Here is a 71,446-nt window from a genome sequence, read left to right on the forward strand (position 1 = left end):
GGAGCCCCTGCAGGGGTGCAAGTGGTTAGTGCAAAGGGCAATATTGCTGGGGTTGTGAGTTCAAACCTTCCCTGCAGCCCTGGTTTCTATTACTCCATGGAGCTTCCCCAGCTTGCTTGTCCTAATTCACATGGAAAGTGCCATGAGAGGAAGGTCTGAAATGTGGACGTTGGTGCAAAGCTTGGGACCCCCCACCAATGCTGCCATTAGCTGTGGGTGGGTTGCTCAGGGGCAGGGAGAATTGATTTCTTTGCTGCTGAGAAAGCTGCCAGGACAGGTCCGTGGGCACCAGAGCTCCCCGCTTCTTCCAGCACATGCCAGGCTCTGTCACTCCTGGAGGAGGGTCATCGAATCATAGAAGATCAGGGTTGGAAGGGTCCTCAGGAGGAATCTAGTCCTACCCCCTGCCCAAAGCAGGACCAACCCCAACTAAATCATCCCAGCCAGGGCTTTGTCAAGCCTGTCCTTAGAAACTTCTAAGAAAGGGGATTCCACCACTTCCCTAGGTAATGCATTCCAGTGTTTCACCACCCTCCTAGTGAAAAGGTTTTTCCTAATATCCAACCTAAATCTCCCCCACTGCAACTTGAGACCATTCCTCCTTGTCCTGTCATCTGCTATCACTGAGAATAGTCTAGATTCATCCTCTTTGGATCCACCTTTCAGGTAGTTAAAAGCAGCTATCAAATCCCCCTTCATTCTTCTCTTCCATAGACTAAACAATCCCAGTTCCCTCAGCCTCTCCTCATAACTCATGTGTTCCAGTCCCCTAATCATTTTTGTTGCCCTTTGCTGGACTCTCTCCAATTTATCCACATCCTTCTTGAAGTGTGGGGCCCAAAACTGGACAGTGCTCAAATAAATCGGTTAGCCTCTAAGGTGCCACAAGTCCTCCTGTTCTTTTTTTTTAGTTATTAAAGAAGTGTCAGTAAAAGGTCAGAATGCGATCGTCTCAGTCCTTCTCTTGAAAAGTGTAAGCTCATTAATTAGTTCGCCACTTCATCAAAAATAAAGGGGACATGCACCAGCCTTTGTCATGTGAGCAACTTTCCCAAGCACTTTGGACAAACTCAGGAGTAAGTATAAAATAGTAAAATAAGTTTATTAACTCCAGAAAGTTAGATTTTAACTGAGTATAAGTATTGGTCACAGAGGTCAAAAGTGGTTACATAACAAATGAAAACAGACTCCCAGTCTAAACTCTAATTTGAATATACTAAGCAAGAATTGGATCAAACAGCTTTTCTCACTCACTGCTTGCTCCAGGCCATGTTGAGTTCTTAATACACAGACTGAATTCCCTCTCAGCCTGAGACCAATCTCTGCAGTTCAAATTCTGAGTCTTCCAGACAATCTTCCAGGTGTTGAGATTGGGGAAGAGACAGGCCACGTGGAGGTGTCTTTGACTCTCATTCATATTTTTTCTCCAGCTGCTAGGTAGATTCTTGCCGTGATGCTGGGGTTAGTTAGCCCCCAATATGGAGCAGCAGTTTGCCTCCTGCACCTTGTGGTAGGCATGTCACAGCTCCTTCATTTTGACCCCGCACGGCAGTGTGTCCCTGTCATGGCCCCTTCCTATCATGCATCACGAAATCTGAGTGCGCACCTCGGGAGTTACACCGCAGAAAGCTGCTTTCCTGTGCAGAAACTTGCCCGTGTAGACAAGCCCGCAGAGGACTTCCATAAGAACGCACGACAGGTCATAGACTGGGTCAGACCAATGGTCCGTCAAGCCCAGTGTGCTACCTGAGAGCGACCAGTGCCAGATGCATTGGAGGGAAAGAACTGAACAGGCTTGTTGACCTGCAAGGTGAGGGTCTTTCACCTTTATATTTAACTTAATTGTTGTCGATTCCTACTTATCCTATATCTAACTACCCCTCCTCTGAGGTCTCTGGGCAAATCAGGTGTGAACCACTCCTTTGACACAGACGTGTCCCAATCCAGCTGAATTGAGGCAGAATTTGGGCCAATGTCAGTTTGGAAAAGGCCTGCTTCACCCAGCAGGTTTCTCAAAGTATCCGTTGCTGTGAACCGCATGTCGTGTGGATGTGCGAACTCCAAAGATAGCAAACATGAAAAAAAAAAACGCAAAGCCGGTTCTGAGGTTTCCAGAGCCAGGCCTGAGGGTTAAAGAGCTGTGTTCAAAAGGACAAGGGGGCTCAGCAGCTATAAAAAGAACTAGTTGCAAAAACAAAACAAAAATTACATGGAAAAAAACAACCAAACAACAACCACCCAGAAAAGCTCCCATCACTCGCCCATCACCATTGTAGATCTTGACATCTCCTGCCTAATGTGACATCTTTGCTTTGCGAACAAGAGCCCTGGGGAACTCTCTGGCTCTTTCCCTCTCACTGGGGAAAAGGTTCCACATCTTCTCTCAAGTAGTTTTCCTCCCAACAGAAGATTTATTTTAAAATTTACCAAATAAATTCCATTTGAAACAGAAATCATTCCAGTCTATACTGGGTCTCTATTCTCGTACATGCTATTTCTCTCACATTTTCCCCCAAACCTGATTCCTTTGGAGTCAGGTTTTTATTGCAGGATTAGCCACCATTTGCTATTTTGTAGGAGGGGGCTAGAAGAAAACCTGAATTATACTGTAACACTGAAAGTGATCACAGAATCAGCCTCTTACCTTACACTAATAAACTTCATGTGCAATTTCCTTGTTGCTGGTAACAATTTCTTCAAAGATTACAAACTATAAACCTTTAGGGCAGTTTTCTCTTAATTCCCATTTTCACCCAGTGAGCTCTGTGTGAAATCACATTCTCCCATAACCTAGGAGCCTTCCATTTCTGAGGGTTCATTTCTCCCTGGGTCTTCTCCCAGAAGTGTGGGTGGAAGGGGTCTCACACTACGGGGGAAGGCTGCATCATGAGAAAAACCACCTGTGCTCTACTTTCACACTTTCTAATCTTTCAGAGTAGCAGGAGGCGGAACAGTGAGACACATGCATTAGACTCAAGAGCAAAACTAAGAGACCAAACCACAGACTCTGGACTCAGCATTCATGTATCCTGCAGTCTGAACTTGGAATCTGTTACATTCCCTCATTGGCTACCATCATTTAACCAACACGGAAGTGCTTCTTGTCCAGCAAGGCAGCCAGTTTGGGACCCATAGGCATGGCATGGCTCTGAAGGAATCAGCTGTTTCTCTCTGTGCTTCAGGAAACTTGGGATCCAAATGGTGAAAGACAGTTGTTCCCAGTTTCATCATGGCATCCTTTAGAAGTGTGAGCAATTCTAAAAACAGTTTACCTTGGCCACAGGTCACCATAGCGTCCATCTCTGGGGTGAAAATCAACCACTCGTACCTCTCATTTCTACCTGAGTTCTTGTCAAATCTTTGACCTTAGTTGTAGCAATTTTACACGGCTCTGGCGTAGAATTCTTCACCAACCACACGACATACCAGTAGCGATACTGAGGTAGAACTCCCCCAAATATGCCCTTTTGTTTCTTTAATCTGGTGGCACAGATTTAAATAAGGGACTAAATTCAGGTGCGGCTTAGAATCCCTCTAAGACACCAAATGTCAGGTATCTACTCAAAATAGGTGTCTTTCTGCAGCTCTATCACATTCCTCATGGATGCCATTTCCTACACATTTACAGCATCTGCCAGGAGTGAGCTGAACAGAAATGTCACTTCCATTTTTCCCATCTCTACCTAGGAAGGGATTGCATTTCCCAAATAAGAGGCAACATGCACCTGATTAGGAAGGGAAGATCTTCAGGAGCAACCTCCTGCAGGGCATGGGCCACAACTGCTTTGGGAGGCAAATGAATGGGTCTTTTGCTTAGTTCCAAATCATTTACTAGAGAATCCTCTTCCCAGCCCCTTTGGGAAATATTGATCTTACCAATTGAAGAACAGGGGGATAGAGATGGTGATGGAGAATCCCTCTGATTTACCCTATGTTCTTCTGTTGTTACAGAGGGGAAAAGACATTTTTCCCTATCCCTTCCCCATTCCTGCTCTTTGTTATACTTCAATATATTTTAAGGGAGGAAAACGGGAGTAAAAATATCTGCCTTCAGGAAAACCTGAAGCAACAGCGCTCTGATGAACTGTGACAACTGGGAATGAAACAATATGATCCTGGTGGGGGAACTTGATGACTAACAATTGTTTTTAAATGGGGGAACAGTATAACTGTTATGCGCAGGGTTTGTTTAGACTAGGAAAAGTGATGGAGTTTAGGTCAGGTCAAGGGGAAAGCTAATGCCAACCACTGCACCTCGGCTGCATCTGCACGACAACTGTAATTGTCTTTTAACACCAAGATCACTAACTTGAGCAGCCAACGCCATGTACAGTCCTAGTGGATGTATGGCACGGGTAGTTTTTGCCTCAGTGTAGCTTGTTGGGAACAAACCTCTCTCCCCCACCTGGAGCTGATGAACATTCCTGGCTGGAGGGACACACGCTCCTTTGACCCAAAAGGAAAGGAGTTGATAGAAAACATCACAGGACTGACCCCAAAGAAGGGTGAGCTGCAAAAGGCAGGAGCAGGCAACTCATCTGGGGGAGCTGAGTAACCACGGTGAAGATGGGGCACAGATCACTAAGTGGGAATTAGCAAATGTGATTTAAAAGAAAAAAATACCTTTGGCCAGCCCTAGTCAAGGCATTTGTTACAGATCACTCCCTTGTGGATTTTCTGATGTCTAATAAGGGTTGAGCTCCGATTGAAGCGTTTCCCACACTCAGAGCACGTGTAGGGCCTCTCTCCTGTGTGGATTCTCTGATGTGTGATTAGGGTAGAGCTCTGATTGAAGCTTTTCCCGCACTCAGAGCATATGTAGGGCCTCTCTCCTGTGTGGATTCGCTGATGTGTGATAAGGGCTGAGCTTTGATTGAAGTGTTTGCCACACTCACGGCATCCATAAGGTTTCTCACCCATATTGATTCACCGATGTATGATAAAGTATGAGCTCCGATTGAAGCGTTTCCCACACTGAGAGCATCCACAAGGCTTCTCACCTGTGTGGATTCTTCTATGTGTGGTCAGTACAGAGCTCCGATTAAAGCTTTTCCCGCACTCAGAGCACATGTAGGGGGTCTCTCCTGTGTGCGTTCTCTGATGTGTGATTAGCGTAGAGCTGTGATTGAATCTTTTCCCGCACTCAGAGCGTATGTAGGGCCTCTCCCCTGTGTGGATTCGCTGATGTGAGAGGAGGGATGAACTGTCAATGAAGTGCTTCCCACACTCAGGGCATCCATAAGGTTTCTCACCCGTGTGGATTTTCCGATGTGTAATAAGGTGTGAGCTCTGCTTGAAGTGTTTCCCACACTCAGGGCATCCGTAAGGTTTCTCACCCGTGTGGATTTTCCGATGTGTAATAAGGTGTGAGCTCTGTTTTAAGTGTTTCCCACACTCAGGGCAGCCATAAGGTTTGTCATCAATGTGGATTCTCTTATGTGCAATGAGATGCGAGCTCTGCTTGAAGCATTTCCCACACACACAGCATGCGTAAGGTTTCTCACCCCTGTGGATTCTCTGATGTGTGAGAAGGTCCGAGCTCCCTTTGAAGCTTTTCCCACACTCGAGGCATGTGTAGCGTGTTCCTTCCAAGTTCATTCTCTCACGTGTAATAAGGTCTGACTGGCTACCGAAGTTTTCCTCTGGCCTCTGCTGACTCTCACAGGCTTTTGTTTTTTCTGGGCGTGCACAGCTCCCAGAATCATTCCCTTTGGACCTTCCTGACAACATCCCATGGGCTTCTACTCGCTCCGCATCTTCCTGCTGGGGTTCCTCCTCGTTTTCACTCACCATCCCAACACCTGACGGGAGACCGAGCGAATCCAGACGTAAGTCTCTGCCTGCGCCAGAGAGAAAGGAAATCTCAGAGAGAAGAATGGAAAAAGGGATGAAGGAACCAAAATGTGTACAGGACAGATCAAACCTATCAGGAGCTGATTTTCCCTTCAACCTTCCCCAGAGGAGAGAAAGGAAGGGATCAGTTCTGGGTCCGTATCTCAGAAGAAATCTCAGGGGACAGCGAGATTGGGGAGGGACCTGCTGCTAGTTGTCAGTCAGGATAGGTGGGAAGCCATGAGTGACCTCTGCCTAACGATTCTACATCTGCAGGGAACAATCCTGAACTTGGAGAGCTCACAAGGTCTTTGTAGGGCATCCCAAATGTTTCCTGTATTCACCGACAGTTTTGGGGTTGGTTTAACCAATGCCTCACCTATGCAGGGAGCTCTCGGGAGCACTTTTTTCTTAGAGTCATGAAGGTCTGGGACGCACGACTCCTCCCCTCGTTCCAGCTGCGAGATCACATCAGTTCTGGAAACTGGAAACCCTGCTCAAGGCAAAGAAAACAAGGGAGGTCAGTGGAATTTGTGGGATACTTGTCACAAAGAATATTCCATGCTTTTAAGCCCAGCTCACTTTTAAGTAGTAACGTCCCAAGGCCGGCTTCCTTGGCTCAAAGTGCCAGGAGATGATTATTATAAATCATATTCATTACCTTAGTGCCTAAGGGCCAACTGACAGTGGGTCCTCATTTTGCTAGGCACAGTACAAACCGAGAATCGTTGATGGCCCGTGCCCTGAAGAAGTTACAATCTAAATAGACAAGGCAGACACAGAATGGGGGAAGGGGTAGAACCCACCAGCAGAGTGAACTCCGTGAAGGCAGAGTGGCAGATCTGATCAACACAGGCCTAGATCTTGAGACTATCGGATTTAATGTTACAACCAGGGCCAGTGTTTTCTGGAAATTGTCGCTAGGACTGCATTTTTTCCCAAAATTACTCTTTGTTTGTGGAATCACCGTTAATATCCGGAATTGCTGATCAGAGGGTGGGTGGGGCATGCAGGGTCACAATCCCCCAGATTTCTCCCTGGAGACACCCGTCTCCTCCCCAGGGCACAGGCTGGCTGCGGTTGAGACTTGATGCCAATTTCTTCCCTACTCATACAAGTCTGGGATCGGCAGTGGGACGCCAGGCTCTCTCATCATGCTGCAGAGAGGACGGCAGTCACAGCTGCTCGCGGCCGTGTCCACAGCACCTCTCCCCTGCTCATCTGCCCTGTACACAGCTGGTTCATGCCCCGTCTCTCCAGCGCACAGCTGGCTCTAGGCTCTCAATGCCCAGTATCTGAGCCCCACCGCCCCCACACAGCCGGCTCCTGTCCCCTCCCCCCAAGGCACTTTCAGGCTTTAAAGGATTAGATATTGCTCACGTTTGTCAATTACTCTCTTTTCATTGCCTGCAAACTCTTGCCCTAATTATGACTGTTATCTGTAGATCTAAGCCAGCCCTTGAAAGCATGAATTCTTCACAGACTATGATGCCGAGATGCGCCACATGATACCAGGAAGGGCTGCGGGATGGGTTTCCTGTGCAAGCTGGTATCACTACAGGGTGATGAATGCCAGATCTCAAGGCTGGTTATGCAGAGCTCCACCTTTTGAAGGTTTACCCAACGCAGAAAGGGGTAGTGACGGATTTCCCCTCATTCAGGAGACTGAAGACAACAGACTTTTGGGGGATAAACAGCTGAGTTTGAGCTGACTGAGAGGGGTCTTTCTGGGCTAGAAACTCACAGGACCTGATAACCACCAAGAGGTAACCCTTTAAGAAAGGTTTTAATACACTTTGGAACCGATCAGGGATTCCCATGAGGACCGCTGAGGGAATGAAGGTAAACACACATTTGGATGCTCTTCTTCTTTTATGAGAACGGGAACACGAAGGGCAGGGATATCACTGAATGCAGGATCTCAGCAGGACTAAGTGTCAGGATAGCACCATATTGCAGCCCATTGGAAAACATAATCCCAACTACACATATAAAATGATGGGCTCTAAATGAGCTGTTTCCACTCAACAGAGCGATCTTGGAGTCACTGGGCACAGTTCTCTGAAAACATCAACTCAGTGTGCCACGGCAGGCAAAAAGCAAAGAGAATGTTGGGAATCATTCTGAAATGGATAGATAAGACGACAGAAAATATCCTATCGCCTCTATATAAACCCATGGTACACCCACATCTCGAATACTGCCTGCAGATGTGGTTGCCCCATCTCAAAAAAAGATATATTGGAATTGGAAAAGGTTCAGAAAGGGTAACCCAAATGATTACAGGTATGAAACTCTTCTGTACGGGGAAAGATTAAAAAGACCAGGACTATTCAGCTTGGAAAAGAGACAAAGGGGGGATATGAGAGAGGTCTATAAAATCAAAACTGCCGTGGAGAAAGTAAATAAGGACGTGTCATTTACTCCTTCTCATAACACAAGGACTCGGAATCACCCAATCAAATTAATAGGCAGCAGGTTTATAAGAAACAAAAGGAAGTATTTCTTCACACAACGCACAGTCAACCTGGGGAACTCCTTGCCAGAGGACGTTGTGAAGGCCAAGATTATAATAGGGTTACAAAAAAAACCCAAAAAACACCATGAGAAATCTATTGAGGACAGGTCGTGAATGGTTATTAGCCAGGATGGGCAGGGATGGTGTCCCTAACTTCTGTTTGTCATAAGCAGTGAATGGGTGACAGGAGATGAATCACTTCATGATTCCCTGTTCTCTTCATTCCCTCTGGGACACCCGGCGCTGGTCACTGTCGGAAGACAGGACACTGGGCTAGATGGACCTTTGGTCTGTCCCAGTGTGGCCGTTCTTAAATACCAGGGAACCTAGTGAGTCCAGTGCAATGGGAGGGAGTAGGAAAATCCCTGGCTGTGGAGAACACTGGGAAATTAGAAACTATCATTCACAAGCAACAGACTCTAAATAGTCTGGAAAAGCAGAATGTGAAAAATAAGAATCGGGGTCATGTGACTTCAGGAATGAGGGACTCAAAAAACCAAGTCTGCAGAGAAGAGAGATTGTGGCTATTGCACATGCGGATGGGGGAGCAACTCTCCAGGTCTCAAGGATTTTCACCAGCAACCGAGGCCATTGTCCCATGCACGGGGCAATCCGGAGCAGTGAGGAGTTGTGTCATCTGTAATCCTGGCTGGGTTTCAAAGTTCTGCTGCTGGAGCTCCCTTGTCTGGATTCCCCCAGATTCCCGGAGATGCTGCCCCGAGCAGGGTCTAGGGAGAGATCTCTTGTAGGAAGCCCAACACCCTCCTCCTTGTGAAAAGGAAAGGAGGACTTGTGGCACCTTAGAGACGATCCAATTTATTTGAGCAAAAGCTTTCGTGAGCTACAGCTCACTTCATCGGATGCAAACTGTGGAAAGTGTAGAAGAGCTTTTTATAGACACACAAATCATGAAAAAAATACCACCTCCCACCCCACTCTCCTGCTGGTAATAGCTTATCAAAAGTGATCACTCTCCTTACAATGTGTATGATAATCAAGGTGGCCCATTTCCAGAACAAATCCAGGGTTTAACAAGAACGTGGGGGGGGGGGGGGCAGGAAAAAACAAGGGGAAAGAGGTTACCTTGCATAATGACTTACCCACTCCCAGAGCTGGATATGAAGCAGGGGAATCTCCCCTAAGCCTGACTGGTGGCTTCCCCCTTCGTATTTCAAGGCACCCGCTGGTTAGTTGGGTCAGGCTCCAGCACGAGGAGTCTGGTCCTTTTTCCCAGCCCCATCTAGGTAGGTTATTTTCTGTTCACCAGATTGGAGCATTTCCACCTCCGAACCTCATGGGTCTCTTCCTAGAATGTAGGCCACTTATTAAACAACTCCCAGCAGGTCTGCCACCCCCTGGCCTCCTCCCTTTCTCCACCCTGTGCATTTCCTGCCCCGCTCCAACCTCCAAACCAGATGGTGCAAACCTTCCACTCTCCCGTGTATTTCCTGTCCCTCTCCCTCCTGCAGGAACAGATCAGAACCCCCCACAATAATCCCTACCTGAGCTGGCTCCTCTGCAGCCATGTCGCTCCCTTGTCCCATGGGAGGACGGGATGAACCGGAAAGAAACATGAGCGTCGTTCTGCAACCTGGCCGGGCAAGAAGGGCTGTTGTGGAAGTTTAGGAACGGGCATTAGTTCATTTCACACCACGCTTCCCACAAGCTCTTTCCCTGCAGAGCGAGATCTGAGATTCCTCCGTGCTGAGAAAATGCTCAATCTCTGGCTTACAGCAGAGACCTGGCCCCTCCTGCCAGGCTAGGCCCACAGACACACTTTTAACCTCCTTTCTCCCTCCCGCATCCCAAAACAAAGTCTCTGAACGCAATCCTAGAAAAAAGCAGAACCAAAGGAGTCCCTTTCGAGGATTCCCTCTGACACTGACCCCACGACAGCCACACCCCAGCAGGAGGGACATGGAGTCAGGAACTGGGTTTTCCTCTCTCTCATCCTCGTCTTGTCCACAGGAAAGTGATTCTCCCCACAGTGCAGTAATACATCTGTCTGGGCAGATGAGAGAGCTGGAAATCTCTTTCAAAACTCTTTTATCCCACGGACCCTGTCAGTCTCTCTATCTCCTTTTCCCTGTGCCCTCTCCATGCCTGTCTGCTAGGAAACTCTCATTCCTGGGTTGTTTGCTCCCCCATGGCTGGATTTGCTCCTGCAAATGGCAGGAGAAATGGGGTGGGGGCTGTTTGTGTCGAGTCATTTTATAGTCCTTCACTGCCTGCCTGGGATTTCCCCATTGCCTGCCTAGGACCCCCACCTGCCCTCCACCAGGATCTGCCAGGCCATTTGCCTGGGACCCCCTCCTCCTCCCAGCAGGACCCCCTGACGCTTTACAGGAGGACCCCTCACTCTGCGCCTGGGACCGCCCCACCACAGCGCTGTGCACTGGGCATAGCAATGGTCCCAGGAGCCAGCTGGGCAATCCCAGGCAGAGCCCCTGGCACAGCACCAGGCAGCGTCTAATCCCCTGCCCCACCTGCCCAAGAGACCCCCACCCCCACTGGTCTGCAGCCAACAGGCCCCCAACCATACCCACCTCCAGGACCCATAGCCTTAGGGCTGGGCACATCAGAACTACCCCCCGAAACCCCAAACCCTCCAGAACCCACCAACCTGACTAGGGTCCCCCCTGCCCAGCCACCCAGAGGCCTCCCCCTACCACAATGCCCCTTCAGCTCCCGCTGCAATCTCCCCACACAGACATGCACCCCCCAGCAACAGTGTTCCCTCACAGTGTCTGGTAAGTGGACAGAAAGTTATCACAACCCCCTGCTGGCCAGTCACACAGGCAGGGGGAGCCCGGGGGGACGCCTCTTTAACAGGAGAAGGGAAGCCATGGAGGGCCAAAATAAGTAAGACATTTCCATACTCTGTCACTAGCAAATAATGGCCACCGTGGATCCACCCCAGAGTTGGCTACAGCTTTGCACTGCCGGAAGCCCCCCCTCACGGAGACCCTTTTTCATGGGGTTTGGGATACTTCTGGACCACGCTGCACTCAGAGGGACCTCCTCATCCTGTGCCAGCTGGAGAAAAGAAAAGGGTCCAGCCAACTTGACCTATTCGACATTGGTGAGGCCTGTATTCGACATTGGTGAGGCCTCATCTGGAGTAGTGTGTCCAGTTTTGGGCCCCACACTACAAGAAGGATGTGGATAAATTGGAGAGAGTCCAGCGAAGGGCAACAAAAATGATGAGGGGTCTGGAACACATGAGTTATGAGGAGAGGCTGAGGGAGCTGGGATTGTTTAGCCTGCAGAAGAGAAGAATGAGGTGGGATTTGATAGCTGCTTTCAACTCCCTGAAAGGGGGTTCCAAAGAGGATGGCTCTAGACTGTTCTCAATGGTAGCAGATGACAGAACGAGGAGTAATGGTCTCAAGTTGTAGTGGGGGAGGTTTAGATTGGATATTCGGAAAAACTTTTTCACTAAGAGGGTGGTGAAACACTGGAATGCGTTACCTAGAGAGGTGGTAGAATCTCCTTCCTTAGAGGTTTTTAAGGTCAGGCTTGACAAAGCCCTGGCTGGGATGATTTCACTGGGAATTGGTCCTGCTTTGAGCAGGGGGTTGGACGAGATGACCTTCTGGGGTCCCTTCCAACCCTGATATTCTATGATTCTATGAACTCTCCTGTTACCAACTGGGAACACCCATCCCCCAAACAGGGGGAGGCCCCTGGCTTTGATGGGTATTGAATATATGGCTAGTCTCTTTTATCAGCAAACATTTTTAACAGAGAGAAAGGAGGGAACAAATGATTCTCAAAGGAGAAGGAAAGATGATCATTGTTGCAGGGGGGTTAATTTCCCAACCAGGATGGAGAAGCTCTCAGGGCGACAGGTTCCCCCCAAAGAAGGACAAGTTGCTAGGATTTAGAGACATGGGGAACAGACCCAAACTCGAGAGGATTTTTAATTGACATTTGATAATGACATCGTAAGAGGGAAACCTGAGATTTGAGATCAGTGTTCAGAAATGAAAGAGAAAGGTTGGAAATCTGAGGGATTTTGGATCCATTTATGCAAATTATAGAGAGGAAAGTGGAAAATGAGAGGGATTTTAGAGCAGTTGTTGATAGGAGGTTGTCACGGAGTCCCTGGGCGATGCTCTGGAACTGCTCCCTACGAAGCCAGGCAGGACTCTGGGGCAGTCGCCTTTCTGTGAGCAGCCTGTCTTCAGGACACACGGCTCACCCAGCTTCCACCTTCCTGGGTCTGACCTCGGACCATTCAGCCTCCTCTGCCCCTCCGTCCGCTTCTCACAGCGAGTCCGCTCAGGCAGGGCTCCTGGGGAAGCCAGAGGGTCCTGCACCCCAACTCCGCAGTCAGACGGGACTCTCAGCCAGCCAGTAAAACAGAGGTTTATTAGATGACAGGAACATGGTCTAAAACAGAGCTTGCAGGTGCAGAGAACAGGACCCCTCAGCTGGGTCCATTTTGGGGGGGGGGCAGTGAGCCAGACAACCACGTCTGCCCTTCACTCCATGTCCCATCCAGCCCCCAACTGAAACTCCCTCCAGCCCCTCCTCCTCTGGGCTTGGTTCCTTTCCCGGGCCAGGAGGTCACCGGATTCCTTTGTTCTCCAACCCTTTAGCTCTCACCTTGCAGGGGGGAAGGGCCCAGGCCATCAGTGGCCAGGAAACAGGGTGTTGGCCATTCTCTGTGTCCAGACTCCTGCACACACCTGCCCTCTAGGGCTCTGCAATGATCATACACCCTTATCCCACCACCTAGATACTTAAGAACTGCCTAGGGGAAACTGAGGCACCCCCACACTATTCAGAGGAAACATTAAGAACATTAAGAACAGTCCCACTTTGTCACAGAGGTAAAAGCTGAGTGTATTTCCCACCACTATTTGGTCAATGAATAGAAATGGGCAACATTGGCAAACGTTTTAGATCCATATTCAGGAATCTGAGAAAAGGTGTAAATCTGAGATTTTCATCGTAATTTATAATTACGGAGACAGGGAAAGCTCTCAGGGGCATATTCAATTAGAAGTAGACAACTAGAGTAAAAGTGGGGCAAACTTTTTTATCAATCTTTAAGACGTACAGAGAAAACGTGTCACAAACTACGCAACTGAGAACATGGGATAAACGCCAAGACCGGGGGGGGGGATTTTATGTGGCTATTAAAGAACTAGCTGGAAAAGGGGGGACCGTTTGTCATATAAAATCCAGCCTGTCCAAAACATAAACAGAGAGTGATCGTCGTCGTCCCCCCGGCCCCGGTCACCTGGGCAGCAGGGAGCCCTCTGAGGGGCTGACTGAAGGGGGCGGGGGGGGGGAGCTGGAGGGCTCCCTGGGGGAGGGGAGGGGGCGGTAGTGGGGGATGGGCAGGTGGGGGGCAGGTGGGGGCTGGGGGCAACGGTGCGGCAGTTGGGGGCATCAAGTGGGACTGGGAAGCCGGGATCGGGGGCAGCCCCATGGGGGACACGTCCCCTCCCTTCCCCGCCCCGGCAGAGACCCGGCGTCTCCTCCCACCCCCACGCCGGGGCAGCCAGGTTGGGGGATGGCTCCGGGCTCCAACTTCCCACCGACATCGGGTCAAATCACTGCAGATAAAACGGGGGGGGGGAGGGAAATCCCGGCCCCCCCACGGGAGGGGAGTTTCAATGGACATGTGAGGAGGAGGGAGAGACGGGGGGGGGATCGGGGAGACCAGAGAGCGGATCAATGGGAGGGTGGGGGGGAGTTTACAACAAGGTGGGAGCTACCGAGAGGGAAAAGTGGAAAACTGGGGGGCATTTGTGCCCGTGGGGGGGAGGGGATCCAATTAACTCCCCCGCCGCCCCCCACTTCCTCCCGGGAATTTCCTGGCTGCACAGAGACAATTCAACCCCCACCCCCCGCAACTCCGGCTTCTCCCCCCAACACCCCCCAAGGGACCCCGCCCGCCGGGCCCCAGTCTCTGCCCCCCCCAATCCCAGCCGTGCCGGGGGCAGAGAGTCACTTTCCTGCCCCCCCACCAGCGCTCCCCCCCGCCGCGGGGTCTCCCACTCACCGGGTCGGGGGCGGGCAGAGCCAGGGGCTGGTCCCAGCTGGAGAAAGCCCCCCCCGGCCGGGCACGGGGGGGTTAATGACGGGCCCCCCCAGCACAGACCCCGGAGGGGAGCCGCAGCTGCTCCTCCGAGAGACCCGACACGAGGCAGCGCCTGGGGGCGGGGCCTGGAGCAGACCGGGGGCGGGGCAGAGCCAGGGGGCGGGGCCTGGGGCAGACCGGGGGCGGGGCAGCGTCTGGGGGCGGGGCCTGGAGCAGACCGGGGGCGGGGCAGCGTCTGGGGGCGGAGCCCGGAGCAGGCCAGGCGCTGCCTCGTGTCGGATCTGTAGGAGGAGCAGCTGCGGCTCCCCTCCGGGGTCTGTGCGGGGTGGGGCCCGTCATTAACCCCCCCGTGCTCCGGTGAGTGGGAGACCCCGGTCGGGGAGCGCTGGGCGGGGGGGGCAGGAAAGTGACTCTCTGCCCCCTACCTGCCCATCCCCCACTGCCGCCCCCTCCCCGCCCCCAGGGAGCCCTCCAGCTCCCCCCCGCCCCCTTCAGTCAGCCCCTCAGAGGGCTCCCTGCTGCCCAGGTGAACGGGGGCCGTGGAGGGGGGGGGACCATCACTTTCTGTTTATGGATTGGACAGGCTGGATTTTATATCACAAACGGTCCCCCCTTTTCCAGCTAGTTCTTTAATAGCCACATAAAAGCCCCCCCGGTCTTGGCGTTTATCCCATGTTCTCAGTTGCGTAGTTTGTGACACGTTTTCTCTGTACGTCTCAAAGATTCCTCAAAAATACCCTCAACGTTTGCCCCACTTTTACTCTAGTTGTCTACTTCCAATTGAATATGCCCCTGAGAGCTTTCCCTGTCTCTCTAATTATAAATTACGACGAAAATCTCAGATTTACACCTTTCCTCAGATTCCTGAATATGGATCTCAAACGTCTGCCAATGTTGCCCATTTCCGCTCTATTCATTGACCAAATAGTGGTGGGAAATACACTCAGCTTTTACCTCCTATCAACAACTGCTATAAAATCCCTCTCATTTTCCACTTTCCTCTCTATAATTTGCATAAATGGATCCAAAATCCCTCAGATTTCCACCCTTTCTCTTTCATTTCTGAACACTGATCTCAAATCTCAGGTTTCCCTCTTAAGATGTCATTATCAAATGTCAATTAAAAATCCTCTTGGGTTTGGGGCTGTTCCCCATGTCTCTAAATCCTAGCAACTTGTCCTTCTTTGGGGGGAACCTGTCACCCTGAGTCCTTCTCCATCCTGGTTGGGAAATTTACCCCCCTGCAACAATGATCAACTTTCCCTCTCCTTTGAGAATCACTTGTTCCCTCCTTTCTCTCTGTTAAAAATGTTTACTGATAAAAGAGACTAGCCATATATTCAATACCCATCAAAGCCAAGGGCCTCCCCCTGTTTGGGGGATGGGTGTTCCCAGTTGGTAACAGGAGAGTTGGCTGGACCCTTTTCTTTTCTCCAGCTGGCATGGGATGAGGAGGTCCCTCTGAGTGCAGCGTGGTTCAGAAGTATCCCAAACCCCATGACAAAGGGTGTCCGTTCGGGGGGGGCTTCCCGCAGTGCAAAGCTGTAGCCAACTCTGGGGTGGATCCACGGTGGCCATTATTTGCTAGTGACAGAGTTTGGAAATGTCTTACTTATTTTAGCCCTCCATGGCTTCCCTTCTCCTGTTAAAGAGGCATCCCCCCGGGCTCCCTCTGCCTGTGTGACTGGCCAGCAGGGGGCGGTGATAACTTTCTATCCACTTACCAGACACTGTGAGAGAACATTGTTGCTGGGGGGGGCAGGTGTCTGTGTGGGGAGATTGCAGCGGGAGCTGAAGGGGCATTGTGGTAGGGGGAGGCCTCTGGGTGGCTGGGCAGGGGGGGGCCCTAGTCAGGTTGGTGGATTCTGGAGGGTTTGGGGTTTCGGGGGGTAGTTCTGATGTGCCCAGCCCTAAGGCTATGGGTCCTGGAGGTGGGTATGGCTGGGGGCCTGTTGGCTGCAGACCAGTGGGGGTGGGGGTCTCTTGGGCAGGTGGGGCAGGGGATTAGATGTTGCCTGGTGCTGTGCCAGGGGCTCTGTCTGGGATTGCCCAGCTGGCTCCTGGGACCATTGCCATGCCCAGTGCACAGAGCTGTGGTGGGGCGGTCCCTGGCGCAGAGTGAGGGGTCCTCCTGTAAAGAGTCAGGGGGTCCTGCTGGGAGGAGGAGGGGGTCCCAGGCAAATGGGCTGGCAGATCCTGGTGGAGGGCAGGTGGGGGTCCTAGGCAGGCAATGGGGAAATCCCAGGCAGGCAGTGAAGGCCTATAAAATGACTCTACACAAACAGCCCCCCACCCCATTTCTCCTGCCATTTGCAGGAGCAAATCCAGCCATGGGGGAGCAAACAACCCAGGAATGAGAGTTTCCTAGCAGACAGGCATGGAGAGGGCACAGGGAAAAGGAGATAGAGAGACTGACAGGGTCCGTGGGATAAAAGAGTTTTGAAAGAGATTTCCAGCTCTCTCATCTGCCCAGACAGATGTATTACTGCACTGTGGGGAGAATCACTTTCCTGTGGACAAGACAAGGATGAGAGAGAGGAAAACCCAGTTCCTGACTCCATGTCCCTCCTGCTGGGGTGTGGCTGCCGTGGGGTCAGTGTCAGAGGGAATCCTCGAAAGGGACTCCTTTGGTTCTGCTTTTTTCTGGGATTGCGTTCAGAGACTTTGTTTTGGGATGCGGGAGGGAGAAAGGAGGTTAAAAGTGTGTCTGTGGGCCTAGCCTGGCAGGAGGGGCCAGGTCTCTGCTGTAATCCAGAGATTGAGCATTTTCTGAGCACGGCAGAATCTCGGATCTCGCTCTGCAAGGAAAGAGCCTGGGGGAAGCGTGATGTGAATTGAACTAATGTCCGTTCCTAAACTTCTACAACAGCCCTTCTTGCCCGGCCAGGTTGCAGAACGACGCTCATGTTTCTTTCCAGTTCATCCCGTCCTCCCATGGGACCAGGGAGTGACATGGCTGCAGAGGAGCCAGCTCAGGTAGGGATTATTGTGGGGGGTTCTGATCTGTTCCTGCAGGAGGGAGAGGGACAGGAAATACACGGGAGAGGGGAAGGTTTGCACCGTCTGGTTTGGAGGTTGGAGTGGGGCAGGAAATGCACAGGGTGGAGAAAGGGAGGAGGCCAGGGGGTGGCAGACCTGCTGGGAGTTGTTTAATAAGTGGCCTAGATTCTAGGAAGAGACCCATGAGGTTCGGAGGTGGAAATGCTCCAATCTGGTGAACAGAAAATAACCTACCTAGATGGGGCTGGGAAAAAGGACCAGACTCCTAGTGCTGGAGCCTGACCCAACTAACCAGCGGGTGCCTTGAAATACGAAGGGGGAAGCCACCAGTCAGGCTTAGGGGAGATTCCCCTGCTTCATATCCAGCTCTAGGAGTGGCTAAGTCATTATGCAAGGTAACCTATTTCCCCTTGTTTTTTCCTGCCCCCCTCCACGCCCCCGACGTTCTTGTTAAACCCTGGATTTGTGCTGGAAATGGGCCACCTTGATTATCATACACATTGTAAGGAGAGTGATCACTTTAGATAAGCTATTACCAGCAGGAGAGTGGGGTGGGAGGAGGTATTTTTTTCATGATTTGTGTGTATATAAAAAGTTCTTCTACACTTTCCACAGTTTGCATCCGATGAAGTGAGCTGTAGCTCAGGAAAGCTTATGCTCAAATAAATTGGATAGTCTCGAAGGTGCCACAAGTCCTCCTTTTCTTTTCACAAGGAGGAGGGTGTTGGGCTTCCTTCAAGAGATCTCTCCCTAGACCCTGCTCGGGGCAGCATCTCCGGTATCAGTCTGTGGCTAGTTGGTGTGTGATGGATCTGCTGGGAGAGAGGAGGGGTGTCTCTTCACTCCCTCACCCTGGTGTTTCCTGGGTGCTCTGAGTGGGGTGGGGGTGGGACTCTGTTGGCTGCGGTCCACCCAGAGTTTCCGTTTGATTGTCTCCTCTCCCCCACGAATAGTGGGGCTGTGAGTGGGGCAGCAGGTCCTGAGTGTGGGGCTCTGGGTCTTTCAGGGGCCGGTGACCTTCGAGGAGGTAGCTGTGCATTTCACCAGGGAAGAGTGGGCTCTGCTGGACCCCGCTCAGAGAGCCCTCTACAGAGACGTCATGCAGGAGACCTATGAGAATGTGACCTCCCTGGGTAAGGATTCCTGTCCCCTCGGTTCTTGGAAGGGGAACGGAAGTGATGAGGTTCACGCCACCCCCACATTGCCACCTCTGCTCTGTCCTGTTCCAGCATCACCCCAGCATGCCAGTGACACACACACGACCAGCGACCCTCCCCTGCTGCTGAACGCTGTGGGAAGAGAGCACAGGAGCAGAATCGCACAGTGTCAAATATCTCCTGTTTGCACAAGTAAAACGGGGGGTTAGGTCCAGCATAACGAACAGAAGCTTCCTACCCCTGGCCTTCTCTCAAACCCTGAGCTTTCTCCACCCAGACCAGAATGTGCTTGGGGTGGAAGAAGCAGGCTGCTGGGGTCAGAGCGGCTGGTCCAGGGTTACTGATCACACAGACCTTGAATGCTGGCTGGGGGAATCCAGACAAGGGAGCTCCAGCAGCAGAGCATTGAAACTCAGCCAGGATTACAGATGACACAACTCCTCACTGCTCCGGATTGCCCCGTGCATGGGACAATGGCCTCGGTTGCTGGTGAAAATCCTTGAGACCTGGAGAGTTGCTCCGCCCATCCCCATGTGCAATAGCCACTATCTACCTTCTCTGCAGACTTGGTTTTTTGAGTCCCTCATTCCTGAAGTCACATGACCCCGATTCTTATTTTTCACATTCTGCTTTTCTAGACTATTTAGAGTCTGTTGCTTCTGAATGATAGTTTCTAATTTACCAGTGTTCTCCACAGCCAGGGATTTTCCTACTCCCTCCCATTGCACTGGACTCACTAGGTTCCCTAGTATTTAAGAATGGCCACACTGGGACAGACCAAAGGTCCATCTAACCCAGTGTCCTGTCTTCCGACAGTGACCAGCGCCGGGTGTCCCAGAGGGAATGAACAGAACAGGGAATCATGAAGTGATTCATCTCCTGTCACCCTTTCACAGCTTATGACAAACAGAAGTTAGGGACACCATCCCTGCCCATCCTGGCTAATAACCATTCACGGACCTGTCCTCAATTGATTTCTCATGGTGTTTTTTGTTTTTTTTTTTGTAACCCTATTATAATCTTGTCCTTCACAACGTCCTCTGGCAAGGAGTTCCCCAGGTTGACTGTGCATTGTGTGAAGAAATACTTCCTTTTGTTTCTTATAAACCTGCTGTCTATTAATTTGATTGGGTGATTCCTACTCCTTGTGTTATGAGAAGGAGTAAATGACACGTCCTTATTTACTTTCTCCACGGCAGTTTTGATTTTATAGACCTCTCTCATATCCCCCCTTTGTCTCTTTTCCAAGCTGAATAGTCCTGGTCTTTTTAATCTTTCCCCGTACAGAAGAGTTTCATACCTGTAATCATTTGGGTTGCCCTTTTCTGAACCTTTTCCAATATATCTTTTTTTGAGATGGGGCAAGCACATCTGCAGGCAGTATTCGAGATGTGGGTGTACCATGGGTTTATATAGAGGCGATACGATATTTTCTGTCTTCTTATCTATCCATTTCAGAATGATTCCCAACATTCTCTTTGGTTTTTGACTGCCGTGGCACACTGAGTTGATGTTTTCAGAGAACTGTGCCCAGTGACTCCAAGATCCCTCTGTTGAGTGGAAACAGCTCATTTAGAGCCCATCATTTTATATGTGTAGTTGGGATTATGTTTTCCAATGGGCTGCAATATGGTGCTATCCTGACACCTCGTCCTGCTGAGATCCTGCATTCAGTGATATCCCTGCCCTGCCTGTTCCCGTTCTCATAAAAGAAGAAGAGCATCCAAATGCGTGTTTACCTTCATTCCCTCAGCGGTCCTCATGGGAATCCCTGATCGGTTCCAAAGTGTATTAAAACCTTTCTTAAAGGGTTACCTCTTGGTGGTTATCAGGTCCTGTGAGTTTGTAGCCCAGAAAGACCCCCCTCAGTCAGCTCAAACTCAGCTGTTTATCCCCCAAAAGTCTGTCGTCTTCAGTCTCCTGAATGAGGGGAAATCCGTCACTTCCCCTTTCTGCGTTGGGTAAAGCTTCAAGAGGTGGAGCTCTGCATAACCAGCCTTGAGATCTGGCATTCATCACCCTGTAGTGATACCAGCTTGCACAGGAAACCCATCCCGCAGCCCTTCCTGGTATCATGTGGCGCATCTCGGCATCATAGTCTGTGAAGAATTCATGCTTTCAAGGGCTGGCTTAGATATACAGATAACAGTCATAATTAGGGCAAAAGTTTGCAGGCAATGAAAACAGAGTAATTGACAAACGTGAGCAATATCTAATCCTTTAAAGCCTGAAAGTGCCTTGGGGGGAGGGGACAGGAGCCGGCTGTGTGGGGGCGGTGGGGCTCAGATACTGGGCATTGAGAGCCTAGAGCCAGCTGTGCGCTGGAGAGACGGGGCATGAACCAGCTGTGTACAGGGGAAATGAGCAGGGGAGAGGTGCTGTGGACACGGCCGTGAGCAGCTGTGAGTGCCGTCCTCTCTGCAGCATGATGAGAGAGCCTGGCGTCCCACTGCCGATCCCAGACTTGTATGAGGAGGGAAGAAATTGGCATCAAGTCTCAACCGCAGCCAGCCTGTGCCCTGGGGAGGAGACGGGTGTCTCCAGGGAGAAATCTGGGGGATTGTGACCCTGCATGCCCCACCCACCCTCTGATCAGCAATTCCGGATATTAACGGTGATTCCAGAAACAAAGAGTAATTTTGGGAAAAAATGCAGTCCTAGCGACAATTTCTGGAAAACACTGGCCTTGGTTGAAACATTAAATCCGATAGTCTCAAGATCTAGGCCTGTGTTGATCAGATCTGCCACTCTGCCTTCACGGAGTTCACTCTGCTGGTGGGTTGTACCCCTTCCCCCATTCTGTGTCTGCCTTGTCTATTTAGATTGTAACTTCTTCAGGGCACGGGCCATCAACGCTTCTCGGTTTGTACTGTGCCTAGCAAAATGAGGACCCACTGTTAGTTGGCCCTAAGGCACTAAGGTAATGAATATGATTTATAATAATCATCTTCTGGCACTTTGAGCCAAGGAAGCCGGCCTTGGGACGTTACTACTTAAAAGTGAGCTGGGCTTAAAAGCATGGAATATTCTTTGTGACAAGTATCCCACAAATTCCACTGACCTCCCTTGTTTTCTTTGCCTTGAGCAGGGTTTCCAGTTTCCAGAACTGATGTGATCTCGCAGCTGGAACGAGGGGAGGAGTCGTGCGTCCCAGACCTTCATGACTCTAAGAAAAAAGTGCTCCCGAGAGCTGCCTGCATAGGTGAGGCATTGGTTAAACCAACCCCAAAACTGTCGGTGAATAAAGGAAACATTTGGGATGCCCTACAAAGACCTTGTGAGCTCTCCAAGTTCTGGATTGTTCCCTGCAGATGTAGAATCGTTAGGCAGAGGTCACTCATGGCTTCCCACCTATCCTGACTGACAACTGGCAGCAAGTCCCTCCCCAATCTCGCTGTCCCCTGAGATTTCTTCTGAGATACGGACCCAGAACTGATCCCTTCCTTTCTCTCCTCTGGGGAAGGTTGAAGGGAAAATCAGCTCCTGATAGGTTTGATCTGTCCTGTACACATTTTGGTTCCTTCATCCCTTTTCCCATTCTTCTCTCTGAGATTTGCTTTCTCTCTGGCGCAGGCAGAGACTTACGTCTGGATTCTCTCGGTCTCCCGTCAGGTGTTGGGATGGTGAGTGAAAACGAGGAGGAGCCCCAGCAGGAAGATGCTGAGCGAGTAGAAGCCCATGGGATGTTGTCAGGAGGGTCCAAAGGGAATGATTCTGGGAGCTGTGCACGCCCAGAAAAAACAAAAGCCTGTGAGAGTCAGCAGAGGCCAGAGGAAAACTTCGGTAGCCAGTCAGACCTTATTACACGTGAGAGAATGAACTTGGAAGGAACACGCTACACATGCCTCGAGTGTGGGAAAAGCTTCAAAGGGAGCTCGGACCTTCTCAGACATCAGAGAATCCACACGGGTGAGAAACCTTACGCATGCTGTGTGTGTGGGAAATGCTTCAAGCAGAGCTCGCATCTCATTGCACATAAGAGAATCCACACGGGTGAGAAACCTTATGGATGCCCTGAGTGTGGGAAACACTTCAAGCGGAGCTCACACCTTATTACACATTGGAAAATCCACACGGGTGAGAAACCTTACGGATGCCCTGAGTGTGGGAAACACTTCAAGCAGAGCTCACACCTTATTAGACATCGGAAAATCCACACGGGTGAGAAACCTTAGGAATGCCCTGAGTGTGGGAAGCACTTCATTGACAGTTCATCCCTCCTCTCACATCAGCGAATCCACACAGGGGAGAGGCCCTACACATGCTCTGAGTGCGGGAAAAGCTTCAATCAGAGCTCTACCCTAATCACACATCAGAGAACGCACACAGGAGAGACCCCCTACATGTGCTCTGAGTGCGGGAAAAGCTTTAATCGGAGCTCTGTACTGACCACACATAGAAGAATCCACACAGGTGAGAAGCCTTATGGATGCTCTGAGTGTGGGAAACGCTTCAATCGGAGCTCATACCTTATCATACATCGGCGAATCCATACGGGTGAGAAACCTTATGGATGCCGTGAGTGTGGCAAACACTTCAATCAAAGCTCAGCCCTTATCACACATCAGCGAATCCACACAGGAGAGAGGCCCTACACGTGCTCTGAGTGTGGGAGAAGCTTCAATCAGCGCTCAACCCTTATTAGACATGAGAAAATCCACATAGGAGTGATCTCTAACAAATGCCTTGACTAGGGCTGGCCAAAGGTGTTTTTTTTTTTAAGAAAAAAATCACATTTGCTAATTCCCACTTAGTGATCTGTGCCCCATCTTCACCGTGGTTACTCAGCTCCCCCAGATGAGTTGCCTGCTTCTGCTTTTTGCAGCTCACCCTTCTTTGGGGTCAGTCCTGTGATGTTTTCTATCAACTCCTTTCCTTTTGAGTCGAAGGAGCGTCTGTCCCTCCAGCCAGGAATGTTCATCATCCAGGTGGGGGAGAGAGGTTTGTTCCCAACAAGCTACACTGAGGCAAAAACTACCCGTGCCATACATCCATTAGGACTGTACATGGCGTTGGCTGCTCAAGTTAGTTATCTTGGTGTTAAAAGACAATTACAGTTGTCGTGCAGATGCAGCCGAGGTGCAGTGGTTGGCATTAGCTTTCCCCTTGACCTGACCTAAACTCCATCACTTTTCCTAGTCTAAACAAACCCTGAGCATCACAGTTATACTGTTCCCCCATTTAAAAACAATTGTTAGTCATCAAGTTCCCCCACCAGGAACATATTGTTTCATTCCCAGTTGTCACAGTTCATCAGAGCGCTGTTGCTTCAGGTTTTCCTGAAGGCAGATATTTTTACTCCCGTTTTCCTCCCTTAAAATATATTGAAGTATAACAAAGAGCAGGAATAGAGAAGGGATAGGGAAAAATGTCTTTTCCCCTCTGTAACAACAGAAGAACATAGGGTAAATCAGAGGGATTCTCCATCACCATCTCTATCCCCCTGTTCTTCAATTGGAAAGGTCAATATTTCCCAAAGGGGCTGGGAAGAGGATTCTCTAGTAAATGATTTGGAACTAAGCAAAAGACCCATTCATTTGCCTCCCAAAGCAGTTGTGGCCCATGCCCTGCAGGAGGTTGCTCCTGAAGATCTTCCCTTCCTAATCAGGTGCATGTTGCCTCTTATTTGGGAAATGCAATCCCTTCCAAGGTAGAGATGGGAAAAATGGAAGTGACATTTCTGTTCAGCTCACTCCTGGGAGATGCTGTAAATGTGTAGGAAATGGCATCCATGAGGAATGTGATAGAGCTGCAGAAAGACACCTATTTTGAGTAGATACCTGACATTTGGTGTCTTAGAGGGATTCTAAGCCGCACCTGAATTTAGTCCCTTATTTAAATCTGTGCCACCAGATTAAAGAAACAAAAGGGCATATTTGGGGGAGTTCTACCTCACTATCGCTACTGGTATGTCGTGTGGTTGGTGAAGAATTCTACGCCAGAGCCGTGTAAAATTGCTACAACTAAGGTCAAAGATTTGACAAGAACTCAGGTAGAAATGAGAGGTACGAGTGGTTGATTTTCACCCCAGAGATGGACGCTATGGTGACCTGTGGCCAAGGTAAACTGTTTTTAGAATTGCTCACACTTCTAAAGGATGCCATGATGAAACTGGGAACAACTGTCTTTTACCATTTGGATCCCAAGTTTCCTGAAGCACAGAGAGAAACAGCTGATTCCTTCAGAGCCATGCCATGCCTATGGGTCCCAAACTGGCTGCCTTGCTGGACAAGAAGCACTTCCGTGTTGGTTAAATGATGGTAGCCAATGAGGGAATGTAACAGATTCCAAGTTCAGACTGCAGGATACATGAATGCTGAGTCCAGAGTCTGTGGTTTGGTCTCTTAGTTTTGCTCTTGAGTCTAATGCATGTGTCTCACTTTTCCGCCTCCTGCTACTCTGAAAGATTAGAAAGGGTGAAAGTAGAGCACAGGTGGTTTTTCTCATGATGCAGCCTTCCCACGTAGTGTGAGACCCCTTCCACCCACACAGGTGAGCCAGAGAGTTCCCCAGGGCTCTTGTTCGCAAAGCAAAGATGTCACATTAGGCAGGAGATGTCAAGATCTACAATGGTGATGGGCGAGTGATAGGAGCTTTTCTGGGTGGTTGTTGTTTGGTTGTTTTTTTTCCATGTAATTTTTGTTTTGTTTTTGCAACTAGTTCTTTTTATAGCTGCTGAGCCCCCTTGTCCTTTTGAGCACAGCTCTTTAACCCTCAGGCCTGGCTCTGGAAACCTCAGAACCGGCTTTGCGGTTTTTTTTTCATGTTTGCTATCTTTGGAGTTCGCACATCCACACGACATGCGGTTCACAGCAACGGATACTTTGAGAAACCTGCTGGGTGAAGCAGGCCTTTTCCAAACTGACATTGGCCCAAATTCTGCCTCAATTCAGCTGGATTGGGACACGTCTGTGTCAAAGGAGTGGTTCACACCTGATTTGCCCAGAGACCTCAGAGGAGGGGTAGTTAGATATAGGATAAGTAGGAATCGACAACAATGAAGTTAAATATAAAGGTGAAAGACCCTCACCTTGCAGGTCAACAAGCCTGTTCTGTTCTTTCCCTCCAATGCATCTGGCACTGGTCGCTCTCAGGTAGCACACTGGGCTTGACGGACCATTGGTCTGACCCAGTCTATGACCTGTCATGCGTTCTTATGTAAGCCCTCTGCGGCCTTGTCTACACGGGCAAGTTTCTGCACAGGAAAGCAGCTTTCTGCGGTGTAACTCCCGAGGTGCGCACGCAGATTTCAGGATGCATGATAGAAAGGGGCCATGACAGGGACACACTGCCCTGTGGGGTCAAAGTCAAGGAGCTGTGACACGCCTACCACACGGTGCAGGAGGCAAACTGCTGCTCCATATTGGGGGCTAACTAACCCCAGCATCACGGCAAGAATCTACCTAGCAGCTGGAGAAAAAATATGTATGAGAGTCAAAGACACCCCCACATGGCCTATCTCTTCCCCAATCTCAACACCTGGAAGACTGTCTGGAAGACTCAGAATTTGAACTGCGGAGATTGGTCCCAGGCTGAGAGGGAATTCAGTCTGTGTATTAAGAACTCAACATTGCCTGGAGCAACCAGTGAGTGAGAAAAGCTGTTTGATCCAATTCTTGCTTAGTATTTTCAAATTAGAGTTTAGACTGGGAGTCTGTTTTCATTTGTTATGTAACCACTTTTGACCTCTGTGACCAACAGTTAGACTCAGTTAAAATCTAACTTTCTTTAGTTAATAAACTTATTTTAATATTTTATACTTACTCCTGAGTTTGTCCAAAGTGTTTGGGAAAGTTGCTCACATGACAAAGGCTGGTGCATGTCCCCTTTATTTTTGATGAAGTGGCGAACTAATTAATGAGCTTACACTTTTCAAGAGAAGGCCATGAGTCGTGTAAGATGGTACATTTCTGAGGTGCAAGGCTGAGAGCTGGGGAGATATGCTGGTGTCTCTGTATAATTCAGGAGTGGCTTATAGAGCATTCATGCAACTGAGTTGGGTGCTTTGCTGCATGTTGTTGGCCAAATGATCATAGAATCCTAGGATATCGGGGTTGGAAGGGACCTCAGGAGGTATCTAGTCCAACCCCCTGCCCAGAGGAGGACCAATCCCCAACTAAATCATCCCAGCCAGGGCTTTGTCAAGCCTGATCTTAAAAACTTCTAAGGAAGGAGATTCCACCACCTCCCGAGGTAACCCATTCCAGTGTTTCACCACCCTCGTAGTGAAAAAGTTTCTCCTAATATCCAAGCTAAATCTCCCCCACTGCAACTTGACCATTACTCCTTGTCCTGTCATCTGCTGTCACTGAGAATAGTCTAGATCCGTCCTCTTTGGATCCACCTTCATTTAGTTCAAAGCAGCTATGACATCCCCCCTCATTCTTCTCTTCCGTAGACTAAACAATCCCAGTTCCCTCAGCCTCTCCTCATAAGGCATGTGTTCCAGACCCCAAATCATTTTTGTTTCCCTTCACTGGACTCTCTCCAATTTCTCCACATCCTTCTTGTAGTGTGGGGCCCAAAACTGGACACAGTACTCCAGATGAGGCCTCACCAATGTCGAATAGAGGGGAACGATCACATCCCTCGATCTGCTGGCAATGCCCCTACTTATACAGCCCAAAATGCCATTGGCCTTCTTGGCAACAAGGGCACACTGTTGACTCATCTCCAGCTTCTCATCCACTGTCACCCCAGGTCCATCTCTGCAGAACTGCTGCCGAGCCATTCGGTCCCTAGTTTGTAGCGGTACATTGGATTCTTCCATCCTAAGTGCAGGACTCTGCACTTGTCCTTTGTTGAACCTCCTCAGATTTCTTTTGGCCCAATCCTCCAATTTGTCTAATTAAGAGTCCTGCACTTAGGACGGAAGAACCCAATGCACAGCTACAGACTAGGGACCGAAAGGCTCGGCAGCAGTTCTGCAGAGAAGGACCTAGGGATGACAGTGGACGAGAAGCTGGAGATGAGTCAACAGTGTGCCCTTGTTGCCAAGAAGGCCAATGGCATTTTGGGCTGTATAAGTAGGGGCATTGCCAGCAGATCGAGGGATGTGATCGTTCCCCTCTATTCGACATTGGTGAGGCCTCATCCGGAGTACTGTGTCCAGTTTTGGGCCCCACGCTACAAGAAAGATGTGGAAAAATTGGAGAGAGTCCAGCGAAGGGCAACAAAAATGATTAGGGGACTGGAACACATGACCTATGAGCAGAGGCTGAGGGAACTGGGATTGTTTAGTCTACAGAAGAGAAGAATGAGGGGGGATTTGATAGCTGCTTTTAGCTACCTGAAAGGTGGATCCAAAGAGGATGGATCTAAACTATTCTCAGTGATAGCACATGACAGGACAAGGAGTAATGGTCTCAAGTTGCAGTGGGGGAGGTTTAGGTTGCATATTAGGAAAAACTTTTTCACTAGGAGGGTGGTGAAACACTGGAATGGGTTACCTCGGGAGGTGGTGGAATCCCCTTCCTTAGAAGTTTTTAAGGTCAGGCTTGACAAAGCCCTGGTTGGGATGATTTAACTGGGAATTGGTCCTGCTTCAAGCAGGGGGTTGGACTAGATGACCTTCTGGGGTCCCTTCCAACCCTGATATTCTATGATTCTATGATTCTCTGTGTGCTGTGTGGGTTTGTGTGTGGGTCTGATTTTTGTTAATGCCTACAAGGGGCTGTTCAGTGTGTGATTTTCTCTTTCTCTCTCTGTTTGTATCTTCATGTGTAAATTCACTGGAATGTTTAAAAATATCCACAGCTTTGCCAATTTTCACCAGGAATTTTTCTCAGTCAACAAATTCTCACTTGTTCCCTACCGAAGTGTTCACTCTTGGATGGCATCAAATTAACCTATGAAATTCTGAACTGAAACCTCACCTGCTTTTCAGGGATTCTTCCTTAGACTCAGAGGATCAAGAGCTGGAAAATTCACCTAATTCAGTTTAAAGGCAAAGCTTCACTGAGAGTTGAAATTCCAAGCCCTTGTTTACAAAATGAGAAAAAGAGCCAGGGGAAGCACTTCCTTTTGATTCACAGAATAAAATGTTTGTCATTTAAGGGTTTGTTTCCCATATTTTAAAACCACAAGGGGTCTTCGTAAACACCCAGTCTGACCTCTTGTCTAGCACGGGCCCGATACCTGCCCCCGAAGAATTCCTTTTCAACTAGAACAGATCCGTTTAAAAAAAAATAGATCCAATTTTGATTTGAAAATTTCCAGGAATGGAGACTCCACCAGGACTCTGGGTAAGATTTTCAATGGTTAATTCCCTTCCCTGTCAGAAAGCATGCCTTATTTCCAATCTGAATATGTCTAGCTTTACTTCCAGCCATTGGCTCACATTATACATTTGTCTGTTAGATTGAAGAGCCTGTTTGTAAGTATTGTTCCCCATGTAGGTACTTAGGGAGTGAGAGCGTCATCCCCTAAACCTTTTCTGAGCTCTTTGTGACTATCACAGCAAGGCGGGGGTTTTAAGCCTTTCATCCTTCTCATGGCTCTTCTTTCTCCTCTCAAATGTTTCATCCTCCTTCTTGAACTGGGGACCTCAGAACTGGATGAAGTGGGCACAACAAATACAGAGGTAAAAAAGACCTTTTGACTCCTAGCTGAGATCCCACTGTTACTGTATACATGGCTGACATTCCTTGTTCCTAGATGTACACGCTCCCGTTTAGCCTTAGCCGCAGGAAATAGTCATCAGCACCACCTCAGCTCTCCGTTCTGAGATTTACTTCTCACTCCCTAGATGCCAAAATATCTCCTTAGGATTCTAGATGGCTGTCCTCCACTGGCTGGATCAGATGTTCCTGCTTCCCCTCAGTAATCTTCAGATGATCCGTGTTCTCCAGAGCTTACCCTCCCAGACAGGACTGAACAACCTTAGCTTATAACTAGACCACCCGTGACCTCAACTAGGTGCCCTGAATGCACCACTTTTGAATTCCCTCCAAGTTCTAGCATAGAAATGCGAAGCAGTTGGTGTTGTAATGTTACAGGAGAGGTTGAAATGAGGCTATTTCTCATGTAGAAGGCAATGATTGTGTCAGGAAGGGGATTTGAACGCCCACCTGCATATGGAGCCCAGAACACAAATGACGGAAAGACACAGCCTTGAGTTTGACACGTTAGACCACTCGGCCAGCCTGTCACTGTTAGTCAAGCCACTTATCAATCACAGTTTTCTTTAACTTGTTGTGAACTTTCCAGGGAGGTGGAGATGGCATATCTCTTTCAACTTCTAGAGACTTTCTAAAGCACAAGCGATTTTTATATGTCATCTCCCTGCTCCCTTTTTAAGGGAATAAAAGATGATTGCTACCATTCTGAGAAAGTAATGTTGAACCTCAAACTCCTGCCTGGTGGGCCAGACGGCCAAGCAACCAGCACCCACAACTTCTACCACCTTTTGTTTCCAAAATAGCTCAGCCCTCAGTGTGTTGAGCCTTTCTGAAAATCTGGCCAAAATGTTTATTGCCCAAATGGGAGCTGAGTTCTTCTGAAAATCTGGCTCTAGGGGTGGGGGTGAAACCTTCTGAAAATTCTGGCCCATGTGTCTGGAAACTCTAAGAACCTTCAGAACTTTTATCGTGTGCTAGAACCTGATGAGAAAACCTTCCTTCTGTCGAACTCAGCAGAGATTTTCTCATTGACTTACAATCACAATGTTTCATCTTGATCCCAGATTTAGGTATCAACAAAATGCATTGATTGTATTTTTACAAGCAGTGTGAAACAAACACGCCTAGTTGGACAGAGGGATAGAAGTAGGTCTGCCACTAAACCACATTGCCTTTCATCAGTAGCTACCTGAGCAAGGTAGAAACCAGTGGCCAACAGGTGAAAGGCCCATCGTCTATGCTTAGAACACGACAGCAGCTAGCCCTCAGGAATGGAAGAGGCTAATGGTCAGTTTTGCTGAGATGGTTACTTCCAAAGATTGGTATATAGAGTGGGATGAAAGTTTTTTGAGTGAATATTTTATTTGCTGAAAGAATTTGGTTGACCCCAAATGATTTTTTGGTTTTGTTTCAGCAAGAAAACTGACATCTTGGGTCAACCTGAGTGTCTATTACTGTTGTTACAACATTGGTTAGGCTAGCTAGCAAGGGGGAACAAGAATTTGCACCTGTCTATTTGTGGACAACGAAGTGCACAGTGGAAACATGCCCATATTCTGCTCCTAGTCAATGGGAAGCTTTGATTTTGATATGGTCTCCAAAGCCCTTGCCAAGATCACGTAGAAGATGGGGGAGTCAGGGAAAAACCGTCAATTTGTTCAAATTGCAAGAGAAGAATAAATTAAGGTGTTTTGCTATAAAGTCACTTTTCCCTGACTGGGAATTGAACCCAGGCCGTGGTGGTGAGAGCGCCAAATCCTAACCACTAGACCACCAGGGAGAAGATGGGGCTGTTGTTCTTCTCAGCTGTGCTACACTTCCTTAGGCTATTTTCTCTCCAATTGCTGAAGCTGCTCCTTTGTCCATTCCCTGAGCGGCTAAGAGCAGAGCGGGCAGGAACCCCTGTGCTCAGGGTCACAACCTGAGCCCAACCCAAGCCACTGAAACAAACTCAAATGATGCGTCAGCTTCCTCCACTAGGATCACAGAGCAACACAAAGAAAACCCAGGAGGAACAATCCTCCTCTGCCTTCACTGACCCCATTGCAACCCTCTCAGCAGCCGACCTGGACATTGAGCTGACAGGAACTTTGGCATAGAGAGCAAGGGAGGGAGTTTGCTCCCCCTCATTGTGAGCTGCTGCATTCTGACTCCATGTAACGGGGCTCTGAGCTTTGCCATCTTCTGAATTCTGTGTCCTAACTGTGATCATCCGCCCTTCCTTCAGTTACTTTGGGTTCTGCTGTTGTTCACCATTTCTGAGTGGAGATTTTAAATCATGGCTATTTCCTCGTTAGCATGTCATGGGCTATTAGCAGTAGGAGGAAAAATCACTTTTTGTAGTGGTAAACAGGGTGGCCCATTTCAAACAGTTCTCTGTGAGTTCAATCCTTGAGGGGGCCATTTAGGGATCTGGGGCAAAAATTGGGGATTGGTCCTGCCTTGAGCAGTGGATTGGACTAGATGACCTCCTGAGGTCCCTTCCAACTCTGTGATTCTGTGAAAGGACATGTCAGAGGGCAGGGGACTTGACAAAGCCCTGGCTGGGATGATTTAGTTGGGGTTGGTCCTGCTTTGAGCAGGGGGTTGGACTAGATGACATCCTGAGGTCCCTTCCAACCCTGATCTTCTATGATTTTAAGGCAACCCCCATCTTTTCATGGACTCTGTATATATCTCTTCCTGCTGTATTTTCCACTCCATGCATGTGATGAAGTGGGTTTTAGCCCAGGAAAGATTACGCCCAAATAAATTTGTTAGTCTCCAAAGTGCCACAAGTCCTCCTCATTGTTTTTGCTGATACAGACTAACACGGCTACCACTCTGAAAGGAAATCAAGCCACTAGGTAGGCGTAAGAAGAAGCGGAGAGGGATGCGGTGGGGTAAATGAAAGCAGAGGAGGATTGTTCCTCTTTTGTGTTCCTCTTGGGATTCTGATGGAGGAACCTAAATCGTAATTTGAGCTTGTTTCAATGCTTTTCCTTGACCTCAGGTTATGAGCACAGGGGTTCCTTCACTCTCTGTTCCTGTCCCCTCTGAAATGGGGAATGGACCATTTCATAGAATCATAGAATATCAGGGTTGGAAGGGATTTCTTTAACTGGAGAGCAAGTAGCCTTAGAAAGCATAGAGGAGCTGAACCAAAAAACCCTACATTACCCCCCCTTATGGTCTACTGCAGGGGTAGTCAACTATTTTTTGTCAAGGTCCAAAATCTCAGTCAAGATATGATCAAGGTCCAGACTCCAGAGAAAATAATTTTATTTACTTATTATTATGATTTTTAAAAAGATTTCACGGTCCATTAAAAATTTCTGGCGGTCTAGAGTTGGCCCATGGTACACCTGTTGAGTACCCTTGGTCTACTGGTTAGGAGTCTCGTTGATGCTGCCTTGGTTCCATCCTCAGTCAGGGAAAGAAACTTCTCGACACAATTCTCCATTCAGTCTTCACTGCAAATTAAAAAAAACCTCAGAACTTTCACCCCAATAGCTTATTATCTGGCCGTTTTCTGCCCTGTCCTGTATAAACACCAAAAGGGGCCTTTTTAAAAACCAAAGACTTTGAGATGGGGGCGAACTGGCTGACTCCAGCTGCCTATCTCTATTCACTTGTGTGCTGAATTGAATGAATCTCTTTGGATACACAGCAATCGTGAAGCATAAATCTGCTTCAGTGGATATAGTAGAAGCGATATTGCCTAAATAACACCTGGCTTTTTTCAAAACCAGCAATAGCCACAAGAGGTCCCAGAATCGTCTGAGATTGTCTCCAGCTGACAAAGGGGCCCATTTTTCAGCTAGGAATTCAACTTCTTTGTTCCATTTTCTCTGCTTTGAGTCTCTTTCCGCTTGTCTCAGGTAGTGTGGCGAGCAAACGCGCAGGTGGGTGAGATAATATCTTTGACTGGGCCAGCTTCTGTTGGGGACAAAGACAAGCTTTTCTGGGACCTGCATGGCTACAACTACGTAGCAAATGCTCATAAGCCATGAATTAGTTCTTCTTTCACACTGGAATGCATCGCTTTTGGTGTGACACCAAGAAATTATTTATTAGCCCATATAACCGTTTCTTCTCCACATGTTGAGATTATCTTTCGCCTGTAATGCCATCACGTATTAAAATTCCAAATGGCCAATTAGCAAGCACCAAAATAAAGAACAGCCAATTATTAATCTGCCTCACCCCTAGCCCTGCCCAGGATCTCTGCATTGGTTTAGGAAATATTTTCACATAGATATTTGCAAATTGGGAAGTTTTAATTGTGTCAGCTTCCGTCTAGAAAGAGAGAGTGGTAAGCTAAATTGCTCCAACACAGATTTCCCCATCTATGTGAAAGAAAGAATTAGAAAGAAGTAAGGAAAGTGAATCCAAGGTAAATGATTCTGACCTTTCCTTTGAAATGCTCGGTGCAATAAATCAGTGAATATTCCCAAAAGTAAACTCCCGTAAGTGACAGAAAAGAGGGCATAGGAAAAGGCTGTCAAATGTTGTGTTAAACTTTAATTCATGAGCAAAATTGTGTGGCCATTAAATTACAACCCTAAAATATCGTCAAAGGAAAGAAAAAGGAACAAAAAGTGTGGGAAATACGGGTGTATTTCAGCAAAGGGCTTGGAATGGAGGAAGACCAAAACTGATCAGTCAGGGGAAAAGGCACTGTTTCTGCCTAGTTTTAAACCAGGGATACTTTACGTGTGAAGCAAACATGATAACCACCACACTACACTACAATCTGTGACAGAAACAAATTGTACCAATTTGCCCTTCTCACAATGAGGCCAAAACGCAAGCAAATCTCGTAAGCAAGAAACCTCACATCCACTCCACTTCTCCATGGACATTTCCCTGCCAGCTCCTCGGGAGCAACCAACAAGACAAGAAACCAAAATGCAGTAAAATCCAGGGCACGTTTCCCACCACAGGTTTCACTGACTGCGAAGGGTCATGTAGAAATGTTTTGCCTTTTCATACCTGAAGACTTGGTTATTCTCTCCTTCCCTGAACTGGAATGGAAAGCGAGGAGATAGGTGTGAGAACAAGCACTCCTAAGCAAAGGAAACAAGGCACCCAGCATATAACCCATCAGCAGGAGATTAAAACCTGGGCTACACTACACAGTTAGGCCCGCCGACAGCATTTTACGTTGTCCTAATTACCTCACGGTGCACACTACAGCCTTGTCCCATCTATGTAAGTGCCCTGCTACACCCACATGGTAACTCCAGCTCCTCAAGAGGCACGGGGATTGTGTTGGGGTCGTTAGGACAACCCAGTATCTGTGTAGACACTGCCTTACTCACAGGGGCTGCTGGCTGTCTTGCCAATGTCATGGCTTCCGGCTGGCTACCTTCATGGCTGCCCTCCGCTCCCTGATCCCAGCGGGGCTGCACTTGCCTGGCTCCTCGCAGGGCTGCTGCACGAAAGCTCCCGGCTCCCAGCGCAGGGAGCCGAGAAGCCTGAGCCCTTGGCCCCCGCCCACACTCCTGGCTGGGAGCAGGCAGGCAAGAAGCCCAGGTGGCCGGCTCCCACTCCAGGGAGGAGGTGGGGAGTCAAGAGCCCAGGGGGCAGCTGGGCTCCCAGTGGGCAGCTGCGCGGAGTGAAGAGCCCCGTTTCTCAGCCCCCCCACACTGCCGCTCTTCATTCGGTGGAAGCACTCCTGGTGAAGACACACTCCGCCGAGAGAAGGAGGGGAGTGGGGACAAACTCAAATTAAGCTTCTGCTTCCTCCATCACGATCACAAGAGAAACTGAAAGAAAACTCAAGAGGAACAAGCCTCCTCTGCTTTCATGCGCCCCCATCACAACCCTCCCTGCTTTGTTTTCTGCCTGCATTTCCTTTTGAAACTGCAACGGCTGCTCCAGAAAACGATCATGTCTCTGAATTCACAGCAACATTCTGAGGATGATAAAAGTATGAAGGAATTCATGGTCCTTTATGACATAATAATAATTAATAATAATTAATACATTATTATTTGTATTGCAAGATTAATCTTTCCGTTTTGCAGATTCAGCTCCACATTGATTCTTGTTGCTCTTTGCAATGTATCTATCTATCTTGGCAATAGTATTTGCTGTTGTTTCAGGTGGAGCACTCAGCGTGTTACGTTTTTCTGACAATCTGTGTCTCGAAAATTCTAGCCAATATGCCTGGAACTTCCAAGAACCGTCAAATTATGAAGGAATTCCAGGTCCTTTTTCACATTACCATTTATCAGTCGTTATTATTTGTAGAGCAAAGATTAATCTTTCATTTTTTTAGATCCAGCTTCATGCTGTTTCTTGTTGCTATTTGCCATGTATCTATAGCTATCTAGCTATAAAGGCAACCGGTTTTTGCTCTTGTTTCTTTGTATTTGTACACTGCAACTTTTCAGCCCAAGCCACATGACCCTGATTAATGTGACACCAGCCAGCCATGGGTGATTCACTGCACTGTAGACATAACCCAACGTTATGTCTCCACAGCGATTAAAACACCCAGGGCACCTGTCTCAGAGCCCGGGGCAGCTGACTCAGGCTTCTGGGGCTGCAGCTGCAGGGCTATAAAATGACAGAAGAGACAGATGGGCTTGAGCTCAATCTCTGAGGTCCCATGAGGGGTGAGGGTTTCCAAACCCAGGCTTCAGCAGGAACACTAGTATCTGCACCCCACTTTTCAGCCCCACAGCTTGAGCTCCAGAAGCCCACATCAGGTGACCCAGGCCAGCCCTGCTGCCATCTTTATCCCGGGAGAGAGAGACTCTACGGGGACGTCTCCATTGCAGTGTCAGCCCAGGGGTGGCAGGCTGTGCTCAAAGCAGCACCCTGGAAGCCCCATAGTCACCACTCTCATAGAATTAAGGTATGATTTGTGCAGAGTCGGCCTGGTGAGCTATCATTGTAAAAGTCGTGATCTGTTGAAGGCTAATACCTGGGTGGATGGTGTGTGCTAGGCTTGTCTGGGAAGTGGTGGAGTTTTGCTCTGGGTGCGTCACTGAAATATGTGATGAGGCTGGGAAATGGCCACCACCAGCCTTTCCGGTGTGACGCTGGAGGAGCCAGACTCGCTGCTGGCCCAGTGAAGGTATCCATGCTCCCAAGGACTCTCCCAGGAACCGTGTACAATGTTTTCCCACTAAGACCTTGCCAAGGGAAGCAGAGAGAAAATCTTTGACTTGCCTCCTTCAGAACGCTTGGCCTAGACACTCTAGCTGTGGGTCACTGTCGTGGCCTTGCTGAGAACAGGGGCATTTTAATAATTTGGGGAGGTCCCAGGGTGTTTGGGGGAAGATTATGAGGCTGTTACCTTTTGAGTTAAAAGCTAAGAAATACAGAACGAGACAATTCTTTCATACATCTGGCCTTTAGACATATTTCATTTAAAGCAGGGGGTCTAACATGCTGTGAGAAAGTGGAAATGTTGGAAGCTCAAATAATTCAGTTTTTTCTAGGTCTTGTGCGTGTGTAAATGGCACAACACGTTAATTTATAAGCACGTCGTTCTTAACTTCATTAAATATTATGTGGCGTATTAACTATATCAAATGGGTTGTACAATACAATGACTTTTCCATGCGTTGCCCAAAACATATTTTTTAATATTATTTAAATGCACCGAACTCCTTGAACATAAAGTTGTTTATTTCATTCCTGTGCAGTGTGTTGGTAGCTCAGTTAATTGAGTTTATTGTCACTCTGTGTGTGTGTGAGGTACAACACGATAATTTAGTGATGCTGAAAACGTTCCCTTCTCCCTCCGGAACTGCCTTGGAATCACCTTCCCTTTGTAGATTAATCTACTCCTGTGTCTGTATGAGGAAAATATGGTTTCTATGAAAAAAACTCATTGTTTATTTAAAAGGACTGACACCAAACGGCCACACTATGGGGATACAACACCATGAGTAGGAACAGGAGGACTTGTGGCACCTTAGAGACGAACAAATTTATTGGAGCATAAGCTTTCATGAGCTACATCAGATGCATGCAGTGGAAAATACAGTGGGGAGACTCCTATACACAGAGAACATGAAACAATGGGGGTTCCCTACACACTGTAACGAGAGTGATCAGGTAAGGTGAGCTATTACCAGGAGGAGAGCCGGGTGGGGTGGGGGGAACCTTTTGTAGTGATCATTGGAATTAATTTGCAAACTGGATACAGTTAACTTAGGCTTGAATAAAGACTGGGAGTGGATGGGTCATTACACAAAGTAAAACTATTTCCCCATGTTTATTTCCCGCCCCCACTGCTCTCACATGTTCTTGTCAACTGCTGGTAATGGCCGACCTTGATTACCACTGGAAATCAGAGAAAAAAAGACGAGAGCAGAGTGGTTTCTAGACACCCTCCCATCCATCTAATACAGACACACAGACTTTTCTAAGGCATTAACTTTTCCTTCTCCTTTATGATTCTTTAATGTCTCTGGAAATACCAATTCCTAGAGGCCCCTTTCACAGAGCAAACAACCACAGAGCAATGAGAAAGCTAGGGGCTGCCAGGTTGTTGAGGGCAAGTCTTGAAAGGGATGCCCAAACAATCCAGCTGGATCCCCGGCAACCAGATGTGGGGATTAGCTGCACAGCTGTGGCTGCTGCTCTGAGGAGAGTGGCATAAACTACCTGCCTGTGGATGCAGCCCACCAGCTGGTTCTCCTGGGGCAGATGGTGAGTGGTTGGGCAGGGATGGTGCACCGGCTGGGGTCTGAAATATGAACAGGGGTCTAAGGAACCTCAGCATCACAGTCATCAGGAGTCCAAGCTGCTTGGGGTGAGCTTGTGGGCAATGGCCCAACTGGATTGTTTGTGCATCCCTTTCGCCACGTCCCTTGTGATCCACCAGGGCTTGCAGCACCATGGAAGAGTACCCCTTGCGGTTTATGTAGTGGCCGCCCCGCTGTTCCGGGGCCGAGAGAGGGATGTGCGTTATGTCTATCGCCCCGCCGCAGTCAGGGAACCCCAGCGCATTAAAGCCATCCACAATGGTCTGCACATTTCCCAAAGTCACGACCCTTGATAGCAGCTGATCAATGATTGTGTTGGCTATTTGGATCACAGCAGGCCCCACAGAAGATTTGCCCACTCTAAACTTATTCCCGACTGACCGCTAGATGTCGGGCGTTGCAAGCTTCCGCAGGGCTATGGCCACTCACTTCTGAACTGTGAGGGCGGCTCTCATTTTGGTGTCTTTGCACTTCAGGGCAGGAGACAGCAAGTCGCAAAGCTCCATGAAAGTGGCCCTTACGCATACAAAAGTTTCTCAGCCACTGGGAATCATCCCACACCTGCAACGCGATGAGGCCCCAGCAGTCTGTGCTTGTTTCCTGGGCCCAGAATCGGCGTGCCACGGCATGAACCTGGCCCAGCGCCACCATGATCTCCCAATTGCCACACGCCGTGCCAGCTTTGTCCATGTCCTCATCAGTATAGTAATCGCACGGTCGTCGTTTCCTTGCCCCGTTTTGCAGGGACTGCACATACTGCTGGATAATGCGCGAGGTATTTAAAATGCTTAAAACTGCAGCGGAGATCTGAGCAGGCTCCATGGCGCCTGCACGGGTAATCCTGGAAAACGGGCACGAAATGTAGGAGAGCAGAGTGGCAGGGGAAGAGGTGCTGTTTGGTTCGTGGTAGCCGAAGAAAGGCGGGAAATGGTTGTCTTCCGTGGTTTTCATGGAGACGGGAGCCCAGGACAGACAACCCGGAGAAGCTCGGAAGCGTGGCACCAGTGGGAGAGCAGAGTTGGAGGCAGAAGAGTTCGATGAGGAAGAGAAAGAGCAGATAGTAGAGATTACATCGGAAGGGAAGAGGAAATGAGAGGCGGATTCATAGTTGCAGGAGAGCAAGCGGTGCACCGTCTGCTGAAAGCAGTACGGCGTCTGCATGCCAAAAAGGCGTGAAACGATTGCCTGCCATAGGTTCCTGATGACACGCACCAGAAACACCCGCAATAATGTTTTTGTCCCATTGTGCACTGGGAGCGTAACCCAGTATTCCAGTGGGCGGCAGGGACTGCGGGAACTGTGGGATAGCGACCCACGGTGCACCCGCTCCGACGTTCGATGCTAGCCTCGGTACTGTGGATGCACTCTGCTGAATTCACGCGCTTCAGTGGGGACACCGAAGCCTGAATGTCTAAAATAGCTCCCGAAATTTCGAATCGAATAATTTTGAACTAATTTCATACTGTACACGTACCATTAGAAAAGTCTGTGTGTGTGTGTTAGATGGATGGGAGGGTGTCTAGAAACCACTCAGTTCTAGTCTTTTTTACTCTGATTTACGTTAGAAAATCTAAAGCAGGGAGCAAGAAGAGTTGCCTTCTCTGAGGCTTAAACTCAGGACCTTCAGATTATGAGACTGATGCGCTGCCCGCTGCGCTAAGAAGGCTTGGAAGAGCTTTAGGCTCGGTGCTTATAGAACCAGCTGAGCAGCGGGGAACCAGCTGAGCAGCAAACAGCAGGACTTTGCCTGGGAGTTCACCTGGAGTGAGCCCACTGAGGATTAAACCCTAACGACTTCTCTGAGGAATTACTTCATCTCCGGAGGAAGCTCATAGTAGGAAGGTAATATGGATGGGGAGTGTTCAACTGTTGTGACCTGCACTGGATGTGCCATGTTTGTCTTTCTTCCAGAGGACAGAAGCGACTTTGTCTGTACAAAGTGCAAGCTGGTCTCCATATTGGAAGAGAAGGTTCAAGGTCTGGAGCAACAGGTATCGACCCTGCGTTGCATAAGAGAAACTGAAGATTTCCTGGACAGACGTCAGGATATGCTTCTATGGGCACAAGGTTCTGAAGATTCAGAGCAGGCTGCGCAGCAGGGACAGGAGGACTGTGAAGAAATCTGCCAACATGTGACCTCCAGAAGAAGAAGGGGGAAAGTCCATGGACCAGCAAAGCGGACACAGGTAAGTAACCATTTTCATGTTCTCTCCACAGGTACCATTGCGGGGAGTGACCCAGATGATACGTCTGGGGGAAGGGAGCAGAAGGAGACTCCACCAGTTGAAAGGCATGAGATGCACTGTCCTAGGGTTGGGGGTTCCACGACCACCACTCCCAAGAGAAGGAGGTGGGTGGTGGTGGTCGGGGACTCTCTCCTCAGGAGGACTGAGTCATCTATCTGCCACCCTGACCGGGAAAACAGAGAAGTCTGCTGCTTGCCGGGGGCTAAGATTTGCAATGTGACGGAGAGACTGCCGAGACTCATCAAGCCCTCGGATCGCTACCCCTTCCTGGTTTTTCACGTGGGCACCAATGATACTGCCAAGAATTACCTTGAGCGGATCACTGCAGACTACATAGCTCTGGGAAGAAGGATAAAGGAGTTTGAGGTGCAAGTGGTGCTCTCGTCCATCCTCCCCGTGGAAGGAAAAGGCCGGGGTAGAGACCGTCAAATCATGGAAGTCAAGGAATGGCTACACAGGTGGTGTCGGAGAGAAGGCTTTGGCTTCTTCAACCATGGGATGGTGTTCCAAGTAGGAGGAATGCTAGGCAGAGACGGGCTCCACTTAACGAAGAGAGGGAAGAGCATCTTCCTGAGCAGGCTGGCTAACCTAGTGAGGAGGGCTTTAAACTAGGTTCACCAGGGAAAGGAGACCAAAGCCCTGAGGTAAGTGGGGAAGCGGGATACCGGGAGGAAGCACGAGCTGGAGCGTGTGAGAGGGGAGGGCTCCTGCCTCATACTGAGAACAAGGGGAGATCAGCGGGTTATCTCAAGAGCCTATATACAAATGCACAAAGCCTGGGACACAAGCAGGGAGAACTGGAGATCCTGGCCAAGTCAGGGAATTATGATGTGATTGGAATAACGGAGACTTGGTGGGATAACTTGCAGGACTGGAGTGCTGTCATGGATGGATATAAACTGTTCAGGAAGGACAGGGAGGCCAGAAAAGGTGGGGGAGTTGCACTGTATGTAAGGGAGCAGTATGACTGCTCAGAGCTCAACAATGAAACTGTAGAAAAACCTGAGAGTCTCTGGATTAAGTTTAGAAGCCTGAGCAACAAGAGTGATGCAGTGGTGGGAGTCTCCTATAGACCACCAGACCAGGGGGATGAGGTGGATGAGGCTTTCTTCCGGCAACTCGCAGAAGCTACAAGATGGCACGCCCTGGTTCTCATGGGCGACTTCAATCATCCTGATATCTGCTGGGAGAGCAATACAGCGGTGCACAGACAATCCAGGAAGTTTTTGGAAACTGTAGGAGACAATTTCCTGGTGCAAGTGCTGGAGGAACCGACTAGGGGCAGAGCTCTACTTGACCTGCTGCTCACAAACCAGGAAGAATTAGTAGGGGAAGCAAAAGTGGATGGAAACCTGGGAGGCAGTGACCATGAGATGGTCGAGTTCAGGATCCTGACACAAGGAGGAAAGGAATCCCCTTTCTTAGAAGTTTCTAAGGTCAGGCTTGACAAAGCCCTGGCTGGGATGATTTAGTTGGGGTTGGTCCTGCTCTGGGCAGGGGGTTGGACTAGATACCTCCTGAGGGCCCTTCCAACCCTGATCTTCTATGATTCTATGACCCTCCTCCAGGAGTGACAGAGCCTGGCATGTGCTGGAAGAAGCGGGGAGCTCTGGTGCCCACAGACCCGTCCTGGCAGCTTTCTCAGCAGCAAAGAAATCAATTCTCCCTGCCCCTGAGCAACCCATCCACAGCTAGTGGCAGCATTGGTGGGGGGTCCCAAGCTTTGCACCAACGTCCACATTTCAGACCTTCCTCTCATGGCACTTTCCATGTGAATTAGGACAAGCAAGCTGGTGTAGCTCCATGGGGTAATAGAAACCAGGGCTGCAGGGAAGGCTTGAACTCACAACCCCAGCAATATTGCCCTTTGCACTAACCACTTGCACCCCTGCAGGGGCTCCTTGGACATCGCTGGGAAGTCGGCCGTGATCCGTCTCTGTGGTTCGCACCTTTGCCTGGCAATTGAAAGGCTGCCGGTTCAAACCTCACTCAAGGTGTGGCTTTCCAGCAATGAGACTCCCGTCCATTTTAACAGGAAGAAAATCTCCTCTATTCTGGTTTAGACCCATTTGACTCCTTCTGCCTGTCTTCTTCCTCCCCCATCGGTCCCTTTCCTTCCCCATTGGGGCCATGCAGAGGGGAGCCCCAGTCAGTCTCGGTCACCGAGAGGCTGTATCCCATAAGGGGAGGGAGGGGTCGCTGTAAAGCATTGATAATGGGTGGGGAGAGGTGTGCGTGGTTAGGGGGAGAAAGTCTGGAGAACTAACAGTGGGGCCCAGAGAGATTTCCCCACAGACTGGGGAGATCCCCTGCTGCCCACCATCACCCAGCTCTGGGAAGAACAACTTGGGATTGCTTGGGGAAGCCACCTTTAAAAACACAAGTGTTCCATGCTAGTTACATTTTAATAAGACCAAAGCCTCCTCAAACCCAGTGTCACAATCACTGGGACGACTTCGTCCTGACATTTTACCGGCCGCAGCCACAAAGCGAGTCAAATTACGGCTCCCGTTCGGCGTCAAGGCCCACAGACGAACCCAGAGGCTTTTCGTTCCTCAGGTTCTGCCGTCATTTCATTGCTGGCCTGTTCCGAGATTCATCGTTGTGCAAAGCAGCGTCAGGCCCTGAAACTGGGTGAGCCCAGAGCAGAGGCTGCCTTCATTTAACCTTCCAAACACCAACCCCCCAAAACGTGGATTAGCACCCATGCTCCTCCAGCCGCAGGGGAGGCGCCTCATCTGGGCCCCTGGTACCCATGCTACAGCAACATAAGACCACGGGGGCCTGGCTCCACCAAAGTCCGGGGCCCGGTGTCTCCCCCAGCCCCGCCTGCTGCCCCCGGGCAATTTAAAAGGGCCCGGGAACCATCACCGGCAGCACAAGGGGGCTAAGGCAGCTTCCTGCCCACCCTCGCTCCGTGTAACCCTTCTGCCCGTCAGAGTTGGCAGCAACAAGGGCCAGCTTCAGTATCTAGGGGATCCATTCCAGTAACACAATGCAAACCTGCTTGAGACCCCACCCAGTGACCTGGGACAAATATGTACCACCCCCGCTGGGCAGCTCCCAGAGGCAATCCTTCCCCTCTCGCAAGCACCTAGTCTGAGTGTAGCAAAAAGCCTTTTAATAACAGAGAGAAACAATGTGGCATTATGTTGGGGAAACAGCACCAACAGGATTCATAACACAACCCACGAGCAAAAAAAAACCCACCCCAAGCAAATTGGGGCATGCCCTTTCCCTTTGGTTCTTGAGTCCAGCAACCCCAAATCACCCAACGTCCCAAAAGTCCAATGACCCAAAAGTCTCTGTCCCTAGTCAGGGCAGCCCCAAAGTTCAAAAGTTTATCTGCAGAGCTTTACCTCCCAACCTGGGTGGAGATGGGGGCGGGGGTAAAAGGCACCTTACATGATCTGAAGCTGACTGCCCCACAGCCCCATAGGCCTCCGCTCCACCAGCCGTCTCACAAACTTCTCCACAGTAGATCTTCAGGCTCCCCCACTACTTAACACAACGCTCGGTGATTTCGGCTCTTACTCAGTTCAGCTCTTTGGTGAAGTCAGCTTGTAGTAGGGGAGCCTCAGTGCTGGGACACCATTAGCCCAAAATGAGCTTCTCAGCCTGTAACTAGAGTCCTAACGGAATCAAAATTAGCTCTGAGATTCCACAGTGAAGAAAAAAGGAAGAGCAATTAGCATGTAAGTCCATCACCAAGGGACCCATGGCACCAAGTATTAATACTTACCCCCAACCTCTCTCAATTCACAGCATTTTGGAACCCATGACCCTTGCCTAGCGAGTGCTACTTAGTTGATGGTGAGTCCCTCCATCATAACAAAAGGCCCAGTACAGTTCCCAGCACAGTTCCCATAATCAGGGTAATAACAATTTATTCTTCCTGCCCCAATAACAGAGACACTGGGGATCCCACAGCAGCCAAATTGAGCATTTGGGCAGCTATGGCCTCGTTCTAGGCGGGGTGGGTGTGCCTATGCAAATGAGATCGGCCCCTGAAGTTCTTTTCCACAACTTGCCAGACCTCACCACCAGATGTCAGGGTGAGGCTCACCCTGACACTGCTTACACTCCGTGTGGCCTGCCAGTCTCGGAAGCGGCTGGCGCGTCCCTGCAGCCCCGGGGATGGGGGGATCTCCACATGCTGCCCCTGCCCCAAGGGCCGACTCTGCCATCTGTGGCAATGGGAGCTGCTGGGGTGGTGTCCGTGGGCAGCGATGGGCAGAGACCCCCCACCTAGGAGCTGCTGCCAGAGGGGGGTGTGGGTCGCTTTTGGGAGATGCCTGAGGTAAGAGCTGCACCCTCATTCTCTCCCGCACCCCAAGCCCCAGCCCAGACCCCAACCCCCTGCACCCAAACTCCCTCCCAGAGTCCACCCCCTGCACTCCCTCCTCCACCCTACCCCCATGCCCTAGCCCAGAGCCCACACCCCACACCCAAACTCCCTCCCAGAGCCTGCGCCCGCACCCCCTCCTGCACCCCAAGCCCCAACCCCAACCCAGATCCCGCACCCAAAGTTCCTCCCACAGGCCTCCCCCCACACCTGCTCTCGCACCCCAACCCTCTTCCCCAGTCCAGAGCCCAAACCCTGCACCCAACTCCCTCCCAGAGCCCGACCTGCACCCTCTCCTGCACCCCAACCCCCTCCCCCAGCCCAGAGCCCACACCTGAACTCCCTCCCAGAACCTGGCCACCCCACCCATTCCTGCACCCAATGCCCTGCCCCAGCCAAGACCCCACACCTGCACCCAAACTGCCTCCCAGAGCCTCTACCCCTCACCCCCTCCCACACCCTAACCCCCTGCCCCAGCCCAGAGCCCACACCACACATCCAATTCCCTCCCAGAGCCTGCCCCCACACCTGCTCCAGCACCCCAACCCCCTGCCCCAGCCCAGACCCCGCACCCTTCATTCCCTCCTGCACCCCAACACCCTGCCGCAACCCACAGCCCACACCCAAACTCCCTCCCAGAGCCCAACCCCTTTCCCTCTCCCTCCCATACCCAAACTCCCAGAGCCTTAGGCAGATGTGGGGGGAAGTGGACGGGGAGGCAGGACTTGGTCCCATTCTGGAAACCACCAAAAATTGTAGAAACCTGCCACCCCTGTCCAGCCCAACCTTCTGCGGGTGCCCCTCAGGCCCCACCCGTGCAGGGTTTGAAGCTTGCATTGCTTAAATTCCAGGACGCTGGGGGACTTCAGCTCCCCTTTGTCCAGCGGGAACCTTCAGCCCACTCCCAACCAGATTCTTGTCCATGGGATGACTGTCGGGGGGCTGGGCCCCTCTTTGTCTTTTCTCTCTGGGACAGGCCAGGGTACCTAGAACTGGGGTATCTGAGCACCCAGGACCTTCTATGGAGATGCCCTTAGAATCATAGAATCATAGAATATCAGGGTTGGAAGGGACCCCAGAAGGTCATCTAGTCCAACCCCCTGCTCAAAGCAGGACCAATTCCCAGTTAAATCATCCCAGCCAGGGCTTTGTCAAGCCTGACCTTAAAAACCTCTAAGGAAGGAGATTCTACCACCTCCCTAGGTAACGCATTCCAGTGTTTCACCACCCTCTTAGTGAAAAAGTTTTTCCTAATATCCAATCTAAACCTCCCCCACTGCAACTTGAGACCATTACTCCTTGTTCTGTCATCTGCTACCATTGAGAACAGTCTAGAGCCATCCTCTTTGGAACCCCCTTTCAGGTAGTTGAAAGCAGCTATCAAATCCCCCCTCATTCTTCTCTTCTGCAGGCTAAACAATCCCAGCTCCCTCAGCCTCTCCTCATAACTCATGTGTTCCAGTCCCCTAATCATTTTTGTTGCCCTTCGCTGGACTCTCTCCAATTTATCCACATCCTTCTTGAAGTGTGGGGCCCAAAATTGGACACAGTACTCCAGATGAGGCCTCACCAATGTCGAATAGAGGGGAACGATCACGTCCCTCGATCTGCTCGCTATGCCCCTACTTATACATCCCAAAATGCCATTGGCCTTCTTGGCAACAAGGGCACACTGCTGACTCATATCCAGCTTCTCGTCCACTGTCACCCCTAGGTCCTTTTCCGCAGAACTGCTGCCTAGCCATTCGGTCCCTAGTCTGTAGCTGTGCATTGGGTTCTTCCGTCCTAAGTGCAGGACCGTGCACTTATCCTTATTGAACCTCATCAGATTCCTTTTGGCCCAATCTTCCAATTTGTCTAGGTCCTTCTGTATCCTATCCCTCCCCTCCAGCGTATCTACCACTCCTCCCAGTTTAGTATCATCTGCAAATTTGCTGAGAGTGCAATCCACACCATCCTCCAGATCATTTATGAAGATATTGAATAAAACCGGCCCCAGGACCGACCCTTGGGGCACTCCACTTGATACCGGCTGCCAACTAGACATGGAGCCATTGATCACAACCCGTTGAGCCCGACAATCTAGCCAGCTTTCTACCCACCTTATAGTGCATTCATCCAGCCCATACTTCCTTAACTTGCTGACAAGAATACTATGGGAGACCGTGTCAAAAGCTTTGCTAAAGTCAAGAAACAATACATCCACTGCTTTCCCTTCATCCACAGAACCAGTAATCTCATCATAAAAGGTGATTAGATTAGTCAGGCATGACTTTCCCTTGGTGAATCCATGCTGGCTGTTCCTGATCACTTTCCTCTCATGCAAGTGCTTCAGGATTGATTCTTTGAGGACCTGCTCCATGATTTTTCCAGGAACTGAGGTGAGGCTGACTGGCCTGTAGTTCCCAGGATCTTCCTTCTTCCCTTTTTTAAAGATTGGCACTACATTAGCCTTTTTCCAGTCATCCGGGACTTCCCCGGTTCGCCACGAGTTTTCAAAGATAATGGCCAGTGGCTCTGCAATCACAGCCGCCAATTCCTTCAGCACTCTCGGATGCAACTCGTCCGGCCCCATGGACTTGTGCATGTCCAGTTTTTCTAAATAGTCCCTAACCACCTCTATCTCCACAGGGGGCTGGCCATCTCTTCCGCATTTTGTGATGCCCAGCGCAGCAGTCTGAGAGCTGACCTTGTTAGTGAAAACAGAGGCAAAAAAAGCATTGAGTACATTAGCTTTTTCCACATCCTCTGTCACTAGGTTGCCTCCCTCATTCAGTAAGGGGCCCACACATTCCTTGGCTTTCTTCTTGTTGCCAACATACCTGAAGAAACCCTTCTTGTTACTCTTGACATCTCTGGCTAGCTGCAGCTCCAGGTGCGATTTGGCCCTCCTGATAACATTCCTACATGCCCGAGCAATATTTTTATACTCTTCCCTGGTCATATGTCCAACCTTCCACTTCTTGTAAGCTTCTTTTTTATGTTTAAGATCCGCTAGGATTTCACCATTAAGCCAAGTTGGTCGCCTGCCATATTTACTATTCTTTCGACTCATCGGGATGGTTTGTCCCTGTAACCTCAACAGGGATTCCTTGAAATACAGCCAGCTCTCCTGGACTCCTTTCCCCTTCAAGTTAGTCCCCCAGGGGATCCTGGCCATCCGTTCCCTGAGGGAGTCGAAGTCTGCTTTCCTGAAGTCCAGGGTCCGTATCCTGCTGCTTACCTTTGTTCCCTGCGTCAGGATCCTGAACTCAACCAACTCATGGTCACTGCCTCCCAGATTCCCATCCACTTTTGCTTCCCCCACTAATTCTACCCGGTTTGTGAGCAGCAGGTCAAGAAAAGCACCCCCCCTAGTTGGCTCCTCTAGCACTTGCGCCAGGAAATTGTCCCCTACGCTTTCCAAAAACTTCCTGGATTGTCTATGCACCGCTGTATTGCTCTCCCAGCAGATATCAGGAAAATTAAAGTCACCCATGAGAATCAGGGCATGCGATCTAGTAGCTTCCGTGAGCTGCCGGAAGAAAGCCTCATCCACCTCATCCCCCTGGTCCGGTGGTCTATAGCAGACTCCCACCACTACATCACTCTTGTTGCACACACTTCTAAACTTAATCCAGAGACACTCAGGTTTTTCTGCAGTTTCGTACCGGAGCTCTGAGCAGTCATACTGCTCCCTTACATACAGTGCTACTCCCCCACCTTTTCTGCCCTGCCTGTCCTTCCTGAACAGTTTATAACCATCCATGACAGTACTCCAGTCATACGAGTTATCCCACCAAGTCTCTGTTATTCCGATCACGTCATAGTTCCTTGACATCACCAGGACCTCCAGTTCTCCCTGCTTGTTTCCAAGGCTTTGTGCATTTGTATATAAGCACTTGAGATAACCTGTTGATCACCCCTCATTGCCAGTATGAGGCAGGAGCCCTCCCCTCACAGACATTGCTGCCTGTGCTTCCTCCCGGTATCCCGCTTTCCCACTTACCTCAGGGCTTTGGTCTCCTTCCCCCGGTGAACCTAGTTTAAAGCCCTCCTCACTAGGTTAGCCAGCCTGCTGGCAAAGATGCTCTTCCCTCTCTTCGTAAGATGGAGCCCGTCTCTACCCAGCACTCCTCCTTCATGGAACACCATCCCATGGTCAAAGAAACCAAAGCCTTCTCTCCGACACCATCTGCGTAGCCATTCGTTGACTTCCACGATTCGACGCTCCCTACCTAGGCCTTTTCCTTCCACGGGGAGGATGGACGAGAACACCACTTGCGCCTCCAACTCCTTTATTCTTCTTCCTAGAGCCACATAGTCCGCAGTGATCCGCTCAAGGTCATTCTTGGCAGTATCATTGGTGCCCACGTGGAGAAGCAGGAAGGGGTAGCGATCCGAGGGCTTGATGAGTCTCAGCAGTCTCTCCGTCACATCACGAATCTTAGCCCCTGGCAAGCAGCAGACTTCTCGGTTTTCCCGGTCAGGGCGGCAGATAGATGACTCAGTCCCCCGGAGGAGAGAGTCCCCGACCACCACCACCCGCCTTCTCCTCTTGGGGGTGGTGGTCGTGGAACCCCCAACCTCAGGACAGCGCATCTCATGCCTTCCAACCAGCGGAGTCTCCTTCTGCTTTCTTACCCCAGACATATCATCTGGTCCACTCTCCGCAACGATACCTGTGGAGAGAACATGAAAGCAGTTAGTTACCTGTGTCTGTGTTACTGGAACCCGGACATTCCGCTTACCTCTTCTGGAGGTCACATGTTGCCAAGCTTCTTCACTGGTCTCTTGGCTCCTCTGTGCAACCTTCCCCTTCCCCTTCCCCTTCCCCTTCTGTGGTCCCATCTGTCATTGACTCCAGCCTGTTTTCTATCCATCATCAGCACCATCCCAAGCCAGCTGCACCCGCCTCAAAAAGACAGTGTCCCCTGATGGGTGTAAATCATAGAATCATAGAATATCCTCATTTACACATTTCTTTGGCAGTCATGACAGGAGACAAAGGGTTTCTATTCCCAACTTGAAGGCAAGGAGTGCATTAGGGGCAACTCCAAGGGAAAGACTATTGATGGAGATCTCAATCTAAATTCTACACGAGTTTTGTTATCTTCCCTTTTGGTTCTATCCCTGGAAATTCCCCCCGACTAGTCTGCTGAAAGATAAAATCATCTAAATCTGCCTCCAAAGAACCTGACCGGCTGAAGCAGGAGGAGACCTGAGAGATGGCCACTTTCAAATCAAAAGGGAACGCTGAGACCTGCCTGTTGCCACACCCGCCCCCACCCGTCCCCAGGAGAAGGAGGCACCGACCTGTCGTGTGCGATCTAATGAGCAGGGAAAGAATCTGGGAATTACCTTCTGTAAAAACTCATCCTTTTGTTCCTCAAACACCTGTGGAAATAGCTGATTCAAGAAGTTGTTGACAGAGGGATGGTCCGCTTCTCTCAGCAGCTCCTTGGGTCACCAGCCGTTGTCAACCAAGCCAGTTGGCAGACTGAGGGCAGGGCAAGAATGCTGACCCCCAACACTCTTTGCTGTTGGCCTCCGTGACATCACAATCAGCTTGTGCATAAACACACACAGACCCCACCCAGAGAGACACACCCCCACTGAGCAACTCCCCACTCTCCCTCCCAGCACTTCCTGCCCACCACAGAACAGCTGTTTCATGGAATTGAGGATGCTCCGGGAGGGTCGGTTCGGGGCGGGGACATGGCACACTTGGGGCACTGCATGGGATTCTTCTCTCCTCAGTGCAGGGCTCAGCACTTGTCCTTGCTGAACCTCATCAGATTTCTTTTGGCCCAATCCTCTAATTGGTCTGGGTCACTCTGAACCCTATCCCGACCCTCCAGCGTATCTCCCTCTCCCCCCAGCTTAGTGTCATCTGCGAACTTGCTGAGGGTGCAATCCATCCCATCCTCCAGATCATGCACGAAGATGGTGAAGAAAACCGGCCCCAGAGTGACCCGTGGGGAAGCGGGGGAGGGGGTGGAGGAGAGGAGGCAGACGGTGAGTGGCAGGGACCCCACAGAGGGGGGTGCAGTGGAGGAGAGGGGGAAATCATCCAGGCAGCGGTGGGCAGTGTGGGCTGGGAGAAGGGGTGAGGCAGATACAGGAAGAGATGGAGCACAGGCGGGGCACTGGGGCCCAGGCACCTGGGGTCTGGTCATCGTTGGCACCAGGAGAGGAGAGAGACAGAGACAGAATGTGTGTGTTGGCCAACATACTAGAGGAGAGAGACAGAAAAACATGGTAGGATAGCAAGCAACTCACCTCCTGGAGTCATCTGTGATGAAGCGGGACTTCATGTTTCCTCTGAATCGTGTGGGGGTGCCTCAGTTTCCCGTATGCAGTTCTTAAGGATCTAGGGGGTGGGGTAAGGGTGTATGATCGTTGCAGAGCTCTGGAGGGCAGGTGTGTGCAGGGGTCTGGACACAGAGAATGGCCGACACCCTCTTTCCTGGCACCTGATGTCCTGGGCCCTTCCCCCCTGTGAGGTGAGAGCTAAAGGGTTGGAGAACAAAGGAATCGGGTGCCCTCCTGGCCGGGGACAGGGACAAAGCCCAGAGGAGGAGGGGCTGGGGGGAGTTTCAGTTGGGGGCTGGCTGGAGACATGGAGTGAAGGGCAGACGGGGTTGTCTGGCTCACTGCCCCCCCCCAAAATGGACCCGGCTGAGGGGTCCTGTTCTCTGCACCTACAAGCTCTGTGTTAGACCATGTCCCTGTCGTCTAATAAACCTCTGTTTTCCTGGCTGGCTGAGAGTCCCGTCTGACTGCGGAGTTGGGGGGCAGGACCCTCTGTCCCCCCCCAGGACCCCGCCTGGGCGGACTGGCTGTGGGAAGCGCAGGGAGGGGCAGAGGAGGCTGAAGGCTCCGAGGTCAGAGCCAGGAAGGTGGAGCCGGGGGAGCTGTGTGTCCTGCAGACAGGCTGCTCCCCGAGAGGAGACTCCCCCAGAGTCCTGCCTGGCTTCCTGGGGAGCAGTCCCAGAGCATCGCCCGGGGACCCCGGGACATCCTCCTCCTCGATGAAACCTTCTGCCGTGTGACGTGTTGTGTGTGTTGTTTTGCATGTGTCGTGTGACGTGTTGTGTGTGTGACTTGTGTGTCGTTTTGTGTGTGTGAGATGTGTTTATGTGTGCGTGTTGTGGTCCATGTTGAGTGTGTGTGTGCCATGTTGTATGCTGTGTTGTGTGTGTGCTGTGTTGTGTGCCGTTTTGTGTGCATGTTGTGTGTGTCGGTGTCATGTGTTGTGTGAGATTTTTGTGTCTCGTGTTGTGTGCCGTTTTGTGTGTCGTGTGTCATGTTGTTCTGTGTGTGTGATATTTTGTGAGCTATGTTTTGTGCATCGTGTTGTGTGTGTGTGTCACGTGTGCCGTTTTGTGTGTCATGTGAGGTGTTGTGTGTCGTATTGTGTGTGGGTGTCTGTGTCATGTGTGATTTCTGTGTCATGTCTGCCGTTTTGTGCCTCGTCTCGTGTGTGTGTGTATGTGTCGGTGTCGTGTATTGTGTGTGATTTTTGTGTGTCGTGTTGTGTGCTGTTTTGTGTGTCATTTTATTTGTGTGTCATGTTGTTTGTGTGTGTCGGTGTCCTGTGTTGTGTGTGTGTGAGAGACGTGTTTCTGTATGTGTGACGTGTTCTCTCTGTGTGTGTCGGTGTCGCGTTGTGTGTGTGTGTGTGAGTGTCGTCTGTCGTGTTTTGTGTGTGTGATGTTTTGTGTTTGTTGTGTGTGTTGTCTTGGGTGGCCACACAGGGTAAGGCACAAAGCATTCCCCTCATGGAGAAACAGTGACACAACGTGGCCACTCAGGAGTAACACACAAACAATCCCCCCCCAGAGCAACAGTGATGTGTGTGGCCAATTCAGGTCATGCACAAACCATTTCCCTCCTGGACCAACAGTGACACTGGGTGGCCACTTGGAGTAATGCAGAAAGCATTTCCTCACGGAGCAATGGGGACACTGCGTGGCCAATTCAGGTATTGCACAAATCATTTCCCTCCTGGCCCAACAGTGACAGTGGGTGGCTAAACCAGGTATTGCACAAATCATTTCCCTCATGGAGCAAGAGTGACACCGGGCGGCCCCTTGGAGTAACACACAAATCATTTCCTCCCGGAGCACCCGTTGCACAAACTGAGTTTAATAATAATAATAAACAACAAATAGTTTCACTAGAAAAGGTAGATTTTCAGTGATTATAAGGGATAGCAAACAGAAGAAGGCAGATTGCTAAGCAAATACAAATACACACACATACTAAGCCTAAGATCTTAAAGAGACTGGATTCAAGAAGTCATTTCCCATCCTAAATGTCTTTTGGCAACTTGAAGAGTTTCTGTAGCTTAGACTTCCCGTTGTTTCTCTTTACAGACTAGACTCCTGTCTTAGTCTGGACTCCCCCCTTCTCATTCCCTTTGTCTCTTCAGGTACTTTCTGCAGCCTTTCTACTGCCCTGCATCATTTTCGTCCGCTCCGACGTCTCCATGGCTCCCGAGACCTCACCTGTGGGAATGCACACCTACCCGTGTCCTACAAAGGGAGACGGCACCAGGAGAGCAGAGGGGAGAGAGCGAGTTGGCGAACACACGAGAAGACGGCGAGTGCGGACGAGGAACTGGCAGCGCCGACCTGGCAGCCGGGTCTGCAGCAGGCAGAGAGCGGAGGCCTGGTTCCGCCTCCTTGGAAAGAGGCCCAAGCGGCTCAGGCCCCTCCTGCCGCGTTCCCCTCCGGCGAGAGCTCCGGCACCATTCCTCGCCAGAGCCGCTGCGAGAGCCGAGCCAGAGCCCTCGCTCCACAGCGCTCGACGGGGGCTGGGAATCTCGCCCTCGGCCCTGCCGCCCTCTTCCCTCCCGCCCACACCGGCCCCACGCGCCGCCCAGAGACCGAGTTCCCCCGACCGTCCCCGCTCCGCTCTCGCCCCCGCGGGGGGTCGTCTCCGGGGTGTGATTTCGGTGTCGTGTCCTCTGCCGTCTTGTGTGTCGTGTGACGTGTCGGTGTCGCGTGTGATTTCGGTGTCGTGTCCTCTGCCGTCTTGTGTGTGTGTGACGTGTCGTATGTCGTGTCGTGGGCGTGTGAGATGTCGTGTGTCAGCGGGTGTCGGCGAGTGTGTGTGTGTGGGCGTATGTTGTGTGTGTGTGGGCGTGTGTGGGTGCCTGTGAGAGACGTCGTGTGTTTGTGTGAGACGTCGTGTGTGAGATGTCATGTGTTGGGTGTGTGTGTGTGTGAGAGGCCGTGTGTTGTGTGTGTGTCAGTCGTCATGTGTGGTGTGTGTCGGTGTTGTGTGTGCGTGAGACGTTGTGTGTCGTGTGTGTGTGTCGGTGTCGTGTGTGAGAGACGTCGTATGTCGGCATGTGAGAGACATTGTGTGTGTCCGCGTGTGTGCGACATCATGTGTCGTGTGTGTGTGTGTGGGCGTGTGTTGTGTGTGTGTGTTGGCGTGTGTGAGAGACGTGTTTGTGTGTGTGAGATATTGTGTGTCATGTGGTGTCATGTGTGTGTGTGAGATGTGGTTGTGTGTGTGTTGTCTTGAGTGTTTTGTTGGTGTGTGTCGTGTTGTGCGCGCGTGAGACATGTTATGCGTGTGCAATGTGCAGTGTTTGCCTGACGTGCTGTTTATGTGCGACGCGCACTGTGTTGTGTGTGCGACGTGTGACGTCCTGTCTACAACGTGCGGCAGGCTGTGTGCGATGTGTTGTGAGTATAACATGAAACGTGGGGTCTACAACTTGTGATGTGTGATGCACGAGCAACACTCGACGTGCTGTGTGCTACGTGTTGTGCGTGTGACATGTAAAGTACGACATCTTGTGTGTGACGTGCGACGTGCTGTGTGTTTCATGTGCAATGTGTCAGTGTCGTGTGTGTGTGTCTCAGTGTCATGTGCCATTTTGTGTCGTGTGTCGTGTGTCGTGTGTCGTGTTGTCTGTGTTGTGTCTGTGACGTAGAGTTTGCGTGCGTGTGACGTGTTGTGCGTGTGCATGTGCGTGGTGCGACCTGTGCGTGACGTGATACGTGCGACATGCAACAAACTGTGGGTCCGACGTTGTGTGTGTGCGACATACGTGCAACGTGCTGTGTGTCATTGAGTGTGTGAGTGTGACATGTTGTGGGTCGTGTTGTGTTGAGCGTGTGTGTGTGTGAGACATGTTGTGGGTCATGTGTGTGATGCTTTCCATGTCGTGTTGTGTGTGTGTCTGTGTCGTGTGTTACTTTGTGTGTCGCGTTGTGTGCTGTTTTGTGTCATCGTGTGTGTGTGACGTGTGTGCGTCCGCGCGTTCGCCGTATTGTGCGTGTCCGTGTGGGAAGTGCAAAGTCGGATGGGTCAACTTGCCACCCCCTTCCCCAACACTTTAGCCCCCTGTCGTAAACATGACCCTCCCCCCTTCCCAGGGTGCTACTGACACTAAAACGACCTAAAAGACCCCCGACTTATCACTATTGGCTGCACCCCATTGCCACCCGCACTTCTATGCTGCTGCTGGCCAAACCCTCCCCCCAAAATCTAAACCCCACCCCCTACCCGGAACCCAACTGGAACCCTGACCCCATAACCTGCCCCCCAACTCGAAACCCCTGAACCAAAACTGTAGCCCAACCCTCACCCCAACCCGAACCTCCAGCTCTGAACCCAGCCCCTCGAAGCCTGACACCGCTTTAAGCCAGAGCCCAGTTCCCCATTCCCACTCTGGGCAACAACAGTGCAAACCACAGCCTCCTGCCCCCCGCCCAGGGATCCTGCTTCTTACCACCCCTTCTTTGGAAATGAACCTTTTCTTCACTTGCATCCCACACACCTTCATTCTCCTTTGAGGGGTTATTTAGTGACAGGGGTCCACACAAGGCAACTCTTTGCTATCACAGCGTAACAGGACACAGAGACGTGAAAACAGTGCAAACAACATTCCACGAGTTTTCAGGAGGTTTAAACACCCAATACAGTTGAACATTGAACAGTCGCTTTGATCTCTACTAACACACACATCCGTTGGCCTGAATACACTCTGACACAAGCTGCTCTTTCAGCGTCACGCCTTGTACAAATATTACTGCAACAGCGTGTAGGGCAGCGTGACCCCCGGGGTCTGTGAGCTGGTTTCAGGGCGTCCGCAGGACCCCGCAGCTTCGCCTCCCCGCCTGTTCCACCCACCGCCTGTGCTTCCCCGGAGGGATCTCCAGACTGTCAATGCTGCCCGGAGCTTCCCTTCCCTGCCAGGCCTGAGCAACCAGCGCTTGTAACCAGGCCACTCCCAGCCTCCCCACGGGGAGCGTATGGACACAAACCGGCTGGAGAGCAGTTAGGGCAGGAATCCCTGGAGACTCGGGGAGCATCTTCAGCGGATGAGGGTGACACACCCCACAGGAGCTGAATTTCCCACTCGGGTCTAAGTGGTGCCGTGTGGATGGGGCAGCATGTTTGGGAGGCTCTGTTTGCTGCGGTGGATCCACTGGGGGTTGATGTCGTGGGGGTCGAGTGAAGACCCACTAAATTGACAGCAGAGCGCTCTCCGGTCGCCGTTGGGACTGCGCCCGGAACGGCAGGAGGAAGGGAAGTCGACCGAAGAGCGTCTCCCGTCAACCCAACCCAGTGTAGACACAGCAGTAAGTCGACTGAAGCGACGTCAAATCCAGCTCTGTTATTCACGCAGCGGGAGCAGCGTAACTTAGGATGACTTCCTGCGGTAGGAGAGAGTCATAAATAGAAAGGGAAGGCTAACCACCTTTAAATCCCTCCTGGCCAGAGGAAAAATCCTCTCACCTGTAAAGGGTTAAGAAGCTAAAGGTAACCTCGCTGGCACCTGACCAAAATGACCAATGAGGAGACAAGATACTTTCAAAAGCTGGGGGGAGGGAGAAACAAAGGGTCGGGATCTGTCTGTGTGATGCTTTTGCCGGGGACAGAACAGGAATGGCGTCTTAGAACTTAGTAAGTAATCTAGCTAGATATGCGTTAGATTCTGATTCCTTTAAATGGGTGAGAAAATAAGCTGTGCTGAATGGAATGGATATTCCTGTTTTTGTGTCTTTTTGTAACTTAAGGTTTTACCTAGAGGGATTCTCGATGTTTTGAATCTAATTACCCTGTAAGGTATTTACCATCCTGAGTTGACAGAGGTGATTCTTTTTACTTTTTCTTCTATTAAAATTCTTCTTTTAAGAAACTGAATGTTTTTTTATTGTTCTTAAGATCCAAGGGTCTGGGTCTGTGGTCACCTATGCAAATTGGTGAGGATTTTTACCAAACCTTCCCCAGGAACGAGGGTGCAATATTTTGTTGAGGATTTTGGGGGGAAAGACGTTTCCAAACGGCTCTTTCCTAATTAAAAACCCGGTTAGAATTTTGGTGGTAGCAGCAAAAGTCCAAGGGCAAAAGGTAAAATAGTTTGTACCTTGGGGAAGTTTTAACCTAAGCTGGTAAAAGTAAGCTGAGGAGGTTTTCATGCAGGTCCCCACATCTGTACCCTAGCGTTCAGAGTGGGGAAGGAACCTTGACAGATAGACACAGTGTGAGGCCTGAGTTTCCCCTGCAGTCTGGATGCTCAAACACCGGCTTGGCAACACAAGTCAGCAAGCCCAGGCCACATAGAGACAGGCTCAGTGTGCAGTGTGGACAGACCCTCAGACAGCCCCAGTATTGTCAAATGAGGAAATCCTTCCTGTGTTTTGACTTGCTGGTAGAAGAGCCGAGTGACATTGGAGCTCACCGAGCTTCACTGACCAACGCAGCGCTCCAGCACCTGAGCTCTCGGGCTCCCTGCTGAAAGAAAAGCTGAAGGAGCGACCAAGGTCAAAGAGAGGTGCTCGTCTTTGGCCCAGGGCAGGGAGTCCCACCCTCAAAGCGAGAACATTTCTCTCTTTGTCCGTCTGAGTTGGGGCAGGAGTGATAACACGTCCTCCTGCATTGGCTGTTTCAGAGAGTAGTTTCTGACTGTCTTCTCAAAGACAGGGTGCGAAACAGGCCTCAAACCTGACTGAGTGGAAACAAGAACGATGCAGCTCGACTGAGCCAGCTGAGAATTGAGATGTGCCCCTGTGCTCGAGTGAGGGAATGACCTGTGAGGGGACTGGAAACCTGACCGGCCAATTCTTAACTAGCATCTCTCCGCATCTTTCCTCTGAGTGCCGTCACGGTAGCTTCAATGCTCCAGCACCGGGCGCCCTGCCAGCTCTGGGCCCGACAAGCTTTCCTTGGGATTGGATTCTGGAGAGCAGGGGACAGGGAAGCAACAGGTGCATGTGGCTCCGTGGTGAGGTTTCCTTGCAAGATGTGTGTATGAGTCTGTGTGTGTCGGAAGCACTGAGTGCGGCTCTCACTGAACCCACAGAGGGTGAGGGTGGCGGGAGCGAGACAGTAGACGTATAAAGGGGCAAGGACGGGCGTAACGATGATGACTGTGTTGTGTTTCATTCCTTAGATGTGGGGCCACCACCTTTCTTTTGAGCCTTGTCGTATCCCAGGGGTAAAACTCACCATCTGTCCAGCTACAAGGGCATGTTTGTGTTCATTCCTGCGAGCCACACAGGGGTCTGATGTTGCTGCTTCCAATCCTCTGGCTCTGCCGGGAGAAGGGGCAATTCAGGCCACCACTGAGGGAGGGAGATGAAATAAGATTGGTCCCAAAGACTGATCCCTGAGGAACTCCACTGGTAACCTCCCTCCAGCCTGACAGTTCACCTTTCAGCAGTACCCGCTATAATCTCCCTGTTAACCATTTCCCTATCCATCTTTCAATTTTCATATTGATCCCCATCTTTTCCACTTTAACTAATAATTCCTCATGTGGCACCATATCAAACGCCTTCCTGAAATCTAGATCAATTAGATCCACTGCGTTTCCTTTGTCTAAAAAATCTGTTACTTTCTCAAAGAAGGAGATCAGGTTGGTTTGGCATGATCTACCTTTTGTAAAACCATCTTGTATTTTGACCCATAAACCATTGACCTCAATGTCCTTAACTACTTTCTCCTTCAAAATTTTTTCCAAGACCTTGCATACTACAGATGTCGAACTAACAGGCCTGTAGTTACCCAGATCACTTTTTTCCCCCCTTTCTTAAAAATAGCACCTATGTTAGCAATTCTCCAATCATAGGGTACAACCCCTGAGTTTACAGATTCATTAAAAATTCTTGCTAATGGGCTTGCAATTTCATGTGCCAGTTCTTTTAATATTCTTGGACAAAGATTATCTTGGGCCCCCGATTTAGTCCCATTAAGCAGTTTGAGTTTCACTTCTACCTCAGATATGGTAATATCTACCTCCATCTCCTCCTTCCCATTTGTCATGCTACCATTATCCCTAAGATCCTCCTTAGCCTTATTAAAGACTGAGGCAAAGTATTTGTTTCGATATTGGGCCATGCCTAGATTATCCTTGACCTCCACTCCATCCTCAGTGCTTACCGGTCCCACTTCTTTTTTCTTGGTTTTGTTCTTATTGACACGGTGATAGAACCTTTTACAATTGGTTTTAATTCTCTTTGCAAGGTCCTTCTCACTTTATCCCTTCATGTTCTGACCTCAGTAAGATAGCTTTCCTTGCTGATCCCTCCCATCTTCCACTCCCTGTATGCTTTCTCCTTTTTCTTAATCACCTCTCCGAGATGCTTGCTCATCCAGCTTGGTCTACAGCTCCTGCCTATGAATTTTCCCCCCTTTCTTGGGATGCAGGCTTCTGATAGCTTCTGCAGCTTTGATTTAAAGTCATCCCAGGCCTCCTCTGCCTTTAGATCCCTGAAGTTCTTCAGTCCAATCCACTTGCCTAACTCATTTCCTTCATTTTTCAAAGTCAGCCCTTTTGAAATCAAAAACCCTAGTTGCAGATTTATTTTTTGTTGATCCTTCCGTTCAGTTTGAACTGAATTAGCTCATGATCGCTAGAACCAAGCTTGTCCCCTACAACCATTTCTTCTAGGAGGTCCTCACTTCTCACCAAAACCAAATCTAGAATGGCACACCCTCTTGTCGGTTCAGCAACTACTTGATGAAGGAATCCATCTAACAGCATCTAGGAACATCTGAGCCCGATTATTATTACTAGCACTCGTCCTCCAGTCTATATCTGGGAGGTTAATGTCTCCCATGATCACGCAGTTTCCATGAGTATTTACTTCATTAAAAACATTAAAGAGGGCTCGATCCATATCCACATTAGATCCCGGCGGTCTCTAGCTCACTCCAAGCACTATCCCAGGGGAGGCTCGAGTAGATTTCTTCCCCAATGTCATTTTTGCCCAGATGGACTCTGTCTTCTCCATTCCATCGCTGATTTCTTTACATTCTACCTCCTCATTGATAGACAATGCTACTCCACCACCTTGACCTTTATTTCGGTCTTTCCTAAACAGCACATACCCTTCAATACCCATAGTCCAGTCATGACGACTATTCCACCCTGTTTCTGTTATCCCTAGAATATCTGGTTTCACTTCCTGCACCAGTACCTCTAATTCCTCCATTTTGTTACCTAGGCTCCTCGCATTGGTGTACAAACATCTTCATTTTTGCTGTTTGGCCTCACTCACATTCTTTACCCAATGAGGCACGGTCATTCTACAGCCAGCAGAACCTATTAGACTGGTATCCACACTGCCCTTCCTCCTTATAGCCATTCTCCTACCCACGGCTGTATCCTTTCTTACTTTCTTTTCTTCCCTCTCAAGGCTAAAATCCGGCATGGAGATTACCTGGACATCCCCCAACCAACCATCTCCCCCAGATTCCTAGTTTACAGCTCTCTGAATCAGTTGTGCCAGCCTCCATCCTAGAAGTCTATTTCCTTCCCTACTCAGATGAAGTCCATCCCGAGAGAACTGTCCTCTGTCCAGGAATGCCTCCCAGTGGCCATACATCCCAAAGCCCGCCTTCTAGCACCACTGCCTGAGCCATCTGTTGACAGTCATAATCTTGTCACGCCTTTGTTGCCCTTCTCCAGGCCTGGTTACAGGCCTGTCTACTCTTCTCAGTAAAGAGTCCCCGATCACGTAGACCTGCCTTTCCCTGGTGACAGTTCTATTCTCCAGTCTATCCCCTGTTCCCTCTGGCTGCAAGTTCTTTCCATTCCTATTCTCCCTTGTAATCCTCTTCAACCCATCCTGTATCCTCCTGGGGCTCATATTTGGTGTAGTCTCCATTGACTTTTCCCCTTTTCCTATAGGACTAGCCGCTCTTCTCTTCTTCCTTGCCCCTCCAGCTTCAGTGACTACCTGCTGAGCCCCTTCTTCATTTTCCAACTCTCAAAACTTATTCCTGAGCTCTATTTCTCCTTCACCAGCCCGTCTTTTCCTCTGCCTGGTTCTTCTCATCACATGCTTCCACTGACCACTTTCCTCACCCAGCAGTCTCCCCTCAGAATTCCCCAGTCCTGCTTCCATCTGCAAGTCTGAGCTTTTCCCTTCAGATACCTCATGTCTTTGCTCCATCATCTGCTCAAACCCCTTTCTAAACTCAACCAGACTTTCCATCTGCATCTCCAAACCTCAGATCTTCTCCTCCATCAGCTCGAGCAGATGGCATTTCATGCAGACAAAACTCTTACCAGGTCCCCCCTCCAGGATCATGGACATACGGCAGCTTCCACATCCAGTCATCTTCATTGTGTCTTCCATGACAGGCCCAACAAAGAAAGGAACAGAACACCACCAGCTATCACCTTCAGCCCCAAACTAAAAGATCTCCAGGGCAGGATCAAATGGAGTTCCTTAGGGATCAATCTTTGGGACCAATCTTATTTCATCTTTTTATTGCTGATCTCAGCACAAAAAGTGGGTGTGTGCTAATCAAGTTTGCCGATGATCCAAAGCTGGGAGGTATTGCTAATTTAGAGAGATACCGGGATATCGTACAGGAAGATTTGGATGACCTTATAAAATGGAGTAATAGTAATAGGATGAAATTGAATCATGAGAAGTGTAAGGTCAAGCATTTAGGGATTAATAACAAGGATTTTAGTTATAAACTGGGGACACATCAGTTAGAAGTAACGGAGGAGGAGAAGGACCTTGGAGTATTGGTTGATCATAGGATGACTATGAGCCGCCAATGTGATATGGCCGTGCAAAAAGCTAATGCGGTCTTGGGATGCATCAGGCGAGGTATTTCCAGTCGAGATAAGGAGGTTTTAGAACCATTCTAAAAGGCACTGGTGAGACCTCACCTGGAATACTGTGTGCAGTTCTGGTCTCCCATGTTTAAGAAGGATGAATTCAAACTGGAAGAGGTACAGAGAAGGGCTACTAGGATGATCCGAGGAATGGAAAACCTGTCTTATGAAAGGAGACTCAAGGAGCTTGGCTTGTTTAGCCTAACTAAAAGAAGGTTGAGGGGAGATAGGATTGCTCTCTATAAATATATCAGAGGGATAAATACCAGAGAGGGAGAGGAATTAAAATTTAAGCTCAGTACCAATGTGGACACAAGAACAAATGGCTATAAACTGGTCACTGGGAAGTTTACACTTGAAATTAGATGAAGGTTTCTAACCATCAGAGGAGTGAAGTTTTGGAATAGCCTTCCAAGGGAAGCAATGGGGGCAAAAGACCTATCTGGCTTTAAGATTAAACTCGGTAATTTTATGGAGGAGATGGTATGATGGGATAACATGATTTTGGCAATTAATTGATCTGTAAATATTCATGGTTAATAGGCCCAATGGCTGTGATGGGATGTTAGATGGGGTGGCATCTGAGTTACTAAAGAGAATTCTTTCCTGGGTATCTGGCTGGTGAATCTTGCCCAAATGCTTAGGGTTTAGCTGGTGCCATAATTGGGATCAAGAAGGAATTTTTCTGCAGCAGATTGGAAGAGGCCCTGGACGTTTTTCGCCTTCCTCTATAGCATGGGGCACGGGTCACTGGCTGGAGGATTTTCTGCTCCTTGAGCTCTTCAAATCCTGATTTAAGGACTTCGATGGCTCAGACATAGGTGAGAGGTTTTGCACAGGAGTGAGATTCTGTGGCTTGCTTTGTGCAGGAGGTCAGACTAGATGATCATGATGGTCCCTTCTGACCTCAATATCTATGAATCTATGAATTAAAAACAGGGAGATTATAGCGGGTCCTGCTGAAAGGTGAACTGTCAGGCTGGAGGGAGGTTACCAGTGGAGTTCCTTAGGCATCAAGATTCTACAATCTATTCTGAAGGACGATCCCTCAATCTCACAGATCTTGGAAGACAGGCCAGTCCTCGCTTACAGACAGCCCCCCAACCTGAAGCAAATACTCACTAGCAACCACACAACAAAAACACTAACCCAGGAACCTATCCTTGCAACAAACCCATTGCCAACTCTGTCCACATATCTAGTCTAGGGACACCATCCTCGGACCTAATCACATCAGCCACACCGTCAAATGTGCCCAAATACATTTGTTAGTCTCTAAGGTGCCAGAACTACTCCTCGTTTTGTTTTTTGTTTTTGGGGTTTTTTTGCTGATACAGACTAACACGGCTCCCACTCTGAACTAAATGATTGCATCTCTCCCCAAAAGAGATCTATAAGCACAGAGAACACCCTGGAGACCAGGCCTTTAAACGTTAGGAAACATCAGAGTTAAGATGACGTACATACTTTGCGCAGTGCTGTTGTGTATGTGTGTTATGATACAGACTCACAAGCGTGGCCTTGGGGTCAATTCCCTGCCCCCCACAGCATCAATTTCCTCCAGACTCCCAAGGGAAGTGGTGCTTCCTCCATCCCTTGATGAGATGCCTTTCTCGAGTCTGCTTTGGTCCAAAACTCGCGACTGCACCATGCAGGAGGCCTGTGATGTGTAGGGGGGCCAGATGAGATGATCTAACAGTCTCTTCTGGCCTTCAAGTCTCCAAATCTCTGCAAAACTGGGTGCGGCACATTGAGCATCCTCTGATGGTTCCACGTGTGGCCTGCGTGAACCCTTGCACGACCACTGAGTGTGTGGGGGTGAGCCAGGGGGAGCAGCTCAAACATGCACAGGAGCCGGCTCGGGGCAGGACATGAGCCCTGCAGGGCAGGGGTGGGGGTGGCAGTGACATCACAAGGGCCTTTTGCAGCACTCAGCTGATTGGTGAAAGGCGGTTGGGAGGCGGTGACCTCACAGAGAGTCCACGACAATGGCCAGGGAGGACAGGCTGCAGGGCAGGGGGATCTCAGAGACCCCTGGGGCTTTGCTGCAGGGAGTCTCCTTCTTGAGGTGTCTCCTTGAGGACTGAGAGAGAATTCAGGGTCATGTATGTCTGATATCTGCTAGGAGAGCAATACAGCGGTGCACAGACAATCCAGGAAGTTTTTGGAAACTGTCGGGGACAATTTCCTGGTGCAAGTGCTGGAGGAACCAACTAAGGGCAGAGCTCTTCTTGACCTGCTGCTCACAAACCGGGAAGAATTAGTAGGGGAAGCAAAAGTGGATGGGAACCTGGGAGGCAGTGACCATGAGATGGTCAAGTTCAGGATCCTGACACAGGGAAGAAAGGAGAGCAGCAGAATACGGACCCTTGACTTCAGAAAAGCAGACTTTGACTCCCTCTGGGAACTGATGGGCAGGATCCCCTGGGAGAATAACATGACGGGGAAAGGAGTCCAGGAGAGCTGGCTGTATTTTAAAGAATCCTTATTGAGGTTACAGGGACAAACCATCCCGATGTGTATAAAGAATAGTAAATATGGCAGGCGACCAGCTTGGCTTAACAGTGAAATCCTTGCTGACCTTAAACACAAAAAAGAGGCTTACAAGAAGTGGAAGATTGGACAAATGAACAGGGATGAGTATATAAATATTGCTCGGGCATGTAGGAATGAAATCAGGAAGGTTAAATCACACCTGGAGTTGCAGCTAGCGAGGGATGTTAAGAGAACCAAGAAGGGTTTCTTCAGGTATGTTGGCAATAAGAAGAAAGCCAAGGAAATTGTGGCCCCTTACTGAATGAGGGAGGCAATCTAGTGACAGAGGATGTGGAAAAAGCTAATGTACTCAATGATTTTTTTGCCTCTGTCTTCATGAACAAGGTCAGCTCCCAGACTACTGCACTGGGCAGCACAGCATGGGGAGGAGGTGGCCAGCCTCTGTGAAGGAAGAAGTGGTTCGGGACTATTTAGAAAAACTGGACGTGCACAAGTCCATGGGGCCGGATGCGTTGCATCCGAGATTGCTAAAGGAATTGGCGGATGTGATTGCAGAGCCATTGGCCATTATCTTTGAAAACTCATGGCGACTGGGGGAAGTCCCGGAAGACTGGAAAAAGGCTAATATAGTGCCAATCTTTTAAAAAGGGAAGAAGGAGGATCCTGGGAACTATAGGCCAGTCAGCCTCACCTCAGTCCCCGGAAAAATCATGGAGCAGGTCCTCAAGGAATCAATTCTGAAGCACTTAGAGGAGAGGAAAGTGATCAGGAACAGTCAGCATGGATTCACAAAGGGCAAGTCATGCCTGACTTATCTAATTGCCTTCTATGATGAGATAACTGGTTCTGTGGATGAAGGGAAAGCAGTGGACGTGTTATTCCTCGACTTCAGCAAAGCTTTTGACATGGTCTCCCACAGTATTCTTGTCAGCAAGTTAAAGAAGTATGGGCTGGATGGATGCACTACAAGGTGGGTAGAAAGTTGGCTAGATTGTCGGGCTCAACGGGTAGTGATCAATGGCTCCATGTCTAGTTGGCAGCCGGTATCTAGCGGAGTGCCCCAAGGGTCAGTCCTGGGGCCTGTTTTGTTCAATATCTTCATAAATGATCTGGAGGATGGTGTGGATTGCACCCTCAGCAAGTTTGCGGATGACACTAAACTGGGAGGAGTGGTAGATATGCTGGAGAGTAGGGATAGGATACAGAGGGACCTAGACAAAATGGAGGATTGGGCCAAAAGAAATCTGATGAGGTTCAACAAGGACAAGTGCAGAGTCCTGCACTTAGGACAGAAGAATCCAATGCACCGCTACAGACTAGGGACCGAATGGCTAGGCAGCAGTTCTGCAGAGAAGGACCTCAGGGTGACAGTGAACGAGAAGCTGGATATGAATCAACAGTGTCCCCTTGTTGCCAAGAAGGCCAATGGCATTTTGGGGTGTATAATTAGGGGCATTGCCAGTAGATCGAGGGATGTTATCCTTCCCCTCTATTCGACATTGGTGAGGCCTCATCTGGAGTACTGTGTCCACTTTTGGGCCCCACACTACAAGAAGGTTGTGGAGAAATTGGAAAACGTCCAGTGGAGGGCAACAAAATTGATTAGGGGTCTGGAACACATGACTTATGAGGAGAGGCTGAGGGAACTGGGATTGTTTAGTCTACGGAAGAGAAGAATGAGGGGGGACTTAATAGTTGCTTTTAACTCTCTAAAAGGTGGATCCAAAGAGGATGGATCTAGACTATTCTCAGTGATAGCAGATGACAGGACAAGGAATAATGGTCTCAAGTTGCAGTGGGGGAGATTTAGGTTGGATATTAGGAAAATCTTTTTCACGAGGAGCGTGGTGAAACACTGGAATGCGTTCCCTAGGGAGGTGGTGGAATCCCCTTCCTTGGAAGTTTTTAAGGTCAGGCTTGACAAAGCCCTGGCTGGGATGATTTAGCTGGGATTGGTCCTGCTCTGGGCAGGGGGTTGGACTAGATGACCTCCAGAGGTCCCTTCCAACCCTGATATTCTATGATTCTATGATTCTATGTGAGCGCGAGGTGGAGCCTCTCTGGAGTTTTCTCCTTTTCCACTGCTAATTGAGCGAGAAGACAGACGTCCCTGTGGAGAAGGTAAGAGCCCCAGAGAGGTTTAGTACCTAGGCAGCCTGATCCACCCGGCTGCTGGCCAAATTCTCGGCAGGGAAAACAGGAGGTTAAGGTGGGATAATTTTCCCCCAGCTTGGCCTTTGTCCCTTTGAGTCCTTGGGGTTTGTCTTTTTTGGTTTCCCTTTTCCTGCTTCCCTCCCTCCACTGGCGAGGAGGGGGTACTCTATAGCCCTCATGGTGGGAGACCTCCCAAAGAGATGGGACAGGAAGCGTGCTCTGAGAGTGATCCTCACCGGTGACCTGAGCCATCCCTGGGCCATCTGGGGAACCCTCAGCCCACCGCCAGAGTCTCCACGCTGATTGGCTGAGCAGGGGGTCTCGTGGCAGGGAGGAGACTCAGGACTTTGTTCTTCTCGTTTAAGGCCCAGCAAATAAGCCAGAACCAATCATCTGCTTGGTGAATTGTTCTCCTTCTCGCTGCTGATTGTCTCTGAGCCGTTCCTGGTTCTTGCTGGTGTTCTCGTGCTTCTAAAACACTTGCTGAAGAATCAGTGTGAATGGTTGTTGGCCTATAGCTCATTGCAGGTCCCTTTATTCTGATCATTCAGTGTGTGAAACTCCAGCCTGATGGTTAGTTTGAAAGTCAGGACACCCGGGTCCTGTTCCCAACTCTATCCCGGCAGGTTGTGTGATGGAAGAAGAGGCCCTTTGCCTTTCCCAGCCTTTGTTTCTCCCTCTGTCAGTTGGGGAGAAAAATCCTCTCACACATGCCTCCTGGTGGGGGGAGGCTGTGGAGCTGTGGGGACCTGTTTGAGAGTGTCACTCGGAGCAGTGTATCATAGGAGGTGTCCTATTGGGTTGAGTCATTCCAGAGGATGATGTCGGGCAGCAGAACCCCGTTTTCCCAACTTCGCATTACACAGCTTTGCATGTGAACCGAACCAACCGTGCACACAGGTCCAGAAGCCGGCGATTTCTCCTTTGGCCACTAGATGGCGTAGCAGCCTCGCACTTTCCCCTTCTCCTGGTTAGTGCAATGGGGGTTAGTCTCCCCAAAAAGAACACCCATCTCGTTTTGAATATTCCTTGATATGCACCCTGTGGACTGTCATAAATATAAAGGGAAGGCTAACCACCTTGAAATCCCTCCTGGCCAGAGGAAAAACCCTTTCACCTCTTAAAGGTTAAGAAGCTAAGGTAACCTCCGTGGCCCCTGACCCAGATGATCAATGAGGAGACAAGATACTTTCAAGGCTGGAGGGGGCGGAAAACAAAGGGTTCTCTCTGTCTGTGTGTTGTCTTTTGCCGGGACCAGAGCAGGAACACAGGTCAGACCTCCTGCAAAGGGTTAATAAGCAATCTAGTTAGATATGCGTTCAATTCTGTTTTGTTGAAATGGCTGATAAAAGAAGTTGTGGTGAATGGAATGTATATTCCTAATTTTTGTGTCTTTTTGTTACTTAAGGTTTAGCCTAGAGGGATTCTCTGTTCTGAATCTGATTACCCTATAAGGTATTTCCCATCCTGATTTTACAGAGGTGATTCTTTTACTTTTTCTTTCATTAAAATTCTTATTTTAAGAACCAGATTGCTTTTTCATTGTTCCTAAGATCCAAGGGTTGGGTCTGTGTTCACCGATGCAAATTGGTGAGTATTTTTATCAAGCCTTCCCCAGGAAAGGGGGTGTAGGGCTTGGGAGGATTTGTGGGGGAAAGAGGTTTCCAAGCGGGCTCTTTCCCTGTTATATTTCTTTGACACTTGGTGGTGGCAGCAATAAAGTCCAGGGACAAAAGGTAAAATAGTTTGTACCTTGGGAAAATTTTAACCTGAGCTGGTAAAAATAAGCTTAGGGGTTTTTTCAGGCAGGTTCCCACATCTGTACCCTAGAGTTCAGAGTGGGGAAGGAACCTTGACATAGACTGTTGGGATATGTTTCAAAATGTTGCAGGGCTTGTTTCATGGTCTCCACAACGACAATCTTTCTTCCTTTTAAGACGTGATGACATTTTTGGTCAAGGTCCTTGATTATTCAGGGACATATCCAGGAAGACCCAAAGTATTTGGGACATAAGCCTTGTCTGGAAGGGTGCACAGGGCTAAAGTGTTTTTGGCCATAGCAGGTTACTTGTCCCAAGACTGACGTCCATCCCCCTTCAATTCAAGCCCCAAATGAGCTGTTACCAGAATTGCCCATTTTGGGAGCTGCAGGGATCTTTAGCTTAGGTACAAGGAGCGTTGCTGCAGAGTGAATGGAGAAGCCAAAAACACCCATGGAGGTGGGGTGGGGGGGAGAGCAATCAGCTTAAGCATGAAAGTTATTTATTCCCAGTTAGTAACCTTACAAGGGGAGCCAAACAAAAAAAACCGTTCCACTATTAAATGTAATTTAAATGTGATGACAAAATTAGGGCTAGCAAACTGTAACTGATCACAAAAGGCAGGGTCAGGAGGCTATTCCTAGAGAGAGACAGAGGCACAGAAAGAGACAGATGGATCTCAGCACTCCTTGAAGCTGGACTCGATCAGGGTTCCCAGGTGGCCTTGGTCGCGGAGGGACCGGAGCGCTGGAGCCAGGCAGAGCCCCCAGCACAGTCAGTCAGGAAAAGCGAATGAGGAGGACTTGTGGCACCTTAGAGATGAACCAATTTATCTGAGCATAAGCTTTCATGGGCTAAAGCTCACTTCATCAGATGCATGCAGGGGAAATACAGCAGGAAGATATAGATATAGCGATACAGAGAAGACGAGAAAATGGGGGTTGCCATAGCAACTCTTAAGGAGACCAATCAATGAAGGTGGGCTGTTAGCAGCAGGAGAAACAAAACTTTTGCTGTAATCATCAGGCTAATTTGGGGGGACTAAAACTGCAGGGCAGAGAGAGCAGTAAGTGTTGGGGGTCCCGATCCAGTCCCCCAGCTTCTAGCCGCCCACCCCCTTAAGGCTGCCATTGCTGGGAGCCCCCTCCATCTGCAACTTCAACTTGTAAAGATTGGAGATAAAACCTGTACAGCCGTGTGCCTTTGGGCAAAAACTTACACACAGGTACATGAAATCCATGCAAAGGAAACCACAGTGGGTAAAACCAGGGAACAAAAGCCTGAGCAGCCAAAACCCAGCCAGCTGTTGCTCCCACGAAGAGGGAGCCCACAGCTCACCCCCAGAGGGTCGCCGACGGTCTGGTGAGACGCTACAAGGGCCATTTGCAAGTGCTTCAATTTTCCAGCTCGATTTGGCTGTTGGTTTCTGGCCCAAAATGCGGAGGCCTGACAGCGTCAGCACTGGGCAAATGTGGCTCGTTGCTGGAAGAGTCTGATTCTCCCGTCGTCTTCTCCCTCCCGAGGGATCCTCCGCGTCTCTCAGCAGCTCCTGGGGTCCCCAGCCGCTGTCCCCCCAGCCCGGTGGCAGACTGACGGCAGGGCAAGAAAGCGGACGCCGAACCCTCTTTGCTGTTGGCCTCCGGGACATCGCAATCAGCTTGTGCAGAAACACACACAGACCCCACCCGGAGCACATCGCACGTCACACACACAACACGTCCTGCGTCACACATCACACACACAAAACATTGCACGTCACACACACACAACACGCCTCACGTTGCACGTTGCATGTTGTACGTCGCACACGCAAACAGAAGACATCGCACCCCACACTTCACATGTGCGTCTTCTTGTTTGCCATGTTGAGTGTGTGTGTGATGTTGTGTTTCTGGTGTCATGTGACATGGTGTGTGTGTGTGTGTGTGTGTGTGAGATGTGTGTTGGGTGTGTCGTGTTGTGTGTCATGTTGTGTGTTTGTGTGTGTGACGTGTGGTGTGTTTGTGGTGTCATGTGACATGGGGTGTGTGTGTGTATGTATAAGATGTGTTTTGCATAGTCTTGGGTGTGTCGTGTTGTGTGTCATGTTGTATGTGTTTGTGCCTATCTGTGTGATGTGTCATGTGTCGTGTTGTGTGTTTGTGTGTGTGTGACGTGTGGTGTGTTTGTGGTGTCATGTGGCGTGTGGGGATGTGTGTGTGACATGCTGTATGTCATGTTGTGTGTGTTTGTGTTTGTGTGACGTGTTGTGTGTTGTGTTGTGTATGTGTGAGGTGTTGTGTTTCATGTTGTGCATGTGTGAGACCTGTTTGTGTGTGTGATGTTTTGTGTTTGTGACACATTGCGTGTTTGTGTGACGTGCGACGTGTTGTGTGTGCGATGTGCAATATGTTGTGTGTGCGATATGCAACGTTTTTGTGTGTGACGTGCGAAACGCGACGTGTTGTGTGTTCGAAGTGTGGCGTGCAATGTGCGACGTGTGCCGTGATGAGTGTGCGTGCGACGTGCGGCGTGTTGTGTGTCTGACATTCGACGCGTTGTGTGTGTGACGTGCGATGCGCAATGCGTTGTGTGTGCAGGTGTGATGTGCAACATGTGACGTGCGATGTGCAAAGTGTTTGTGCAAGTGCGGCGTGAAATGTGTTGTGTGTGTCCGTACGATGTGCGATGTGCAATCTGTTGTATGTGTGACTTGTTGTGTGTCATGTTGTGTGTGTTACATGTTGTGCTGTGTGTGTCATATTGTGCATGTCTGTGTGAGATGGGTTCTGTGTCTTCTTGTGTGTGTGTGAGAGAGGTGTTTGTGTGTGTCATGTTGTGTGTCACGTGTGTTTGTGTGTGACGTCTTTCTGTGTGTGTGTCGTGCGACTTGCATGCATGTGTGCATGCGATGTGTTGTGTGTATCTGTGCAACGTACAACAGGTTGTGAGGGACATGCAATTTGTTTCTGTGTGTGTCGTGTTGTGTGTGTGTCATCTTGTGTTATGTGTGTGTGTGAGACGGGTTGTGTGTCGTGTTGTGTGTGTGAAATGTTTTTGTGTGTGTTTGTGTCATGTTGTGTGTGTCATGTTATGTGTGTTTGTGTGATGGGTTGTGTGTTGTGTGTGAGTTGTGTGTTATCTAGAGTGTTGTATGGATTGTGTGTGCTTGTGTGTTTGTGATGACATGTGACGTGGTGTGTGGGTGTGGGTGTGTGAGACGTGTTTTGTGTAGTGTTGTGTGTGTGTGACATACTGTGTGTGTGTCTTTGTGGTGTGGTGTGTGGCCATTTTCTGTATTGTGTTCAGTGTGTGTATGGTGTTGTGTGTGTGGTGTCATGTTTTGTGTGAAGTGTGTGTCGTCTTGTGTGTGTTTGTGTGTGAGACGAGTTGTGTGATGTGTTGTGTGTATGTGACATGTTGTGTGTCACATTCTGTGTGTGTTGTGTGTTGTCTAGAGTGTTGTGTTGTGTGTGTGTGTC

The 71,446-nt window shown here is 49.8% G+C and overlaps 2 non-coding genes and 2 pseudogenes across 2 annotated transcripts; 1 reads left to right on the plus strand and 3 right to left on the minus strand.

The window, feature by feature from the left end:
• Window positions 1–4,635: 4,635 nt before the first annotated feature.
• Window positions 4,636–13,908, minus strand: LOC140904838 (uncharacterized; annotated as a pseudogene).
• A 1,997-nt stretch (window positions 13,909–15,905) lies between these two features.
• On the plus strand, window positions 15,906–23,259 carry LOC140904836 (uncharacterized; annotated as a pseudogene).
• A 7,633-nt stretch (window positions 23,260–30,892) lies between these two features.
• Window positions 30,893–30,964, minus strand: TRNAE-CUC (transfer RNA glutamic acid (anticodon CUC)). The gene has a single exon. It is a non-coding gene; the product is annotated as a tRNA-Glu (tRNA).
• An 8,524-nt stretch (window positions 30,965–39,488) lies between these two features.
• TRNAM-CAU (transfer RNA methionine (anticodon CAU)) lies at window positions 39,489–39,561 on the minus strand. Its single transcript has one exon. It is a non-coding gene; the product is annotated as a tRNA-Met (tRNA).
• Between the last annotated feature and the right edge of the window lie 31,885 nt (window positions 39,562–71,446).

The sequence above is a fragment of the Lepidochelys kempii genome, unplaced genomic scaffold, assembly GCF_965140265.1.
Source record: "Lepidochelys kempii isolate rLepKem1 unplaced genomic scaffold, rLepKem1.hap2 scaffold_94, whole genome shotgun sequence".
In the NCBI taxonomy this organism is placed as follows: Eukaryota; Metazoa; Chordata; order Testudines; family Cheloniidae; genus Lepidochelys; species Lepidochelys kempii.